This window comes from Stigmatopora nigra, chromosome 14 (genome assembly GCF_051989575.1).
Source record: "Stigmatopora nigra isolate UIUO_SnigA chromosome 14, RoL_Snig_1.1, whole genome shotgun sequence".
NCBI classification, from domain to species: domain Eukaryota; kingdom Metazoa; phylum Chordata; class Actinopteri; order Syngnathiformes; family Syngnathidae; genus Stigmatopora; species Stigmatopora nigra.
In genome coordinates, this window is record NC_135521.1 from 3,812,401 (window position 1) to 3,884,489 (window position 72,089).

At 38.0% G+C, this 72,089-nt stretch overlaps 2 long non-coding RNA genes across 5 annotated transcripts; one reads left to right on the top strand and one right to left on the bottom strand.

The window, feature by feature from the left end:
• Window positions 1–3,485: 3,485 nt before the first annotated feature.
• Window positions 3,486–37,638, bottom strand: LOC144207109 (uncharacterized). Of its 4 annotated transcripts, XR_013328569.1 has the most exons (5): window positions 37,333–37,638; window positions 28,415–28,474; window positions 20,566–20,801; window positions 5,310–5,419; window positions 3,486–5,220 (listed from the first exon to the last, which is right to left on the bottom strand). It is a non-coding gene; the product is annotated as an uncharacterized LOC144207109 (long non-coding RNA). The 4 variants fall into 4 exon arrangements; XR_013328570.1 differs by lacking the exons at window positions 3,486–5,220; window positions 5,310–5,419 and adding an exon at window positions 13,940–15,300; XR_013328567.1 differs by lacking the exons at window positions 3,486–5,220; window positions 5,310–5,419 and adding an exon at window positions 13,944–17,842.
• On the top strand, window positions 24,178–30,065 carry LOC144207110 (uncharacterized). The gene is made up of 3 exons (XR_013328571.1): window positions 24,178–25,286; window positions 29,399–29,516; window positions 29,621–30,065. It is a non-coding gene; the product is annotated as an uncharacterized LOC144207110 (long non-coding RNA).
• Window positions 37,639–72,089: the final 34,451 nt, after the last annotated feature.

Below are 72,089 nucleotides of genomic sequence, written 5' to 3' on the forward strand. Positions count from 1 at the left end.
AGTTGCTCCAGTAAGTTTAAGAATGACTGCGCTAGTCAGTACGCCTCAGTGACATTTTTGGGTAATTTTCTTTCGATTTCAGGTACCGTTTTGTTAATTTGGGGGAAATCACAATTTAGGGTTTGCTCTGGGTCACTTAAATAATACTTAATAAACAAAAATATTATGTCAATGCAGAGGAACTGGGGGATAATTATTCTGTAATAAACACTATTCTAAACCCAGTCTTGATTCAATTATTTGGAATAATAATTCATGAGATAATTGATTAAAAATAGTATGTAGGTACACCCAAAGAACAATATATATAATTCTTTTATGTGATTAGAATTAAATCTCAGGTTTAAAATAACAATCTCTACAAAAATGAAAAACATCGGAAAATCGTAGCATAAAATTGATCCGATGAGCGATATATTTAATGTTCTTATTCCATTTTAAAAGTGTTTGTTTTAGCTAGTTTCTTTTATCTCATCAAGTAAACAAACCCCTATGTACATAGCTACTGTGTCAATGCATTTATTCATATTTCATTACATAATATGATATATATAAGACCTCTTACATGACATAAATCAGAAAATAACTTCTTAGTGTTGCAGGCAAAGCAGGATCACTTAATCGGACATCAATGAGCATGCTTTAAATATGCATTTAACGCACTCTGCTCCGTGGGCTGTTGCTTCCACCAAACTGAATCAGATAAGACTTGCTTCCCAGGGGCTTCTGTTTGCTGCATGTTCATACACTCCACAAGATTGCAAGGTTGCTTACACTACGCAAAATAAATGAAAGCAACTTTCAACCGGTTGGAATATGTTTGTCACCCTGAGGATATTTTGGAATTCCATTTTTTTTTAACGGTCATTTTGTCGCTTCTGCTTGGTGAACTCTTTGACCCATAATAGCTTTTCGTTTAATATTTTGAAATGAAACTCTTCAGCTAATTGGATAAGTGGCAAACAAAATTATACTGTAAAAAGTAAAGCCTATAATAAGTTATGCTAATGTTAAGATTTTAATTGAAAACAACTTAAATGTTCTCATTTTCTTCAGGAACTTGTTATTTTTGAGTCTTTCTGACTCCTTTAATCATGTTAAGAATGATAAAACAAATTGTGTTAAATTATAAAGGCAAAAAATACATAAATTGTATGAACTTGTAATGTCAAGTTGTGTGAAATTAATCCTAGCCTACCTCCTGGCAACAGCTTACTTAACCAGACTTATTACGTTTGTAATTAAACTATCCATTCAGACATGTATTCATTTTCTGTACTGCTTATCCCTTCAAGGGACGCAGGGGGTGCTGGATCCTTTCCCAGTCGACTATGTGCAGCAGGTGTGGGAGACCCTGAATGGGTTTCCTGCCCAATCAAAGTTTTCAGTTTAGTAAATTTCAATTAGGTTAACTTAACTTAAAGCCAGTTTATGTTAACATCTTTAGTTCCATTCACTTAACATACACACATCCGCTTTATATTTAAATCTAACAATGGAGTTTTCACCGAAAACTTGACTATACTTTTTCCATCAAAACTTAAAATTTCAAAGTGACAGATTCATTTGCAATTCCAACTTCTCTCCATTTGAATTTTTGTTGTTGCTGTTTTTTTTTTTACAGTGTAAATGTGCTGAGATTCTTTCTTTTAATTAATTGGAGTATCAGATAAAAAATACTTCTATCTTACAAGCTATTATTACAAATTGATGCTGCAGAAAATATCCAAACCTGCAACATATTTTCATTCAATGAGTGATTTTATCCATCTAAAAAAAGCAAAATATTTGATCATTTTCCAAAACAAAAACATGAAGTAATTTTAACAATTTAATGATAAGTCTGTACTTAGAAAAAACCCTGAAATGGTTGAATTTTTACTATTGGTGACAAATAAACTTAAGTTAAACAAAGTCTCCAAATAACTAATCAATGAACATTCCAGTTGTCGATGACTATATTAATTAATTGTGTGGAATATTACCAACAAAATAATCAAAATTCATATTGTGTAGTACTCAAGGTGAATTGGTAAACACTAGTCAGCTCATCCATTCATTTCTTTTCTAAACTGCTTATTCTTATGATATTGGCGAGTGTTCTGAGCCTATCTTGCTACGGGTAGGATGAGATAAAACTTGTTGTCCAAATTATATTCATTCATTCATTTTCTGTCCTGCTTATCCTCACAAGGGTCGTGCAAAGGTCTGGAGCCAATCCCAGCCAACTATGAGCACTTGAAGTATTTCTATAAATAGTCATGCAGGTTACACAACACTAGAATGATGTGCATTCATGCCGTATAGATTTATCACGACATAACAAAATGACATTTCTCCAAAGAGGCCCAAAAACAACCAAAAACAGTCATGTTATACAGACGGAGAGGGGGCGGGGTGATGGGGTGTCATTTATCAGTGCTTGTATCAGGGTTCAAAAGTAAACTCGTCTTTGTCTAATTCCACACGTTTTATTTCTGTAACTGAGAAATCTGTTCAGGGGCCCTAACATTTCTTTTCCAACTGTCAGGGTGTCATTTGTCAGGGGGAAAAAAAAGACGAAGTGAAAGTGAATGCCCACCCCCAGTCCGTCTGTATGTTGTGAGGTTATTGCTGTAAACAGGCGAAATGCGCATGTGCACGCCGAGCAGTCAACTTTTCAGTCAAACAGGCTTTCCGAAGACAGCTTTTACGACGGCACCTTGTTGTTTGTTCGCCTTTTTCAGTCACATAGAGTCAATCATTTGCTGCTTTGAAGCTGTTTTTTCCCCCATGCGACTTTTCATAAGAATAGCAAAGCACATGCAGAAGCGGAGTCTCTTTTATTTTTACGTACCGCTACCAAAAACTAATGAAAGTTTCAATGATAAAAAAAAAACTCCTTATATTTCTTGAAAGAGAACTACTAAATCAGTGATTCATCACCTCATATTCACTCCCTTTTCCACTCCCAAGCTACTGCACTGCCAATCTGAAGATTTTTATTCATATCATAAAAATTTCAACAGGAGAAAAGTTAGAAAAATGTTCGCAAAAAAATAATTTGGTAATAGAGATGTAACAAATACCTTTGGGAATGACTTCAAACTCTTTATATTTTATACAAGAGATACAGTAATGATGATTTTACAAAACCAAAAGTATTTTTTATTACTCTGAACCACAATGAAAAGAAAATGAAGAACTATTAGTTTTACAACTTTGACAGCTCTTTTTATTTCCACACGCAATCCATTCTTTTCCATAAAGTACACATATAACACAAGGGGGAAAACACAATTGTTGTTGAGTTAGTTTTCACAGTTCTTTAAAGAAAGTTTGGGGTGCAAAATCTACCATAAGATCCCAATAAAAATAACCCCTGAACACAAATTTGGTTGAGTTAGGTTTAGCAAGTGTTTGGAAACATTTTGGAGTGCACAATTTAAACTCTAATCAGATTTTATAGCATCAAAGCCTATAAAATAAATACCTTCTCCCCTAACTTCAGGGACTTTTTGGATTCCGAATGGATATCTGATTTTTCCCCGTGTACTCCATGTTCTTTTTCCTCTTGCTCTTCTTTTTGGTCTCCCCCCATTGTGTGTGTGTGTTGCCAGCAGTCTGGGCGGAGTTGCCGTTAAGCCATTAGCAAGCCCCGGTACTGATAATGAAAGCAGGGAGGTGGTCGGGCCTTCGGTGGCACACACTAGAGAAAGGCTAGTTTAGGATAATTACCTGGTGAAGGCGCCGAGATGGGAAAGATGCCTGGCTTTTTGACAGGCTCTTTATGTTGAACTCTAGTACTATAACCAAGAAGTATACCTCTTTGGATATCGACTATGTAGGGTTGTTCACATTTAATTGACACATATAATTGATTATTAAATTAATTGACAGTTTTTTTGGAGAGTTGATAAATAGTTTTAAGATAGTATTGGCATAAAAATGCAAAAACTTCTTCTCCTAATACTAATAGATACATTATTTTTAATAATCTCCATCAGTAGGAGATAATTACTAAATTTGGAGGTTATTTTAACTGTTGCTATATAATATGGGGTTTATGTCCAAGATAACTCATAAATGAATAAAGGGATCGTTATCAATATTTGATGTTGTCATGTTTCTAATATAAAAACAAAAGAGATGAATGAATTTGGACGTGATGAGATTACAAAGGTCCGGAAATAATTTTGTGATAACGTCATGGATTAGGCTTAAATTTGTTTGGTAGGTTATCTGATAAGATAAAAAAAAATGGTAGACCTGGATATTAAGGTAGAGTGGTAGTGTGCTCTATTTTTAAAAATCTTGATTTTTTTTTAAATATTATTGTCCGCAAATGACAACAAATGACATCCAATTCATTTTGACCGTGGGTTAATCATTCACTGCCATCTTTTCCCTTTCAAAAATGATTAAACACAAAGCCTAATGTCTATAAATGGCAAAGTAAACTGTTCATTATATTGTAAAATCCCAATAAATGGGCAATTTATGCAGAAATCTAATACATTAGAAATACCTCATATACTCTCTCCATCTATTTAACATTATTTTAATACGACGATGGACGTATTTCGGCTCAATTATGTCAACACGGCTACATTTCCACATCACACCTGATGATCTCTCACAGCACACAGGTTGGGGGAATCTCATCTTTTTTTCAGGTAGAGACTTTGAAGAGCCCATGAGGTCAGGTTTGAAATGGCGGCTCCAGTGCACACCACAGCCAGCTTCCTCTCCTCGCTTCTACTAATCCATTTTCCACACAACGCATTCCAAATCAAAGCGGCGTCACCATAACACGCCTTAGGAAACATTAAGCCATAGTGCGCTACTTTCATGTGTGATAGCATGGCCCCCTGTCTGCTTTGATGTGCTTACTTTTTTATGCTTTATTAATAAAGCCACACCTTACTCTCCTAACACCATCACATCAGACTCTGCTGCTCCTTTTTTTTCTTCGTTTTTTTTTTTTCAGAACTCGCTCCCTGCTTCCTAATCCCGCCCCACTCGGTGAAGGGGTTTTGGGGATTGGCCTGTTTATCTGTGGAAGGGGGGGATTATTATAGGTAAGGGTAGGGAGAGGGGCTCACAGAGTAGAAAGGGCAGGAAAGGCCAATCAGAGGGCATTGAGAGGCAAGCGGTGCTTTGCTATTGGTTGCCGTGGAAATCTGAAATGTCTTCATCTCCTTTGGTTGCTTCCTTGCTTGAGTGGTTGGCTTTTATTTCCTGGATGGAGGAGCAAAAAAAAAGCATTCTAGTTTCCTGGGGTTTTGTGAAAAAAAAGTGGAAAAACACAAGGCCTGCTCAAAATTTACCTTGTGGCAGTTTAGGAACGTCCTTTTTGTTATTTATTGTTGTTGTAGATTGTCTTCTCTCGCTGGTATGTAGGAGTGTAGAAGCTCGTTTTTTTTGCTTCTGACAATTTCTGCAAAACACTTTCGCAAGTCATTCACTTGCAATCTGTGGTTGTAGGTTGTGAAGGAGAATCATGTATTCATGTGTTATTTCCTTTCAAAATGTGCTCTATTCTTTGATAATGTTTTTTTTTTTTTTTTAGGCCACATTGCTAAAAGCACAGCCTTAGTTTGGTATAAGCAGTGAAAATATAGTTGACTTTTTTTGTTAACCCTTCATAGAGCATATGACTATTTTTTATATACGTATTTTTCCACAATACTTTTAAAATAAATGAAGAAAAATATGGACGAATGAATTGTAAAAAAAAAGGTTAAAACAAACCTAAATGATTCAAAACTAAATACCATTGTAGTTGTGGCCTAAAAAACACAAAACACTGACATAGATTTAACAAAAATCACTATATTTTATTTGTTGTCTGTCACTGACGGTGCTCAAAGTTTAATTAGTTTAAACCAGAAGATTTGGCTATGAATTTTCATGTTTGTAATGATAGCTTCAATAATTTCATTATTTATGTATGTATATTTAATTTATTTATTCAAACATTTATCAAAGATCATGACCTCATTGCCTACCATTGACGACGATGGACCAGCCATTTTTTTTGACCATATAGAAAATTGTTAGCTCCCATTGCTAGACGGCCAATCCATTTTGCCTTGGAGGAGTTACCAATGATCATTTGCCACCATATGAACGTCCAGACCAATTTATCTCCATGAATAAGTTTATGAGTGACCCGTAAATGGTTAAAATATGTTTTTAGGGTACTTTTCTTGCTCCTCCTCGCAGGTTATCCACCGTCTACGTGATCTTCAGATCCGTCGAGGCCATCGTGGCTCAGAGGTCAACGGGTCGGCTTCAAAGTGTCTCCTCCCCACTTCCTGCCGCCCGGAGTTCCACTTCTCTGGACAGAGGCTCGCCTTCTGCTGCCTCCGCCTCCCGCTGCCCTTCCACCGAGCAGGTTAAGGACATTGAGTGAGTGAAGCCCCTGGCTGTGTGATCTCCTTGAGCACCCTCCCCAGACACCCACACTGGGAGAAGATACCTCCCGTGGAAGCATTTGATGTGAAAATCTGCTTTGGATTTTAACTACTGCCTTAGAATGCATATGCATCGGCAGGCGGTGTTACAAATCCTGTAGGTGGAACACGTTTAAGACGGTAATGAGTTGCTCTGATTTTAGCGCGATATGACATGACATTATCACTTTTTCAATGCCAGCCATTTTTTCTTTAAATTCAGTCACTGGAATGAATAATGATGGATGTCTGTGGTGAATTATTTTAACTGGGAGGGAAAGTTCCGAGCGATTGGACGGCTATTGATGATATATTCGTTGTGAGTGACATTATCTTAAGAGAATAGGGTCCCTACACTGTTAATGTTTGATCATCAATATTCATTTATGATTTTTGTTATCATATTTCTGAAAAATATAGACTAACTAGCAGACAAGTGGTTAGTTAGGTACTCCGGTTTCCTCTCACATTCATCGTAGGCTGGTTGCATACTTTAAATTGCCCATTGCGTATGAGTGTGTAGCGTGAATGGTTGTCCGCCTCCTCGTGCCCTGCGATTGGCTGGCCACCAATTTAGGGTGTTCCCCGCCTTGTACACAAAGTGGGCTGGGATAGGCTCCAGCACCATAAACATTGGGAGGATAAGCGGTTCAGAAAATGAATGAATACAATTATAATAACTACTCTTTTTTTAAAATTCCACTTTTTGCTTTCAATAGAAAAGCACATTTTAAATAAATAAAACACGATTACATTTTTATATTTTTCGAAAGAAAAGTTAAAAGTCTGATTTTTTTCCTGTTTTCTTACTTATTAAGATAAAAAAACAACTTGAAACTAAGTTTAAAAATACTACAAATATAGATAGATTTATATTTACAACAACTGAGTTCCTAATTAATGGTTAAAAAATATTACATGTAGCTTCATGCATTTTCCAAAGTTGATACTATTGTAAAGTTAATCTGTAGTGACTCCACATTCATTACTCTTTATTTGAATAACTACTTTTGTCATGTTTTTCTACCAAATATTACTCAGGTACAATTTTGAGCTCTTCTAACAACCTGAAAAATTTCTCTTTCTTCCTTTCGGTGCATTGGATTATATTTAGTTGGATCTACCTAATGATGTATCCTTTGGGCGTATAGAACATAGCACCCTGTTCTCTGATGGCACTATACACAATTTGAAAGCTGTTATGGGCTGGTCCAAAGAAAAACACATATTAATGATTTTTTTTTCTTCTTCTTTTCAATAGTATTCCGTTTACGGAGCCCAGGCACCCCCCCCCCCCCCCCCCTCCATGCAGTATATTAGCAGATCTCAGTATGTCCGTTCTTCTTGTGAACAGGGATAAGAAGGAGCTGTAGGGAGAGGAAATAAAGGTCTGACGAGTTTTGGCAAGGAGACGATGGAGGCTGAGACAGATGGCATGAAGTCTGCGGCACTCTGGCGTTGCTCGCCTGGTGCTAAAATCCTCCTCTCTCACATTCCAACAAATCCTACCAGGAGGCTGGGGAGTCTGTCACACCACTCCACTGCCCCCCCATCAGCACCCCACCTACATCCCACCCTCCCCAGACTGGACCAATTTTTTTTTTTACCCCCACATTATTAGATAAGGTTATTGTTGAGATCCAGCAGGATGGAGATCTGCAAAAAAACTCATGTCAACTCTCACATCAACGCATTTACCATATTTGTTTTGACTATACATCGCACCTTAGTGTGTAAGTCGCATCTGCCAAAAATGCCTAAATATATGAATGAAAAACATACTGTATTTTATAAAAGACCACAAGATAACTTGTAGAAAAGTCTAAATAGTTGTCTGTCAAAGGCATACTAACTAGTTCATCAGAAAACTATTGCCCATACAACATAATATATTTTCCCAAACTCTCCGAAACCATTAGTCTTTCAATTAAGTATCTTCTCTAAAGAAGTTCTCCAGCTCTGGAAGTAGCTTTTCTCGTGGCTGTCACTATTTAAAAAAGACAAGAAAAAAGGAAAACATCAAGTCGAACCTGTGTTTTAGTTCCAGCCCTCACCAAATGAAGAAAAATGTCTTATACTCAGAATATATACAGAAAATGCATTAATTGTATAATGATATGATATCATATAAATAAACGCATGTACAGTAAACACAAATATGAATGAATAGAAATCAGAATAGCAATGTAACTTTTTTCCTTTTTATCGTAAAGCAACATCTACAGAATCTCGAATTTAGTGCATACAAAAGGCGCACCAACCTTCACTTTTGGGCAACATTTTTAGACTTTTAAGTGCGCCCAATGTCATTAAATATGTGCCACGTTGCATTTGTACGGTTCATTTTCAATTAATAAGGGGAATTGTAATGTAGACCCAAACCTGATTCAGTGCCTGAGTTCTCCTGCATGGGTTTTCTCCGGAACTCCGAGTTCAAATCCAGGTCGGTCCTCCTGTGTGTGTATGTTCTCCTGCATGGGTTTTCTCTAGAAACTCCAGTTTCCTCCCACGTTCCAAAGACATGCATAGTAGGCTGATTGGACACTCTAATTTGTCCCTAGGTATGAGTGCGAGTGTGAATGGCTGTCCGTCTCCTTGTGTCCTGCAATGGGCTGACCGTGTATACCTGGGTATACCCTGCCTCCGGCCCGAAGTCAGCTGGAATAGACTCCAGCACCCCCGTGACCTATTGAGGATAAAGCAGTTCAGAAAATGAGATGAAAGATGAGAGGAAAAGGCAAGTGATTATTTTTAAATAAAAAAGCTATTCATTTTTAGAATGAATGAATGTAAATACCCACATAAAGGATAATCAAAGATTTTGTAGAATTTTACTAAAACTTTTTCACCCAAATTGCATGAACAAAATAGGAGTTGCGTTGGTGAAGAAAAAATGGAAAAGAAGATTTTGAAACACTCTCTTGGTGCTACCAACCATTCAGTTGCACCTATTGCTTGCCATTGACAGTGAAGGGGGAGCATCCATCCAATCATTAAAAATGGGAAGACTGGCAGCAATCATAGCTTTTTTTTTTAGTCGGGAGACACTAAGTTTGCTTTTGCGGGCCACACGATAAGGAATGGTGGCCCTGATCTGGCCCCAGGGCCTTGAGTTTAAACCCTTTGCTCTGGGAGGAAAAGCTTAGTGAAGTGAGATGACCTTTTGCATTTTGGAAAAAAAAAGTGGGAAGAAAGGCATAAGAAGCTTTGTCTTGCATCAGATCCTCCCCAGCCCGTTCGGACAATCTCAATCCTGACAAAACAGAGCCTTTTTCCAAGACTCCCCGTGGTCCTCGAAATCCAAAGTGGACAGTAAGTGTAACTGTGATTACACTCAGTAGCGCAAAACCAACAACTGGATCACGAGCTCGGCGTGACATCTCCAAATATCGCGCTGGTGTTTGGTCTATTTTTTGTCGCTCTCCACGCGAGCGCTTTTTCCAGTAAGAACAATCTCATTTGTTTTGTGCTCGCACATCTCCGTCTCACTCCCCGCACCGTCTTTCCGCTGCCCGCCTTCTGTTTGTTTTAATGAATGACTTTGGAAATGAGGTGCCGCTGTGAGGAGGTCACATGGGGCTTCGGCATCGCATTACTGTTAATGATAATAAAAAGAACAATCTGTGCTAAAGCTTTCTGGTGATATATCTTTTTACTCTTTCCCACTTCACTTCACATATGGAGGAAATATTTTTATCCGCTCTGGTGCTGAATTGATGTTGACGCAATTAAAATGCACCATAAATATGATACTGCTGTAGTTGTTTTTGTGTGTGTTAGAAAAGGCTGCTGTGATGAAAGGTTTACAGCATCGTGGCATCTGGGTTGCAAAGTACCCCACCATTCCTCACATCAGGCATGTGCGGGGGAACACAATAGAACATATAGTGCATATACCCTGTGGTAATGTTTTAAGTGCATACTGAGAAGATTGACGGAAGTTTCAGGATATGTTGACGTGACTTTCTGAGAACATGAGCTCACATTGATGTTTCACCATTGTTAACCGTCTCAATGGTGAGTAGCGGCCTCACACTGTTACATAAAGTGGTCTCGTTCAGATCTATTCTGACATTCACAACTAGACGATTAGTCGCAGAGATCCAATCTTCTGGCTGTCCTTTCCTTTGAGGCGTACCCGTTGTCAACCTCCTGGACAAGAGGGAGTCCATTTAGATGGCTTGGCTTGGTAGCTAGGTTCCCGCCAACGGTCGAAACATGCTCGCTCGGTTCATTGATTGGGCGCCAGGCTACCTTTGGATGCCGTTAAAGTTAAAGGTCAGCACAGGGCGATCTTGTTTGCTCATCCTGTAAAGAGACTCAGTGGTGTTACTGAGATTAGTATTAGGTGAATCGCTCAGACTCTCAGGGCACAAAATGTAGCACTTTTGGGATGGGACATCTTGGTCTCAGCGAAAACTAATGTTCTGTTTTTGTTGAGGACAAGCAGTGGACAACCATGTTCCAGTGCCATTGATGGTGATAGATGTGCTCTGTCAGCCATCACAATTGAAATACTGGGGATTTAATATTTATCACTGTGAAAGATATTGAGTCTGTTTAAATTTGCTGTTATGGGGGTCATAGGTCATAGAGGTATGAAAAAGTGTTTTGCTGTAACTTGATAGCAGATTAGCCTATTTAACTCAAATTTGTATGGTACGTTAAATGTTGAGAAGAAAAATGGCCGCCCACTTGGTTTTTAAAGGGTTATATTGTGTGGCCCTAATCATTCTACTCATGCTGACAAAAATTAACAGTTTGGGTCTACTGTGCATACCTGGCAACCTCGGCCAATCGCTCCCTCTTTAATCATGCAATTACCCTTATTAATTGATAAAGAACCGTACAAATGCATGCGCCACATACTTAATCACATAGGGCGCACTTAAAAGTCGAACATTTACCCAAAAAGTGAACAGGGTGCCTAATAAGTCAGTGCACCTTTTTGTATGCACTAAACTAAATTCAAGATTCTGGATATGTCGCTGTATGTAGGTTAAATTGTAAAAAACACTGTTTCATTTTGTCATTTAACAATCCAACCCAATTGGTGTGCTTCATATCATTCTTGAAGATGTTTAAATAATATACAATACAGTGTAGGTAAAAAAATATGCTCAATGTGATTACAAATACCAAATGTAAACTCAGATATAGTCAAAGATGTTGATTAGACAAAGGGGTCTCTAGTTTATCTTCAGTCAAATATGGACTTACTTTCTTTTGACATGGAGACATACATTCATTTTCTGAACCGCTAATCCTCACTAGGGTTTCAGGGGGCTCACAAAAAAATAGGGACAAAGATCAAACCAAATACAAAAATTAACAAAGATAATGAAAACAAAGCATAAAAACATTTGTATTTTTCTTACCTATTTGTCCTGCCAACCCCAAATGATTAAAACATATAAAATACAAAATTACGCCAAGAAACAAACTCTTGAATGACTTGTCACAAAGCTTCCGGTTTGGCGAAAAACAAAAACAAACTTTGGTGGTATTCTTTCAAATGTTTCCAAAATAAAAAGCATTAGTAGTGCCTAAAATCGATTTATCGCTCAAGCCTAATTTGTCATTCCATGTAATAGCAGTCTAGTCTAACTTTCCCATTAAAAAAAACTTCTTTTCTATGCTAATTTTAGGCCATTCTTGGTGTACAAACATTTTAAATGTGTAATGGGCAGGAAAATAGCCATCTAATATTCATCTAAAAGGTAGGGCTTGTCTTTTTATCTCTTTATTTATTTATTTTTTATAATGGCTAGCTTTGATAGAGTTATAAATGTATTACATTCGTTTGCTTTCATCTCAAACAAACCCATGTTGGTCTGTGAATCCCCCTTTCGAGAGTCTTTGGGCCCTGATTTGTCCCCTGGGCTTTCATGAGTCAAACTTATTCCTATTTTTGTGTCACACATGTTATAATTGCTGTTGATTTTTCAAGATATTGCTGTCCCCTTGCAAATTAAAAGCGCCATCCTGCTACTTTCCTCGTAAGGAAATTGCTTAATAAATAAGCAGGCCCCTGCTTTGCGCTGATGATCACAATTGCAGCAAAATTGCTCACCTAAGGGATGAAGCGCCACATTGTGCTCTTCACTTGCCGCGTAATACACGACCAGGTTTGAAAAGAACTGGATAATTGTCATCGTTGACAGGAACTCTCACTTGACTGGAGGGGTGAGGGGACGCCAACCACGCATGGAGAGGGTCACACGGCGCAGGGTCCACGGGATGATTGTTTATTCGCCAAATCAGGAATGTCGCACATGGAGATGATTGTCTCCTCTCTCTGTCAGGTTGGGTGTGTTTTTTTTTTCCTATCCATTTTTTTATATCCAGCCACGGAGACCTCATCCTGGGAAATTGAGCAATTTCTGATTGAAAACAGTGCTGGTAATTAGAGCACTTATTATTTGTAACCACTTGGCATTGCATTAGTATGCAAAGCTGGCAGTCAGCTTATCGTGGGGAAAACGTTTGTTTCCTTAATTGCCCTCTTAGGACAAAAGTGAAGGGGTGGGTGTCGGGAGAGGGGGGGAATGCTGCAGGAAGAATGGTGCGTTCAGGGAAAAATGGGGGTTAAACTGCAGTAATGGGCCGCACACGCATGGACGCACACGCGGGCCCACATATGAGCAAACTGAAGGGCACAAAAGGCAAAACATTCCACGACACACACACTGGAGTTCAAATTGAAGTTGTTTAAATGGCTATTCATCACCGTCTGCTTTTAATGACGCCGTCTTGCGCTTGAAATGAAGAATTCATCACGCAATGATGCAATGTGTCCAATTTTTTAGGATCGCTAAGCATAAAAAAATGACCGTCTTGAAGTCTTTTTCCTTATCCTTCTGGAAAATGTGCTTATATTTCACATTTATTGAAGTGGAATGGGATACATGGTGATTTATTATGGAAGTGTATTTCTTTTTACACTAGGAAAAAGTTCATCATTACATTACAGCATGAGAAGTTTGGTTCTTTAACTTAAGAATTTCCATGTTAAGACATGAGAGGTTGCACGTTTAAATGCCAAAATACTTTATAGTTCATGTTACTGAATTTATCTGTAGTTTAAATGGCTGTGCTTTTAAATTGTTATTTTCCAGACTTTGAAATTGCTCGCTCCAGAACTATGTCCCATTTCTACAATACAGCAAAATAATCGAAACAAAACCATAAATTATTCATTCTTGTGCCTTTTTTTTCTATGGTTATATTAGATTATTCTTAGATTAGATATATATTCGATGTTTTATAGGCATCAAAACAACAAAAAACCTCTTTACTGGTCCATATTTATGCATCAATTTTAAAATATTGCACAAAAAGATCTGAACTTGGTCATGTTACAATTTAAAACTAATTATGCTTGTCCTAGTAATTAGCAAGTCAAATTATAAATTTGTCAAATAAGAAAATAGTTGTTAAAAAAGGTCATTTACTATTTTAAATTGTGAAAGCCTTTGTTAAAATGTCAAATGTGTTAGATTTTAAACGTGGAAATGAGAATTGTTTGTATTTTTTTGCAGTGTTAAACTTGCAGCCAACATTAACCCAATGACACACACAAATATACCAAACTTTACAGCGTGAAATTGTTTTATTGTGCATGAAAATAATTCATAACATGGAGAAAAAAAAGGTGCAATGATCACATCTCACACCCCTCCTTTTGATAGCCTCTTGGAATCAATAATTGAGGTTTTTGACTCTTCTTTTTGCTTTGTTCAATTCACCTCAGGCAGAATAAGAGGAAGTAAAGGAGAAAGAAAGATTGGCCAAAAGTTACAGAGACTTTGGAAACAATGAAGTAAACAAAACCACTTCGACAGAGTGAGCGACTTGGTGATAAGTTTGATTAAACAGAGCGGTAGTATTCTCTTCTTAATCAATACAACATTGCTTTTGCGACTAGTCTGCTGTTTGCCAGGTAACAAACAGGTTCTCAACAGGTGAGCGAGGTGATATGAATCAAATCAATGACACTTGGTCTGTTCTGATTTGTTGTTTTTCTTTAGGCACCATTATTATGATTCCATTTCAGGTGCTAAATAAGTCCATTTCGGTGTAATTTTCTCAATAAATATTTCCTAAAAAGTGTAAAATGTTATTTCTATTTTTTTTTCATTCAGGCAGTTATGAACTCATTCACCTCTAACTATCGAAACCAGGGATAACAAACCGATCTTCAAAGGGCTGCATTGACTAGAAGATTTCATTCAAATTGAACAATAGGACACTTTGTTCAAGTGTAATCAGTTGATTGCAGTCAAGTGCTAGTTATTTTAGAAGACGCCTCATTGGTTAAATTGTCGACACCGGATCCGTTTGCAACAAAGACCTTGACCTACTCCTTTCCGGAATTGGTTTAAGACCCCTGCTCTAAGCCCTATCAGTCCAGCTCATTTGAATTGGAGGTCAGTAGGTGATTGATCATGTTCATTGATGACCATAGACGTCAAATCTATTTTAAATGGACTGGAAGTGAGTTATGGAAGTGTTTCCGTAACCTCTGACAGCAATATTAATGAAGAAGCTGCCGGGCCGCCTATATATATATTATATATAGGCGGCCCGGCAGCTGAGTGTTTAGCGGTCGGCCTCACTGTGGGGGACCTGGGTTCAAATCTAGGTCGGTCCACCTGTGTAGTTTGCATGTTCTCCCCTGGCCTGCGTGAGTTTTCTTCAGGTACTCTGGTTCCCTCCCACATTCAAAAGACATGCATGGTAGGGTGATTGGACACTCTAAGTTCCCTTGTAGGTATGAGTGTGAGCGTGAATGGCTGTATGTCTCCTTGTGCCCTGCGATTGGCTGGCCACCAATTCAGGGTGTTGTCCCCCGCCTCTCGGCCTAGTGAGGATAAAGCAGTTCAAAAGATATTCATTCATTCATTCTTGTTCTTCCATACCTCGCATCTTCCTTGCTGGAGCCTATCCTAGCTGACTACACCCGAGAATGGTTGCCAATCATTTACAGGGCACACAAAGACAAACGACCATTCACACTCACACAATCATTCCGCCACTAGCAGGAATCGAGCCCCTGCTTGCCCACACAGAAGTAAATATATATAATCTAGTTTATTTAGTTTTACATTGTAAAAAATGATCATAATATCACAATATAGAGCTTCTGCTTCTCAGCATGAATCAAAATGGCCTGCATTCAAAACTCCAGACTGTACTGCTAAAGATGAAAACACACCCATGTGTTAGTTCTCTTACACTCCCCCAATAAATTAAGATTTAGCTTTGAAAATTGCAATTAGTTGAGTATTTTTATTTATTTTTCTCACTCAGGAGGCCGTGTACTTTGAAGTACCTGCTGAATTATTTCGACTCTTCCTGTATTTTTTGGACAGGCGAGAGGAGCTCATCTCCGAGGACCGGTAGAGAAAAAGTGCCCGAGGGGATATTGTATAATTTCAGCTTTTTTTTTTACTATATACATAAAGCATTTTATCTGTGCATATAAAGCACAAAACTAGTCTGCTGCACACACAGTCACACTTCCAAGCAAATGTTGGTTATGTACCAATCTTGTTTTCACACTTTGACAAAACCAACTTGTGTAGTGTCTGATGCTTTTTCTTTCTTGTTTTGGCTTGGTGGAACTCCCCATTAGAGACAATTAGCCCCCCGGCCTAGTTTGTGACCCCGTGGAGGTGAGATGTTATTTTTTCATGTGTCGATCTTGTTGAGAAGACTTAATGGGAAATGAGAATGCGGGATGACCCGGCGACATCTTCTCGTGTTTGAAGAGATTATCCCCGCGCGTGTTTGTTGAAATGACTCTTTCAAAGTGCTCACAATCAAAGTTAGGAGATAATAATATGAAATTTGATAGAGAAAGAAATATTTAGACCCCCCTCTAAGGTTTAATGTTTATTTTCATCGTAATTAAACTTGCGTGGACCAGCCTGCAGGCATTTAGTTATGCAAATGTTTCAAAGAAGATAACAATTGTACTTTTCATAATAGAGGGAAACAAATTGCCACCTGAGTGTTGAATGACTTATTAGTATGAATTTTTGCCGTTTAGATGAAATAACATTTATTAAAACCCTGGATATATTGAACAAAACTATAAATAAGTTACAATATGAACATGAACTCTGAAAAATACCACTTTTCAACAATAATAATGTTCACTTTGGATTACTTGCTATTCATTTCATATAGTGTACAAAGAACTAAATAATTCTCCCATATATATATTTTTTATCACCTGGTTGAGGTTTGATCAATGTTACTGTTGATTCAAAAGCATAATATCATATTTTTATTTCATTAGATCTATCTTTAATAGTGTAAAACAGGCCTTTTAATCCAGCTGTGATGTTTAGTTTTTTTTCCTCCCACAAAAGTGAACTCAAACCATGAAATATGCAATATGATGTGTATTTGATATTACATTGGAGCCTTGTGGCTTGAATTTATCTTTTATCTGTTCACCTTTGTTTGGTGAGTATACTGCCCCCTAATATACAATTTATGGCGTCAAAAAACTTGTTTCACGACATTCACGGTCATGTATTAATGATGAATTAATTCGTTCAAGTTTTACACATTCGTTTCAATTTTGTACTTTCAAACGACTGATAATGCCGTATTTTTTGCCATTCAAGACAGATTCAAGTGACGTATCTCGCCCCCACCACCGAATTTAGACTTTTCCCATTTCATTTGAACGCGTCATTTTATTTTGTTCATTAACGCTGCAATAATTAATCTTTTTGTGATTATTAATAAACCGTTATGGGCTTAAAAATGAGATTTTTTTTACTATTTAACTGATAATAATGGTTTATATTAAACGCAAAGTAAACCCAATCTCCCAAATATGACGCACATAATAATAATTGTCTGAGTGAGGGCATTATTTTCACATTACTCGTATTGATATATTATTACAAAGATTTAAAATGCTTTTGGTTCGCCATTCAACCCTATACTGTTTGTCCCGATCGGTTTTATATTATTTTTCATATTCATGACTTTCTAAAGCCTTTAACGACCCTATTGTGTTTGCTACTATGTGCCTTTGAGAACAAATTAGAGATTATTTGATACTTAAGAAAAAAAAACCTGATTTATTCCCAGGCCATAAAATGTGGAAACTGCGATGATTTTCTTCTTTTTTCTCCTTATAATGACTTCCATTAAAGTCCCAGATTTGCGATTTATTTGCCATTGACGGAATGTGTGCTTCCCACCTTTCCATAATTGCATTTTTTTCTTTTTGTGGAGGGGGGCTAAGGTAATTACTTTGTCACTGGCAGGTAAATTGAAAACTAATACTTAATCCGTTCTAAATCCGGGATCATCAGGCAAAAGAGGGTTCAGATCTGCTCCAGGTGGGGAAAAAAGAAGGTGGCGCATCTGTCTCCACCCTAAAACGAGATTACGAGGTTTTGATCCTACAGCGTTTCTTCAAAATGCAACGTCACTTTGTTTCATAATGTTCCCATGAAAGTGAAGCAGATATTTTATTTAATTATTCAGTATTCTGCCTTTTTTTTGTGCCATTGACGGCCAGCAATTGCCTTCTAATCCATTTTGACTGGGAAGAGCTGGCAAATGGATTAGACGTCTATATACGTCAATGGCACTCAATAAATTGGACCTATTTTATGAACTCAATTTTGGCAAATTTACACTTTGGTCATTTCCCCAGTGTGTTAAATCTGTTTTGGCGCGCCGATCGGCCCTTTGAGAAATAGGGAATATTTCACTAATTCATATGCAGAAAGTTGCATGATTCAAAACTTTGCTGGTTTAAATAAACTTAATTCCTTCAGGTTCTTCTACTTTGACTCCCATTATTGTTAGCAGACTTATTTATAGGTATGATATGTTTACTTGGAACTACAATAGTATTTCAACATCAACTGCTATTTTAAGTTATTCAAATATGGAAAGTCAGCCCAATCAAACTATAGTAATATGAAAAAATTAAGTCACCTGAGATATACTCATACGAATTGTGTAATACAGGGTTTCTGTCAGATGTGGTCATCTTTCAGAAGTGCTTTTTCATTATTTATTTCGATTAAAGGCCCTTGAATTGAATGCAACTGTGACAGACAGGAAAGGATTGCATCACTCTCCAAAGAATTGATATTATACCATATCATGTTATTGGATTTTCATAAGCTTTTTACATAGTTTTAGTTGAACCTACTTTATCCATTTATATTCTCCTTACTGCATGCCAATCTTTGCAAGACTTCTACAGACTGTGTACATCTTGAGAGCCATGTTTCCATTGCTCGACTATTAAATGAATATTTCACTTTCGCGTTCATCTTGTCACGTCGCCACGTCAATCCAGTGGCCTTGCGTCTTCCCAAAAAAATTGCAGTCAGGTGCAATGAAAGGTGAAAGCGCACTAGGTGTCTTTGCGTCTCATTCAGTTTTTTCATAGGTGTGTGGTGGGTGTGTGACAGGAGAGAGCGGAGCCAGGTAGCGTGCTAAAAATCACTTCACTGGAGACCTCACATCAAGGCGGAAGCAAACTTCATATTGATTGAACTTTCAAGTTCGGAATAAAAATAAGATGTGACATCAGAGCAGCTAAAATGTGACTGTCATGTTTTTTCAAACTTGGTTGAGCAAGTGACTCAAAAGAACTATTGGGTGGTGAGCACCCCCCCCCCCCCCCCCCCCCCGTCACCCACATGCATACGACGAGCTGTCTTTGTCTTAGTGGAGCCTCAAAGTCAAATTAGATTGAGAGACAGGAGAGGAGTTTGTCAAAAATAAGATGACTGACAACACTTTGGTGGTGCGCGTACATGTGAGTGTGCATGGGATGACTCTGGAGCAATGTCACAGAATTTTGACGTCGACCTGCCACTTGACGGGGAGGCGACTGAGACTCAGCCTGATCAATTCCAACACCACTTTCTGACGCAATGGCACAGCTTTACTTTTGGAAGGCAGAGGGAAAAATATCAGTTCTCGTTTCTTAAATGTGTCCACTGATTTGCAAGAGTGGATTAGTTTTAACACACAAGTAGGCTGAAAAGTGTCCAAAAATGCGCAACTGAAATGTAAATATATACAAAAAGGCAATTGACTGGCGACCAATCTAGGGTGTCGCCAAAGTCAGCTGGGATAGGCTCCAAAACCCCCCACAACCCGTGCAAGAATGAATTATGTCAGAAATTCATCTATAAATCATTGGCTGCCACCAGTCATCCAATCCATTTTGACTGTCACAATGAATTGGACGCTGTCAATGGCACTGAAACATGAGCATTCATAGTGATGCTAATCATCATTTCTAATTGAATTGGACACCTGTTGTTGTCAATGGCAGACAATAAGGCAATAATTTTGTTGTGTTTTAGTCTAACCACAATCAAATGTCACTCTAAAATGTTAATGAACATTGTGGCACTGAACAAAAATATGTAAATGTACAACAGATTTGTTTATCATTCCATTTTTTCAAGAGCTGAACACAAAAAATCAGCTGTAAACAACTTGTTTTTGGAAGAATTTGTTACGACTGCTTTTAGCTTGAAATGCATTGAAGTCTGATGTTGACAACAAGTCTTTGCAAATGATTGCCCAAAAAATAGGAGAGTAAATTATCAATTCCATGCCAACATTTTTTTGGAGAATGATATTTACTGACATGACAGCATCTATCTACCACGATTTGATTCATTTCAAAAGCCTTCAATTGATTAAATGCACTGCAACCTATTCCAGACTTCAGGGGAAAGGCAAACTACTACACCCTAAACTGGCTGCCGTAGCCACAGAAACAGATAACCATCTGCATTCAAAATCATGACACGACCGAACAGGAAAGAATCCCATGCTGCACACACTGAAGTCAAGCGAATGAACCACTTCACCATAAAGTGTCTTATGAAGAAAACTGCACATCCTTTACATTTTGATGAATTTCCATTCAATCATTCCTTAACAAATTGATATTTTGATCAATAGTTGGGTATTGAAACCTGAAAAAAATCTTCCATCTTTTTATAAAATCCCTTTCGAATGAGTGTGTGCTCAAAAATTATGATCTAATTTTCTGTATTGGCAATGCATCTCAAGAGATTGTGAAATATTTAATAATTGATGTTTTTTGGCTAACCTTGGTTTGGACATCTGTTGTTAGGGCGATCAACGTCCATTCCATGTGTGTTTTCCGTTTGTAATGTGAACGCTGACACTTTCCCCCTTCAAAGTCGCCTCCTGATGTGCATGTGATCACAATAGTGTCAATCTGCTTCCTTCAAAGCGCTGTCTCCGTTTGCAGCTCCCACTGGCTGCCTTGCGTTCATCTTCCACTTGAAGCTTTGATGGCAGTTCGTAAAACAGCAGGGTGCACTGCAAAAAAAAATAAACAATCGAAAGGAAAAAAATCACAAGTATCGATTGGGTTTTTGGTACACAAGAAACTTTAATTTTCCTAAATAGCTGTCAATAGAAGCAAAATGACCGAAAGCGATGAGAAAAACTGACAGCTGATCTTTATAAACTCATTATTTGGGTTCAAATCAAATCAAAAGTCTTTATATTGTCATCATATACAGCTGTGTAAACCAAAATTGGTGGTGCTACTATAAGCTTTTTAAAGTGTTTAGCCTATAAAAAAAACATAAATAGTAGTATAAAAGTATAAAAAGTCACATCCCAGCTAGGTGAATTCTAAAATATTGCACAGATTCTAAAATATTGCACAGATTTCTAAGATTTCCATCAGGGAAAGTGACAACATTCAGAATTCATCAATTAAATCCAACCTCGTGCTAAAGCCAGCACACAATTGCCACCCTTTGGCCGCAAATCTATTTCAAATGTTCTAGAAAGCCTCATCTGATCTCTTCTCATTTTCTAAACCGCTTTATCCGCATTGGGGTTGCGAGGGGTGCTGGAGTCAATCCCAGCTGTCTCCTGGGACACCCTGGAATGGAGGCCAGCCGATCGCAGGGCACAAGGAGACTGACAATAATGCACAAGAAACCGGACTACCCGTAGAAAACCCATGCAGGCCCGGGAAGTACATGCAAACTCCACATAGGTGGACATGATCTGGATTTGAACCAGGACCCCAGAGCTGTAAGGCTGGCGCGCTAACCACTCGCTCCACCGGGCCGCCCCCTAACCTGATTCAGAGCATTATTTACAAGTCCTTCCATTTTAAATGAATTGTATGCCTATCGTTGAAAAGTAGCAGGCGAGAAGTTAATCACGACAGGTGTTTAAGGCTACTCGTAATGAGACGGTAGGGTCAGCAGTGATCATTCACTTCCAGGCTTTTCCAGTCAACTGGTATTAGACGCCCATTGCCATCAATGCCAGCTAATGACACCAAGGGTACAATTAGTATTTCAATCCAATCACGTAAAACTGAAACCTTAAAACCTTTGTCAAAAGGACTGAAACTTATTCTGCTATCTAAAGATATCTGAAGAGATCTGATGCCAGGTCCGCCAAATTTTCTTTCTCTTTGATTTTCTTTAACGATGCTAGTTATATTTCCCCCTTCCAAAGTGATCTCATTTCCCTTTTTTTTTCTATTGGAGAATTGCTGTCCCGCACGGTTTGTTCCATGAACAATCTGCACCACGGGCTTTTGTGGCGGTGTCGGAAAAGAAAAGCTCGGCGTGGTCTTTAACAAAGCGACGTTTGAAGCCGTGCCAAGTGATTGGAAATAATCAAGTGACAATAATCAGATGAAAAGAGAGGCAATCTCAATAAAGTTTGTCATTCAAGCATTCAAGGCTCAATCATATCAGAGGTGTTTTGCATAACTAAGAGACCCTGCTTCTAATCCTCAAAGGGTGTGGGGGCGACTTGGCTTTGCACTGTAGTCATTCAAGGTCACAACCCGGTAGGAAATATGGGCTGCCATAGCAACACAAAGATGGCCTCTGAAGGCTTAGCATAATTCTGCCCTAATAGAAAAATAACACCGGCAAATCCAGTCCTTAGCGAGTGCGCTTCTTTGACCCGGGCCGGCTCCCACCTGTGAAGCGCCCAGTCACCAAACTTGGTCACGAAGATGAAAAAGAGCCCACCTCTGGTTGGGGATGGGCGCCCTAAGCCACCGCCAAAATTCTTTTCCCTCTCTGAAGCCGGAATCAGCCCGCCGAGCCTCTCGCGGCGGGCTTTGGCTTTTTTTGAAGGCGGACAACATGAGCTGCCAAATGAATCGTGCTCTCTGTATGGCTCTCTACTTTGAAGTGCTTGAGCCACACTCTGAGGAGGGGAACTTTGGTGGAGGAAATTGGCTTCTGTGGGATAAGATCTCAGCGAGCTTCCCCTCTTTTTTGGTACGGTGTTGTGAAGACGAGTGCCGTGTCACAGTGGGGGCGGACGTGGCTCTAAACTTGCCTGGTAACCCTGGACCCTTTGCCTCTTGATTGTATCAAATCCTAACCCGCCCCCGCCCGGCCAACTCCTGCATTGTTGCCTCGTACCGCAGCGACCTACGGATCTTTGCGCATCACCAGTGATGAGAATAAATTACGTCTCGGATTGAGAGGCACGTAAACTCGGCGGTTGCTTGTTAGCGGCGGCGAGGAGATGAAAACGCCGCCATGTTGCCGTCATGGTGATATCGGGTGGTGATCAAAGGCTCCAAGGCATCATTACTGTCGGAGGCAGCTAGAAAATTTCAGTCAGTTAAACCTGGGACTACTAGAAGGTTTCCGGGGTAAGAAGGATGTTTGTCACGCTTGAATTTCGAGGAAATGTTTGCGCAACCTGAATGCAAATGACTGACTCAACCGTTTTTTTGTGTTTATTCATAAAAAATTTAAACACTGCAAGCAAAATCACCCTCAAAGTTTTTAGATAGCGGAACTTGTTTTTTGTAAAACCTTAAGTCTGTTCTAATGTATCTAATACAAGTAGATTTAATATTGAAACCTTGTATAATTGCTGGACTGTTTATGACATAACTTTGACTATGACTTTCCAGTCATTTCTTCATTAAAAAATAGTTATGGGACTCAGTTCGGGGTTAGATGAAAATGTTAGTGAAAATGTTGATAGCTTGCAGATGTATTCGGACATGAACTAAGCAAATTGACACATTTTACACTGCATGTGCGAGGTTTACATGCAAAAATTTTCCAGAGCAATTGGCTCTAAACGATTCTAGAAAAGGTCGCAGCAGGTGCAGGATTTCATTCCAACTGATTAAGGTTTTCAACACTGTGGTGTCTTACAAGCGTAATCAGTTGATTACAGTCAGGTGCTACTTTTTCCAGCAAAAATCTCATTAGTTAAACTGTGTGTGCCCAATTGGTTGGAGAAAAAACACCTTGAGGATCGATTTGGACACCCAATGGACAATCAAGACTCATACAGATAATAAATATTGAATCACCATAACACAGCCCCTATGAATAGGAGAAAAGTAGCGGGCGACATGATAATCTTATACCCCATTAAAATCAGATTTATTCATTCATTCATTTATGTTCTGTACTGCTCATCTTCACAAGGGGTGCGGGGGTGCTGGAGCCTATCACAGCCATTTATGGGTACCAGACAGGGGACAGGCTGAATTGGTGGCCATTTAATCATAGGGCACAAGGAGATGGACGACCATTCATGCTCACACTCAAACATAGGGGCAATTTAGAGCGGTCGACCAGCCTATTATGCGTGTTTTAGGAATGTGGGAGAAAACCTGAGTACCTTGAGGAAACCCACGCAAGCCCGGGGATAACTTAAAAACACAGGAGGACATACCTAGGATTTAACCTAAGACCCCAGAACTGTAAGGCTCACCCGCTGCGCTGACCATTGAAAAATATTTTATTTTTTATAACTAATTATGTTTATTTTAATGTTTTGGATTAGATCATTTTCATGCTGATGCATTCATGCCAATTGTTTTTTTTTGTCATGGTAATGTGAGATTCTTAGCTTTCATGTCTTACCAACTCATCTTACAGCTGTTGGGCAAATATGCAAAAGTCTTATTGATATCCTTTTCTTTGTGTTACAAAAATACCTATTTTCAAAAACCGCTTTGTCTTTGCCCTTCACACCTGGGAATTCCGCTTTCGCCACCTTCGGCGATGAATCGTCAGCTTCTCGGCATACGCTCATCTTCATTATGGAATTACTCTCAGCATGCCTTCCCATTAGATGGACATAGACTTTCGTAATGACGCTATGAGGGATTCCCATTTATTTCACGGTGCTTATACACGCTGGCGTAATTAAATCAACAGCGTAAAGAATGGCCATCCGACAAGAAGCCGCACTCTCATCCCTCGAGGCAACCAGAAGTGTTAGGCTTCTTCGTCAGTCATCTATCGAGCACCTTTTCACATCAAAGCAGTTTCAGGCGCATGTCTTAAAGATTCACATCTCCATGAAAGAATGGCCTCTGCTCAGATATGGACACCTCTGGCCTCATTTACCGCACTCGGTCCCCTTCCTGTCCCCGAGCTTCGATGCAAGCGCAGAGCGACGATGTGACGAGATCACACAGCGAGGTGCGAAGACTTGAAGGCAAAGAGTTAGCGCGCATCATACCACAAGTCTCAAAAGGCTTCTATTAAAACACTCAATATGCCGGTCAGGGCTTTCAAAGTACTGCTCAGCCTCTAGCCCCAGCAAACTCAAAGGGCAACGGTGCACATGGAGCACAAGGAGAATCAGGCTACCATTAATTTAATGAGCCCAGGGTATTAGTATGCTTCAGCCAGCTGTGAAGGCTCCCTTTTAAGGAGTTCTAAGTCAAGATCCACCAACTTGGTGGGGACAAAGGAGGAGAGCGGATGACTCGCACTCGTCTAATCTGAGATCAATTTCACCATGCTACTCCTCACTGGGCGATATCTAGAGGTTAGTTAACGTGGCTTTGGGAAAGCGAAAACTCGACAGCGCCATCTTTACAAAACATTGGATTTTTTTTTTATATTCATTGAGATTAAATTCAATTGAAGTTCCCCAGTACAATAAGCACTTTAATATCACATGCATTCAATTTCATTAGTATTGACTGCATAGGGATTTTCTTTTTTTGTGGAGAGAGAAGTTATCTTATGTCCCGAAGTTTGATAACAAAATGGCGAGCTTCCAGTATTCGACTTTTATTCGTAACATTAGATAAATGCGATGTGATTTCTTAACTCTAATATGAGGATGCGCTTGGTGTCTTTCCATTAACACAAGTATTCCAAACAGTTCAAAGTTTTGTAGAGCAGTTTCACAACCCCGAGTTTCCCGTATCAAGATACGTTTTTTTCGTCTTATAAGTACTTATGCATATCACATACCGTCAATATAACTTACACCTTGGAAATTCAAGTATTTCTTCATTTTTTATAAGTGGCAGGTTTTAATGAAACACCCTTAAGTCGACATACAAGTACGTTGTAATATACTGATATTTTGCCCAATAGATGCAATTAGAAAGCTCAGCTACGACGGACATAAACCGGAATTTAACCAGTGCGAGTCCTAGTCATAAATCCAGATCATAACTTCTAAGTGCTTCGGAATTTCATAATATGGGCCAGGTAATGTACTTCTTTAGAGTGGAGAGGTTTATGATATAGCAATCTCATGACATTACAAATAGTTTCCATTTATCTTGACGCTAATAAAAAAATAATAACATTTGACGAGCAGGGAACAAAGAACTCCTTAATTGTGTCGATAGCAAATGAAATCCGACATTTGTTTGCCGATTTTAGGGCTTAGGCAGAGACTGTTGACATTTGATGCCACGGGATTCTGTTTCTGAGTGACGGAAAATGGACGTGCTTGAGGACATATTGTTGTTTAATGTGGTCTCACAAATTATTTGTTCAGATCGGCGTTGTAAATAATTTCTTGAAAGGCAATCTAAAAACGTAAACAGACCATCATGATGGTTGAAACATATATATTTGAAACCACCAGAAATAACGTCCTTATTTCCTGATGTTTTCCATTAAATATAATAGTTTAAATACCTCTAGAAATGTTAATCCAGTAAATATGTCTATTTTTTTGACATTTATGAAGAAAATTATTGACGTTTACTTTTATCTCAACTATAAAACATTATTTACTGTCAGTACTTCTAGTTTAAATGGATTGATGTTTTCCATAGTCATTAATAAGAAATAATTTAAAATCTATATACTATACTGTAACATAAAACGGATATAAATTATTTTCAGTCATAGAGGTTGTATTGTCAAATACGAAAATTAATGTGATTCAAAATTACAGGACTGTTTTACCCATCCCCTTCATATTCTGCTCAATAAAAATAGAAAGGTTTTCGCCGTAATTAAAATTATGATAATTAATTTTGCTTAGTGGCACAGTATTGAAATGAACCAATAAAATGACACTCAAAACACTTTTTTGATAAATTGATGAATAAGCAAACCTTTGAAAACAATTCTTATCAATAACTAATTTTGGAATTCTGTCTAGATATTTATGCATGTAATATATATATATATATATATATATATATATATATATATATATATATATATATATATATATATATATATATATATATATATATATATATATATATATATATATATATATATATATATATATATATATATATATATATATATATATATATATATATATATATATATATATATATATATTTAAACATGAGACATAATGCTTGTTCATGTGTGTATCACACCCTGTGGAAAAGCTGCTGTGGTCATTTTAACACTGTGAGCTGCTGTTCTTTTTTTTCCTCATATCTCATCCATGTCTTCAACACAGTGACTTCACAGTTAATTAACATGGCAGATAGACAGCGATGTTAACACCTGGCTGTTAAAAGAACACATGCACACACATGGGCTGACAGTAGTGGGAAACAAACAAATATTTGTTATTTTTCTCTGTTAGAAGTTTTACATTTGGAAAAATATCTCTTCATTTTTTTTTTTTTTACTTTAAAAAGGACTTTCATTGTTCACTCATAATATGTAGACACTCATTCTGAAAACAAATTTTCTGCCTTTCTTTTGTAGTGACAGTTTCCTCACAAAGTGAGTGTGACTCATTTTCAAGATTTATCTCATATCCTCTTTGGTGTTTACCTTCTATCTTTTTTTATTTGGATTTCATCTTACCAACAAGTTCATTTAAATATGATTAGTCTGTGAAGAATAAAAACATTCAATAATTCCTAAAAAACAAACTGTTGTGCAAATTTGTGAAATACTGACAAGCTTTTGATCAACGCCTTAAAATTAGAACATAAAATTACCACAACTATGCAAGTATTTTCAATACAATTTAAGGTAGAATAAACACTTCTGAAAGTAATTGTTATTTTGTTTAATTGTGAAAAGTTACCAGATACAGGCATTATGTCTTGTAGTAAAAAGCATTTTTTTTGCTTTTTAGTTTAAGCTAGGAATTGACGAATTAATTTAACTTGTACTTCAAAATAAATCTTGGATAAAATTACAAATACTTCCTAATATTCAATTAACTCATGGTTTGCTATTGATAGATATAGACGTCAATGCATAAATACGTTTACATATCACTGACTTAAATGGATGTGCACTTCATTTTGACCAAAGGATGTTGTCAAAGAACATTAGTACACGGAGAGGATAAAGAATATATGCCTCTCGTTTCTTAACACAATTTTCTGGATTTTTAAATCCAGAGCAAGAGCAATTTTCCAGCTGAAATGGTGCCAACCTGCAAGAGATTACTACGCGAGTATTTTGCTAACACCCGTCAGCCAGGAAGTAGTATCCTTTGGATCTAATTAAAGCCATAGCAACCCGGTAACATAGTAGCCCAGTCTCGAGACACATCAAACACGGATCCTCACGCCGGTCTGCCATCTCATCTCCGGGCCGCCCGAGCCCTTGCTGACCCGCGTGCGCGGCCCTCCAAGCCCTCGGACCTGACCCGAGCGCGATGGAACGGTGGGGGTTCCCTGCGGGAGGGAGAGCGGGGGGCACCTGGAGCGTACCTACCTGCGTTTGAGCCTCGGCATACCAAAGTGTGCGTCCGACAGCGTGTGTTTGGACTCTGACCTGCAGAACAAAGCAAAGGAGAACGCCAGGGTGAGAGGTCATGGCAGAAAGGGCAGGCATAAGGAAAATATACGTAAGAGGTTGGTTGGCGTGTTCAGAGAATGGCATGTGGCTCAGCTGAGCGAGAACCAGATGCCTGAGATGTCTTCATTAGCTCTGTCAACATGACAACTTGCTATTAAAGGGGAAGACAACACCATCAAACGCATCCCCGTGGAAAAAAAATCTTGTTTGATATATTAATAAGACAAAACTAAACAAAAACATTGAATTTAATTTATTGATGTGTAAAAAACAAGTATTTCCAGGAAGTGGCCACCCGACTAAGGGGTGGGGGGGTCATTTTTTAATGCTGCTGCTACTTTAGCCAATCAAATGTAAGTAATCCTAGATTAATCTCCATTCTTGGTGATGTCATAAACACCCATTAAAACATGCATATTCACAATTTTCCTATTGAAATACTTTGAGCAGATCAAATTTTGCTCCTGGCCTGGTTGTATTTTACATCACAGTTCCCTGTGTCCCATCTCGTCAACAGAGTATTTAACCACATGCGACCCGTGAAAACGATGCTGAAATGTTCCCTTACTGGTCGCCATTGCCAATTTGTAATCTCATGCTCTTTAATGCTTGCTATTCTTTGTTTGATACATGTTTGTCTTGTTTTTGGTTTCTTGTTACTACTATACTTGTTTTGTATTCTTTACCTTGTGTAGGTGCCTTGTTTCTTTTGGACTATTTTATTATTATTTATTTTATTTGCCAGTTGACGTTTTTAGTCACAGACTCTTTTTGTTACCTTCTTTTTATGTTTGCATGTTTTGTTTTTAATTTAATTCATTTGTAGCACAACTCTTTGGTTTGACTAGTCTTTTTCACAGTTAAAAATGACATTATTACTTAACACTTCTGCATCCACAGACCATAACAGAGCAATATATTTTACCTGAAGGACATTCACCCTACATGGTGTCTTTACCTTTCAATGACCGACAGAGGAAAAAAAAATGCTGATATGAAGTGAAACCCAGCGGTGCAAGTGAGTTTACATCCGAAATATGAAGTTTAAGTCTCACTTTTAGTCTTTTAGACGGAAACACTCTTAGTCTTTAACTACATTTACATTTGTCTGTGATCTCACAGGTATGCGCACTGCGACATGTGACGCATCTTCAAGTGTCGCAGTATTTATCTGGAGGTCTCAGGCTTTTACGCTTTTGTGGAATCCTTTGAAGATTTTATCCCACAGGAGCCAAGATTTTTTTTTTACCCCCATAGCGTCAAGTACGATATCAGAAAGTAAAAAAGTACTGAGTGTCGCAAATAGGCATATAAATATGACTTGACCTGATGGGTGAACGTAGTCTTAATTATCTTTTCGTCCTTTGAATATGTGATTGTTTTGGTCCAGTTTTAGTCATATCAAACTCAAAAAAGTTTTTGTGATTAAACATAACCATTGACAATAATCTTGACAGTGTATTATCTTGAAAAAAGTGTGTCAATTCGTAAAATTGTTTTGTCATCCCTTAGAAAAGTTTTACTTAAATAGTATTCAGGTCATTTTCTGGTTCAACGACGAAATGAAACTGCATTAAAAATGAATCATTCATTCACAAATGTAAATGATCGTTTGTAGTTTTTAAAGTCAAAAATGATTAAGTGGTAGCCTAGAAATTAATTGAGATTCCTTTGTAATGGGTAAAGAAAATTGACAAAATAAGAATGAAAACAGAAAGTGTTGCCATAGTTTTGTCAACATTTTTGAAACAAGAATACTGTAACACATTTCCTGACAATCCTATTTGTCAACCATGATACGTTGACCCCTATATATAATACAGTTTTGACATAAACCATCTTATACTAACCCAATTTTATCGTTACCTTTCATTAGGACAGATTGAACTACCTCAGACAAATGAAGTGTTTTGTTTGGAAAAGCCAACATTTTATGATTGAGCTCATGTTGGGTTGTGCCTAATGTTTTGTCCGGTGGGTGTACATACGTCCTCATGTTCAAGGTGACTGGCTGCAATCATCTCTTGTTCCTGTAGTCTCTCTTTTGCACGTTTCCCTGCCAGGCTGGTCTCTGTAGTAGGCCTCTCCCCAAACTGTGCAATCAGCAGATGTCTTTATAGAGCAGCCCACTGCCACATGCACTCCTCGCATTCTTTGCCAGTTTGATTTTGGCCACGGATATTTTCCCCCCCTCCTAAAGATTCTTCTTCTTCTTCCAAGCCGAACAGACAAGCAGACAGGTTTATTTGCCGCTCCTTAACACGGCCTCAGGTTGCCGCTTAAGTCAGCGTTTGGAATCCAGGCGACTCAATAGAACCAGGTTGTCCGTCCCATTGTGCCGCAGAAGAGCTGATTTGAACAAACTCCAGCAAGTCAATGAAATCCGCAGCCTTTTGTGAAAGGGAAGTCAAACCAACTGATCCCATGCGAGGATCGCTTCAATTATATTGTCACAAAAGGAATGCAGAAAGACTCAACTAAGCAAAGTTGCATTGCACAAAAGGTAATAGGAGATAGTCATAAAACTAACTAATCATTTGAAAGCTTAGGTATTCTTTTCTGTTAAGAAATATAGTTAGTCTCGGTTTCTAAACTAAATACTTGAGAGAAAGATAAAATATAAATGGTCTATTCCTTTGAAAAATGTTGTAGTATTTCAAGTGACAACAATCTTTTAAACTGGAAATTTTCTTACTAAGTCATTCGGTAAATGAAATTTTGAGGCAACAAGTTGACAATGTCCTAAAATGGTGTTAAAGTTGGTTAAGAATCCCAATGTGGAGCCTCCCTCTTGATCCCAAATGGCACCTCCACCCCTTCTGAGCTACTTTTATCTGCCACAGCAGGTAGTTTGTCACACATACGCTGAGAAATCCACCACATTTACTTCACTTCAAATATTAATTAAAGTCCTGCATTCGTGTTGTTCTGCTATGAGACTTGTTATTTCTTTGATTGGAAAATGAAGTTGTTGTTTTTTTTTAATATAGAGAGGGGGTGATGAGATCAATTGATTATTTAGAGTGATTAAAATTACAATTTGATAAATTTAGTGTTGCGTACCATGGGTTATAATTACAAATGAGATGCAATACTTTCATAAGATCTTTTCACTTTTGAGAACGAGACAGAAAATACAAATGTAAGGTGTACCTTTATGCTACCCGATCCCACACCCCAGCTGATTATTTTGTAGATATTAAGGTATTTTTTTGTAACAGGTGGATTTTATATCAAATATTGCTTTGTCAAAAGTCTGGCATATGAGGTGATATAGTATATTAAGAAAAATATTTAGTAATGATGGTGTTAGATTAACTACAATTAGATCATGAGATCAGGATCATTTTATATTATGAATACATTATTAGAATTTCACATAGTTAAAAAAGAGAAATAAACTTTAATTTTGTATCTAAAAATTAACTTTTGTAGAAACACTAAATGACTGAAGCCAAATTAGAATTATTTTCACACTGACCCCTCAAGGATCTTTGGGAACAAAAATACTTTTAAATTAATTTTAAGCATACTTGGTTATGAATTTGATATAGATTTTTATGATATATCAGTTTCATCACCTATAACAACAAACAGCTCAAAATTCATATATCAAATATGATACGTTTTGCCATATATAGTTACAAATTACACAAAAATAAATACTTTTCAAAATCACAAATCTGTCTGAATATATATATATATATATATATATATATATATATATATATATATATATATATATATATATATATATATATATATATATATATATATATATATATATATATATATATATATATATATATATATATATATATATATATATATATATATATATATATATATATATATATATATACAGTAACTGTATCACAATTATATTTCAAAAATATTTGGGTTTTCATAAAGTAAGAATACAATAAGAGCAAATGTTGTTAGTGCTAGGACTAATTAATCCATGTTGGCTAATAGAGCATAAATGTCTTGAGTTCATTATTTTAAGTAACCACCACTTTTTGAAGTATTATATCAATGATATCATAAAAGTAAGTCGGTTTGTTTACCTCCACTTCACCTTCCCCACTACATGCCTCCACACAGCAACATGTCAGCAACATATCAACAACATGTCAGCAACATATCAACATGTCACCAACATGCTTGTGATGCCTCGTCTGTCAACGTTACTGTCAAAAGGGTGGCAGACGTGCAAAGGCTCAGGCCTTCTCCGTGAAAAGTGGCGGTCCAAAATAACCGCTGAGAGACAACGGTGCCCTCAAATTTCAAATAAAAGTTCTCCCAAGTGGAAAATAATACACCAGTTACCAGAAAAGCATTGACACTTTGCTTTAAAGAGCTTATTTGACCTTTTTCTAAGAGCCATTCTGTTAATGTGTTAAGAGAACTTCATGAATCTGCTTTTTTTATGAGGCATTTTGTAAGTGTAATGAAAAGAGATAAGGAGGTGTGTGTGTGTGTGTGTGTGTGTTAGAGGGGATGTTAGACTTTCGCTCTTGGCACGCCATTTCTTTTTCACTCCATTTGGTGACAGATTGGGTTGAGATAGCGTTCTAGCTTGGCAGCGGTTCTCGACTCGCGATCGTTACAAAGTCAGGGTGAGGTTTCGCACTTCACGTGACGACCCAGCGTGACCCTCCTCCATGGTGTCTGAGGCCCACTTTTGGAAGTACTAACACTGAGCCGGAATGATCATTTTTCAACGCCTGTGACGTCAATAGACGTCCAATGCATTTGAATTGGTAGGGCTGCTAACCAGTTACTATTGCCAGTAGTTCAAATGCTTTATCTACCTAAAAAAATGACTAATATTACCAATATATTTTTTTTATCGCACTAAAAAATGTGTGTAGTTATTTTTTTAATATTCAATTTAATTCCATGATTAAATTACCACATTTTTTATGAACTATTATCATGTCTATTTTAAAAAAAAAACTGCTTTGATTCCCACATCCAGTCCTATGTTATTAAAATATAAATGATGCTTTTTCTAAAACATTTGAAAACAAAATATTGATTTCAACTATTTTAAAGATAATGAGATGTTTAAGATTATCTTGAAGCAATTTTTTCATCCAGAGATCAATTAATATTAAAAACAAAGGAATAAAGAAACTAATATCTATAAATATGCCTTTCATTTAACCAGGAAATGACAAAATGTTCAAAGTTTTCACCCCCAAAATATTTTTTTTTACTTATATTACACCTCACAGGAGGTTCTTAATGATTTTCTTAGTTGCCGTCAATTTAGCAAATCACACTAATCCCTGTTAACATGCTGCTTAAATTGCACACAACATCGAGATCTCAGCTATACTTTTGTGTGGAAGAGGAATTAAATGACAACTCAATTGCTCCTTCCGTAAACTTCTTTTTGAAAGCACCTGGGGTCGGGACATGTGCGTCCTGTTGTCACCCAGGCAAATGCTGAGTGACATGTTGCAGACATTCTCGGAGCGAGCGGCGTGATGTGATGCGTGACAGCAAGCCGCGCACCAGACAAGTGTTGTGATGTGTTCAACAACGTTGACTTGACAAACACATTTTCATGCTCAACATACAAAGCCGAGTGAAAAAAGTGATAAGCAGCCCACACTCTTTTTAAACAAAGTCATAACAAAAGCCATAATGAGGAGTGGATTGGATGTAGAAATGGTTTGAAATTACCTTGATGAAATTCAAGTGACAAATACAGATTACTTAAATTAATAGAAGTATATCCTAGAAAGCAGACCACAGAGTAAATGGTAGCCTTCATCAGTATAGGCCTGAAATATGAGAGGACTTTAATTTGACAGTGTGAAATTGGAGTATCTTAAAATGACATCATTGATAAGCTTACACTTGTGTTGTACATCTTTTATTTCCTTTTTTTTTCTTTATAATAATTTAATATTATTTTTTTCAACGCCCCAAAGTAAAGTAAGCTCATTAAGGCAATATGTGAAGCGTTTCAGGTTTTTTTTTTTTAATTCTAAACAGGGTTTGCTCATTTTTCTTTTTGTGCTCAATTACTTAGTAGGCTTATTATCTTTTATTACCTTCAAATATTTAAACTTCAACTCTTTATCTTTGACAACAAGCTGTTTGAAAGGTAAATTAAACATACTAATCTCCTCAAAAATCTTGATGTTAATTTTTTTTTTGTCCAAGACATAGTTATAATCTCAATCAAATTAATAGAGTGCAGAGAGAAATACTGTTTTTTTTTCACTCCCTGCCACGCAAAATGATTTGAGCAAGAAAAATATCTTCTAATGTAATATACTCACATTTTGTGCCATGATAACTCATAATAATAATACACATCTCAACACTTCATATTTATGTTACATAGGAATTTAATTTTTGACTATGTGAAATTGTGTATATTCCACAATTCAAAAACGAAATATAAATAAATCAGATAGCATCCTGCATTTTTTCTTTTATGACCATATTTTAATGTTATCTGTATAATACAGTATTTTCAATCTTTTGATTAACATTAATTTTATTTGGTATATAAATATAAAGAAATGAAATTCTCCTCTTCACACCAAAATATAATTTAATATTTAATGTGTGCAACAGTAGATTCCATCTGTTTTCAAGTTGAATTCCCTTCATAATTATGATTGTTATTATAATTATTACTATAATTTATGTATTTATTTTTTGCAAAACAAATCAAAAGCAAAGCAGTTGTTGAGTTTTTCCAGTTTGGACCATTCTTTCATTTATTTCTTCAAGCGACTTTTTATGCCCACTGCCGCCATCATCAGCAATAACCAAGCTGCAGCTGCTGATCAAAAACAAAAAGACAATTGCGAGTCAAATAAGACGTTTGGCTTGGACTCTTGTACGAAACTCACTTTGCAACAATGAAAGTGCCATCTGTTCGACTGATGAGATATTCAAGTATCAGCACTTTATTTGCACCCAGTTGTTTATCATACTGCAAATTGTGCACATGCAACAAATGGAAAAAAAAAAGTAGATTTGATTGAAAAAAGACCACGTAGTAATTTTCCAATTCATCTCAAAAGCATCAAATAAATGAAAGTGACATCTGCCTTCTTTTTATTTCTTTGTAACTTAAAACAAAGTACGCACGCACCTCCTTAAAATCTTTTTACATCTAGGAGGCTTCGAAAATTAGAAAAGTTAAAGTTTCGCGACGCAGAAAGTTGGCAGTTCTCTGCCTTTCCACGAGACTTATAAAGAAAAACTGGCTCTCATATGATTACTCAAAGTTAACCTTATGCATGGGGAGGGAGGGGAAATGGCGTTTGAAGACTTTCCTTGTGTCATACTACTAAGCGCTTTCAACTGCCACCACTCAAACAGACTTTCATATGAAGCTGTCACATCATAGTCATCTCTCAAGCTCAAAATTCTGCCTCCAAATATTTATGTAATCACTCAATCTACAAGAGAAGTTTGTCTTATTTTATTTACGTCGACCTTCCAAATTGAAAAAAAAAAAAAAACCTAAAGTCCGCAGTCGTGAGATGAAAATGAGGGAGATTATTCATGTAACCAAAACAAACTTTTGGGAATACGCTAGTGAGTTTGGATGTATTTTATTTTCCGAAGGGCGGGGTGCTTTTGTTGCAAAATTTCAATGAGCGTGAGCTCCATCTTTTTCCCTTTCTGCTTAGCAACAGCGGCCATTTTGTCTGCATTTGCATTGGTCTAAAATAGTGCTCGATGATCCTGCCATGCTGCGCTTATTTTCTCCATCTTGTTTTAAACCAAATATGCATTAATATCCTTTTAAAAAAATTTCAGATATTTGTTTTTATATCTTTTCTTTTCAAGACAGAGGGCATTTGAACCCTTAGTCCACTGTGGATCACCTTGTTTACCAGAGTTTGGCATCTCTTTCCAATTTCTAACGACTCCGAGGAGAAGGTTCAATCCTCTCCGCCTCTTTGAAATGTGATAAATTTACTCCGGCACCATCAATTAGTCATAATTCCTCCAATTAGTGCTTTCCTTTTCCACATGGCTGGAATAATTTACTGGAAATCGATATATTTTTAATCGCTCTCGCTCAGCTGGCATGGGATGCGCAGTGCTTCCTTTTTTTTCTATCTGTAAAGTACCGACTCACGTGACGGGACTGTGAGCAACATACGCTAGACTGACAGTGTGATTTGTCTGTGCAGTGTCTCACTAGCTGCCTGTCACTTCCCAGGTTTCTCCATGACAACAACTGTTGCAAGCCTTATTAAGAGTCTAAGTAAGGTTTGCTTTGTCTCTAAAGACTTTTCAACAGTATAAATTCATGAAACTAGATATCCACAATTGTAGTTAAAGATACTTGATTGTGACTTTTATCATTTCAGTTCTTCAAATACATTAAATGAAGCATAAACATTGCAAAATGATGACAATAATTTTAATTCCAATCACAATGGCGTTGTAAGTATCTCAACTTGATTCGTCATCATTTCAGAAGATCAAAATAATTGTCTCAATCTCAAAGTGGAGTTAATGATAGCCCCATTTTTTGTACCAGAGATCCAAAATAAAGTTTATCTGTCCTGAACGACAAACCGACTCAGTAATGACAAAAGTGCTGTAAGTTTTCTGAGGCTTTTCACCGTTACAGGTAGATGGAATTCAGATTTTTTTTGAAAAATGTACTTAAATAAATGCTTTCAACTGTTTAGAAAGACTTTGGAGTCTACAATGTAAATTCCAGATGTTCAAAGTTCAAGTTAAATGTCAGATCCGGTTGTCAAAACGTAACCAATTCCTTACCCCCCACCTTGCTCCCACACACATGCACATAGGCACAAGTGAGCCCACAGACTCACCTCTCAAATTGAGGGACACGTCCACAGAAGGCCCGAGCTTCGCCTGAAATGTCCGTGTTCTTGTCACACAAGGTCACCATTGCGGTGATGGCCGATGAAACTAAGCTCCTAAATGAGAAGGAGCCCAAGATGGTGCTCAGGTTGCGAGGTGGCCGAAAGGACTAAATCATCGAAGCGGGCCTGGCCTGGCTCAGGCTCAGGGGGCGCCACGGGAGCGGGAGGCGGCCCCACGGTTTGGATTTTGGGGAAGGATTATGGATTGAGACGTACAGCTGGGAGGCTAAAGTTACACTTTTCATTAGCACTACCGAGGGGGTCCTGCCTGCCTTTGGGAAACTGGTCCCATTTGTGCTACCCCCTCCGCTTACACCCACCCGCCCATTCCCTCGGAATTGTCATCATTCTGCAGGCACATTCTTCACCTGAGGATAATTGTTTTTGATATGGCTGAAACCGGAAGGGGACATGCTGCTATGCCTTTTTGTTTTTGTGCCAAGAATGAAGAAATATGTGGCAGGGGGTGGGGGGAATTGTGAAAACTAGTCATTCACCCAAAAAACAGTGAAGAGGGAGAGAAAGAGAGAGAGAGAGAGAGAGAGAGAGAGAGAGAGAGAGAGAGAGAGAGAGAGAGAGAGAGAGAGAGAGAGAGAGAGAGAGAGAGAGCAGTATGCCCCCTTCTGGCTCTTTTCTTCTCTAGCTCTTTTCTTCTCCTCTTTCACCGCCATTTGGAGATGTGAAGAAATGTCTTTTGATCAGCTCTGACAGAGGCCGGGCCATGTGAAGAGGGTGGCTGGCGGGTTCTCTGCCAATCCGTGCGAGGCAAAAATGTCCCTAATAAGAGAGTAATAAGCTAACGAGTGGCGGGCGTCCGTCTGATCTGCGTTCTGGGAACGGGCTGTGCCAGGACACCCAGCGCCGTCTGACGTGTAGGCGCCTTTGGAGCTCTTTGCCAGGTCACTGGCTTTCACCTGTGTGGACGCTCCCATATGCTCCCTCACCGCTGGTGCGAGAAGCCCTGCGCTAGATTTTAACAGCATTTGGAGCCTTCACTTTCATTCTGTTGGAAGTCTGAGTTGATTTTTACCAGAGGTGGAAAATTATTGACACTCTGAATTTAAAGTCCCACTATTCACAAGTTTTATACAATGATTAAACGATAGCATCTCCTAGAACTGCATTGAAAAAATAAATGAATTAAACTTTCACAGATTCATAACTATTCATATCGTATAAAAAAAAGTATTTAATGAATTGCCTCTGCATAGTTGAAACTGATGAACTAGAAGATACAGTTTTCACCAGAGAGCGTATGAGTGAATATAAAATATTAGTCGAGACACATTGTCTTTATTGTGCGATGAGTAGGAATATTAAATTGAAACTGGGTCAAAGGAGGAAGTAAGTCAGTGAGAACATGACCGATATTTTGCTATACAAGTTGAAATCAAAGCTGGTTGAACTCTCTAAATTGCCGCTAGGCATGAGTGTGAGCATAGATGGGTTGTATGTCTCCATTGTCCAGCACCCCCGCAATCCTCGTGAGGATAAATGTGTGAGGAAAAACTCATGGAAAAGTTCAAACTAAAGGCAAAATCATCATAAGACAGAGAGAGCAAAAGAGCTAGAGTAAATGAGAGAGAGAGAGAGAGAGAGAGAGAGAAAGAGAGGGAGAGAGAGAGAGAGAGATAGAGAGAGAGAGAGAGAGAGAGAGAGAGAGAGAGAGAGAGAGAGAGAGAGAGAGAGAGAGAGAGAGAGAGAGAGACTGTCATGGAGGCCATTAAAATCGGATACATACTGAATGATAAATATCTTCTAGTTACGCCTTTTGACTGTACAAGCAAGATTGAAAAAAATAATAATGGACCATTTGAAAATATTAAAACCGGAATGTTGTACTGATGTAGTTTAGATCATAATGGTTCCCAATGGGTTAGAGCTTCATTGTTTTAAATCCAATGTCATTGATAACATGTTTTCAATTACAACATCTGATTTAACACTTGGTGTGAGCAGTCTACAGAAGAAGAAGAAAAAAAGATCAAAACAACAGAATACATTACTCACCATTTGCTCCACTTCCTTCAATCTGCATAATGTTAGAGTTTCTGCCCCATCCTCCTAAGAACTTCCTGACTCAAGGCAGGTGGAAGTGATATAGATATTTTTTTGATTGCACATTGAATGTCAGACAAGTGGAACAGCATCAATTGACCTAAATCACCATCAGCCACCATTAACGTTCCAGTGGACATATCACCACCTCTCTTGATCAACTCATCTGGTTTGTTAAGTGATTTGCATCTTTTTTACAGTATATGATTAGTACTTATTGTTCTCAGGCCTATGACCCCTTGACCACTGAGCTCACTGGTTAGTCTGGTGGAAAAAAAACGAAATCATTTTCTGAACCGCTCATCTTCACAAGGGTCACGGGCAGTGCTGGAGCCTATCCGAGCTGACTTTTGGCACCAGGCGAGAGAGACCCTGATTTGGTGGTCAGCCAATGGCAGAGCAGAAGATGAAAGACAACCATCCACACTTAAACTCATACATAGGGGCAATTTAGAGTGTTCGACCAGCCTAGATGCATGTTTTTTTTGAATATGGGAAGAAACATGCAAACTCCACACAGGGGTACCGACCTAGGATTGAATCCCGGACTCCATAACTGTGAGGCTAACACACTAAGCACTCAGCCGCTGGCCCGCTTGCCTGTGTTGATGTTGGCGTTATTTCTTACACAACACATTAACGATTTTTCCGATAAGACTGATAAATGCAATGAAACTAGTTAGATGAAAAGACTGCTTTGCTTACATACTTTCCTGTCCGTGACACAGGCTACCTGGCCAATAGCAAAAATGAGATCAAAACTGTGCTTAAATATATATTAAATATGTTAAAATAACATGGGTTGTGGAGAAGTCCAAGCTATCAAATTCAATAATGGACCCTCTGTGGTGATAATGACTGATGAGAGTAAGATTTTAGGTAGGAATTGATTCAAGTGTTGACAGTGCTAATACTCTGTACTTGACTTATTGGCTGCCATTGTCATCAATAGACATCCCATCCATATAAAGTGGAAGGTCTGGCAGAAAATGCACATTTATACTGCTACCCTCCCACTTCAAATGGATTGGATGTCTACATGTGATAAACTAGAGTAAAAATCAGTTTATTTATTTATGTTACGTATCACTTATTCTCATAAGGGTCATATCGAGGGTGCTGAAGGCTATGCTGAAAGATTAAAAGATCCAAATGACTGTGAAACTATTATTGGAAGTGAATAAGTTAAGTAGAAGTAATTGTATTTCTCATGAAAATGACTTTTAAGAGGCAACCATTTTCCTTAAGCATTTGCTGTAAGCCCTTCACAATAATTGAATTGAATTATTGTCTTTATAAAAGTACAATAAGATTTGAAGCTTCACCCTAGAGTGCACACACATAACTAGTCATAAAACGATTTATATACAATAAAAATAAAGTGAAGTAAGTGAGGTGATAACCTTAAATGATGATAAAAATTATTGCACATCGACTGTTGCAATGAGTTAAGTAAAAGGAGTGTAAGAGGGCAGAATGACCATTTTGGGCAGATGCCTCAAGGATTAAACTACAGTCAAGCTCAATTAGGCTTGGTTCATGCTTGACGCATCCTCGAAGTCTGTGAGGGTACGCGTGAAAGAAAAATTATATAATTTAAGAAAACTGTGCCTCTATGCAGGGTTTACGAATGCATCAGATTTCCGCACTGCGTTCCTGCTTAAATTTTTAAACCACTAGGACATTTTCGCATAAAAAAAAGAAAAACAGTAGCGAACAAGGTTTTATTAGTAGAGGTGTTCGAAGACTCAATGCTTATTCATTTAAAGACATTGATTAATTGTCAAACTATTGATCCTGGAATGCTGGAAAAAATGTTTTGGTTTGATTTTGTTCAGTTTTATGATTCCCTGTGTTTTTTGTTCTTGTTTTATCTTTGTGATTGCGCATTAATTTCAGCTAATGTCAGCCTATCTTTACCAATCATCCCTCAGCTTCACCTTTTGCCCAGGCACCTTCTTACTTTGTGAATATTATATATCAGTTACCGTGTCTTTTCTCTCCTTGTCAGCATATTTTTCATGTCATGAAGACTGCCATATTTTCCTTCTTCTATAGCTTGTCGTTTTCGCTCACTTTTGTATGTTTATTTCTAATGCGTTTGCTTAACACTGGAATCTTTTTATTACCTATTATTTCCTGATAATAGAGCATATAGTTGAGTTTGCAGCTGTTCCTCTGCCTCGTCTCTTTGCCTCCCTGCATTTGGATCCACATAAATGTTTTAAATGGTGAGAATATAGCTCTTGCTTTATAATACATTGACTGTGTAAAAATATACAATGAAGTGCACAAGTCACTAAGGGATTTGTTGTACTAATGACCATTTTCATGGCAGTCATTCAAGATAAATACAGATAAAATAAGTAATACTGTCCTTTTTAGGACACATACAGGCGTTAACACATTAAAATACAGTCATTCCATTAAAATACAAGTTTGCTATTGCCTGGTTTTTGAGGCAGCTTATTTGATGAAAATACAGAAAGTAAATGCAGTCTAAGTACAAATCTAATATAAAAATGAATATGTTGATTTTTTGAATTTAAGTAGTCATTGGACAATATTTGTTTTATTGTGACTACCTAATGTTGTGGCTGTTTCTACGATTTTACATTGAAAAGTCTCCACAAAGGTAATTAATTAATTAATATACTATTTTATTAGGAAAGGGGTGATCATATTTTACTAAGTGTTTGTTGAGGTCGTGTGCTTTATCTTATTGTAATCTATGTCAATAACTCAAACCACTTTATAAAAAATAGTCATGGCCCACTGAAATAAATGGACCTGTTATCTTGAAGTGAACGTTTCTAAGGTGAGAGTTCATTCATTCATTTGCTGAAGCGCTTATTCTCACATGGGTCGCGGGGCATTGCTGGAGCCTATCGGAGCTAACTATGAGCATAATTGGTGGCCAGCCAATCGCAGCCAACCATGCATCTATATGGGATGTGGGAGGAAACCAGAGTATGCAGAGAAAATCCACGAAACAGCTCAAAAATGTAACCAAAATGCAAGTTCTGAAATGTAATGACCAAATCGAATCAATTTCACATTTTAAATATGTTACAAATTGACTTTGAAAGCAAAGAAACATAGCTTATGTTAGTTTAATACCTGATGTCGTCTGTCTTACTGAACGCAAAACGTTTGACTTGAATCTCGTTAGACTTGTGTACTTAGTATTCTGTTTAGTTTTGGAGAAATATATGTTTGGTTTTGGACAAAATTGGTCTCACATTGCTTGCACAAGATCAACATGGTGTTTTTTTAACTGGCACACACACACACACACACACACAGATCTTATTGTGAGTTTCAAATGGTCACATATCAAAGGCTGGTGTCCCTGCAGGGTGGATTCATTGGTGAAGTCCAACAAGAAGATAGTTACCGCTCACAGCTTCTTCCCATGGCGGCACCCAAATAAACACATCACCTCCCCGATGACATCACCATTGCCTACCGTTCTGTACATCCATAGGTGTGGCACAAAGAAGCAGGAGCCTTCAAGCAGGCCTGCTTCTGAATTTGCAAGGCCCAGGCAGGCTCTGATTTTAATAGTGTGTTTACTCAAGTCCCAGGCAGAGTCGGCGCTGGTAATTATGGTGCGGGAGAAGCCGATTAGGCAGCCCTGGAGAGGGGGGCGGGCCCACACCCAGCAGGGAGGGGAGTCCTGCCACGGCAGGGACCAATCAAGTGTGAAGCCTGAACGCAAAGCCCGGACCGTCGGTTGAGTGGAAAAAAGGTTTGGCGGCCGGTTCAGAGCGCCGCAACTTTCACGGATTAGTAGAGACGCTATTCTGAAGACTGAAAGGGCGCACACAGCACGGAGGCGGCATCAATGCACGCGTGCGTGCGCGCCAACACGCGCGTCCAGGCCCGGCAGGCCCGCTTTCCACGCACACAAAACCTAGCAACAGCTGGGAGGAGGGCCGTGGCCCTTGCTACGTTACCATAGAGATGAAATATTTCACATTGGAGCCCAAATAGAGTTATTTGGGGATAAAACTTACTAAGAATAAAATCTCTCAAACGTATACACAGATTGAAGGCGACAACACTGGATGTAACATATTCTGCAAATGAGTCATTTTGTCATAAATCTTTTTTAATTAATTGAATTTATTTCTATAATACTGGCAACCAGGGGCCAGGTTGCGTACCTTTTTAGCAAAACAATGACAATGTCATAATGCACAATCAATTTTATCTTTATATTATTTTTAGGAAGGGAGAGAAGTTAGAATTCGGTTTGATATAAAAACACCTTTGTGGTTAATTCATTTGGTGAATCATTTACAACAAACTTTTATTGGATGTTTTATAACTTTTTACCAATTAATGAGGATGAATAATGGTTGTGGTGTGGTCGTGACTTCTTGGGGGTTGTTGGCAAGAGTGGAGTTGCCCATATTAAATGGAAATATATTTTCTACTCCAGCCAATTGAAGGGATTTCATTGCTTAGCGTCGTCGGCAGTGCCAAATGCTTTGAAGAATTTGGCTGTATGCTGACCATGTTCTTCTTTTTAATGATGCAGTTGGGTTTTTGAATTTGGGGAATTGGATAATAACTTGGATATTTGTTTTTTATGATAAGGATTTTTTAATACATATTATAAAAACATGATGGAGCTGCTCAAATGATTAATTTTGTGCTTATACTTTATTCTTATGATAGTGTCATAGTAATCATAACATTTCATTAATATGAATGAATGCTTACGACTGGTGTGATTTAGTAAATTGTCACTTTTTATGCAAATTAACATTTCAAATTATGTTTGGTTAGTTTTAGGATGTCTTCAATGAGTAATCATTCATTGTTAATAACGGATGTCAGGTCATGATTATGACACTTGCAAAAAAAGGCATTCAAATAAAGCGTAAATAATCAAAAAAATTAATACCATTTTTGCTCTCCACAAAATGTAATCTCGGTAATTATTTTGCATTTCTAATTTCTACAAAATGTAATGATAAATCAAGAAAACAACATAAAAAGTGACTTTATTCAACTCGTGTTAGTTTCTGCAGAACAGCATTAATCGTGTTATCCTAAGGCAGTACTAGGAAACAAATTAAATTATACCTGATTTAACCCTTTATAGAGCAAGTGACTTTATATTAGTAATTAAAAAAAAGTTTCATTATTAATCGTTACTATTTAATTAAGTACACAAATGTTAATGTAAACAAATGAATACAATTATTTCTATTCCTGCATGGATTTTTTAAATGTTATTACATAACAACCACAAAGCACATATATTTTTAAAACTATTTTTAAAAACAGAAGTAAACATTATGACCCTTAATTATCTAATAATTTGACCTTGAATTTTTAGTTTAGAATTAGTTCTTTAGAACTTCTCATGTAATTTTACTGTTTGCTGTTTTGCATTAGAAACAGTAAGTTGTTTGTCATCCTATATTATTTGAAATGGAAAAATGGAAATGTGTTCCCTGCATTTAATGATTCTATTTTCACTTTTTGCTCTGATTGGTTGGTGGGGAGTGGTGTTTTAGCCAGTCAATTGTGGCTATTGGCAAGTGACATTATTAGAAGTTTTGGAAGGCGTAAATTCAAGCGTATCCTAAAATAAATTACAACGATCATATGTCAATGCCATAGACGTCTTTTCCATTTCGACTTGGAGAGGTTGGCAGCGATCATTCCCTCCCAATCAAAATGGGCTGGACGTCGATCACCAGCAATGGCTGGCAATGCACGAATGTCTACCAGATGTCTTTTTTTTTGGACATGAACATGCATGCCAGTGTGATCTACTTAAATTAAAGAAGCATGTTCATCCTCCTTGCCACTTGCTTTGGGTAACATCATCCTGTAATGTTCTTTTTGCAACAGATACTATGCACATTTCCTGTCTGTCCTGGTTTGTCGTTCATTCCACTGTGACTTTGAAGTCGCTCACTTCTTCCATTTTGGTGTCTCCGGGTTGCTTTGATTCCCTAACATTCTGTTAATAGTTTCCTCTCATGCCCCGCATATTTCCTTCTCTCCATAAATTACAACTTGTCAGGTGTCATTTTATTTCTGCTGCGTTTAGAGCCATTTTGGGCCTACTCTACCTCCCTCCCACCTTCCTTGCTCACTCTTGTCATTTTCATCCATTTAATTGGACCAACAATGTTGCTCAGAAACCTCACATATGCTTGCAGTCTGCGTGTGTTCAGCGGAAACTATCAAAACATTTTTTTGCAAGGTTTATGTGTTTAGTTTATGTGGCTACATCCCACTGAGTTACCACCAACTAGGACAACAGGCAAAGATTGTGTTGCGGTTTGTGTTAAAATGACAGAAGTGAGAGAGAGAGAAAGAGAGAGAGAGAGAGAGAGAGAGAGATTAAGGAAAAAGGGGGAGACGTAGGAGAGAAAGCAGTCTTTATAGAAAATCTCCACTAAGTGTTCCTAAAGAGCTGCTGTTGTTCCTCCCTTGTGCAAACTGCTTAATTTATTGCATGTCTGCTGAAGGCAAAAGCCCTTTACAACCCCACAATAATTTCCCATATGCTCCACATATCACTGTGGCGACAGGCCGGTTGGGGAGAGAAAAGAAGGGAGGGAAAAAAAAATACCGAGGCAGCAAGAACACTACCCCACACGCACACTGTACATGCTGTCGGTTTTGCCCAGTGGCGTCCCACGACTGTACCACCATGCCTATGTGTTAGTCCCCACGTACCTAAGCTCCCGTGAGTAGGCTAGGAAATATGGAACATTTGGTTCTGTGGTATTTACTTTTATCATTGAAGGACCGTCCTTGATAATAGAAAACTTTACCACCTTGGGGATGTGCAGCAGGGAGGAAGTGTTAAAGAAAAAAAGGTCCTGCACACTTTTGTCTCATGTTGGGTAAAAAGAAAGCAAACAACTTGAGGGGGTTTAGAATAAGGAGATATCCTCAAATATTTTAAGATACTGTTAGGGAAGTAAGCTGCCTCGTGGGGAAGAGCGCGGGCTCAATTCCAGCTGGTGGCGATTTTACTGTAAGTGCGGATGGTAACAATGTAGGTAAGTAAGTAATTGGGTAAATAAGTATAGTTAGGTAAGGAGGTTAGTTACAAAGAAGATAAGAATGTAACTAGGTACGTAAGTAAGTGGCATGTTTGGTCCGGATCAAACCTAAAAAGTGTGTGACCTATGACATTTTGGGCTAGTCGGTTTGTTTTGACTAAACAATATATCGAGGTGGTTTCGGTTTACAAATGTACTGTGGTGTGGTTGTCTTCATTTGTGAAAGCGACCACACCATGTTTTTGACCAAAGCAGAGATCATTCACCTTTTAGAATAATACAGGCTTCAGAAGCCACTGGTATTGTGGGAAATGTTGTCTGGTTAGCAGTACATTGATTAACATCAGTCGGGGTTCGGCATTGAATCATGAAGAGACATGAGGTTGTTTAGAAAAGTACACATAAAATCAACGTTGCATCGGTACCCAATGGATCTCTCCAAATGCTTCTAAGGAGCATTTTGTTTGTTTACTTCTGTATTTTACCCTGCCCAGATTGTTTTGAACAATTATTGAACAATGTTTGCAAATACATAGGTTTGTTGTCAAAGGATGTGTCGCTTGCACAAACTGCAATGTGTGCACCAAAAAAGTTTGGAACAAAGAACACAAACTTTGAATGTTCCTTTTGACAATATGCCTTAAGTAAGTCATCTCTGTTATTTATTTCTCCTCCATTTGTGTTTGTTGTGTAGTTGCGTATTCATACGATGTGCGTAAACCAATTTAAAGCATACGCTGAATTGAAAATCTGACAGTTATAAGCCTACTCTCAGAATAATTAGAACATTTGTATTGGTGCTATGAACAGGGTTCTATGTAGTCTCCTTGACCATGTTTGTATATTGTGGCGTTCGTGTCGTTTGGAATGAAACCCAAATAAAGTGAGTCTGAAGGCACACTAAATGTGAACATCAGGAATTAAGAAGCACGCAGCCTCTCGGTTGGGGTTCTCCATATATTCACTGATAGGAAAGCTACTCAGGGGATTGTTGCGGGGGTGGGGGGCTGGATTTTTTCTGCGTCGCTAATCTGGTGATGATGGGGAGTTGATCGATCCCGTTCGAAAGAGTACTAAGAAAAATGCAGGCATATATATATATATATATATATATATATATATATATATATATATATATATATATATATATATATATATATATATATATATATATATATATATATATATATATATATATATATATATATATATATATATATATATATATATATATATATATATATATATATATATACATATACATATACATATACATATACATATATATATATATATATATATATATATATATATATATATATATATATATATATATATATATATATATATATATATATATATATATATATATATATATATATATATATATATATATATATATATATATATATATATATATATATATATATATATGAGATATATATATATATATAGCTATATCTTTGACATGGTTTTATATCTTGCATACAACACATGTCAATGTCAAGTTCCTCATTGTGCAGGTCCAAGAGGTTTAATTATTACATGCGACACATCCAAGATAAACAACATACATTCAAGTTATTTCAGGAATGAATCATCAATTTATATGGCAAGTAGAGCCTCGGCATCCCCACGCAAGTCTTTCTTCATAAAGAAGTAGGTTAAGCCTTGATGTTTAAATCACACGCAGAGTATAAATCTCCTGGAATCCTTTCATGCTTGTTAGGACAAAAGGCGCTTGTTGAAGACGTGCCTTTAAGATGATGTTGGAATTAATGGACGGTGCGAAAAGGTGCGTGCTAACTGAGAGATGGTATTCGAATGAAGAAGAAATTTCCCTTTTTAAGTAAAAGTATGCTTCAAAATATTAGCGAGATAATGATTTGGTATGCTTGGTTAAGGAAGCCAGGTGGTCAGAATAGCGGATCAATATCCAACCTATATCAAATGTGAACCCGAAATGGACTCACAAATGGGCAACACATAGTATGATTGAATAGATGATTTGATGATTCCCTCTATAATACAAGTGGAACATAAGCTTGTCTATTGTAAGTTCATATTTGAGATTTCAAATGGAAAAAAAATCTCATTAAATAGAACCGCTTTAGGGTATGAGCAATTTAGAGCCTAGCATGCATGTTGCACCTTATCGTGGCCTGGTAGGCTCACCCCTGGCAAACTGGTCCAAGGTGAGGCACCAGACAAAGAACGACTCAGAAGAACTTTTACAAAGAACAACATTATTGAACTGCATTTTCTCTGGTCTAATGATCCCCGGCTGCAGAAACTGGCTGTTGGGATGTGAAATGTCCTCTATCTGATTGGGAAAGATCCTGAGCTAGTCCTTGAGGTTGCGAATTTCCAGCTCGATGCAGTTGGGCTCACCTCAACACACACCTGGGGCTCTGGGTGTTCGTCCTTATGCACTAAGCAACAGTAGTATCCGCCCTTTTTGGAGTCCTTGGAAGGCGGGCTAGAGACTGTCCCTCCTCAGGACTCCATGGTTCTATTGGGTGACTTTAATGTTCACGTGGGGAATTACAGTGAGACCTGAGGGGGCGTGAATGGGAAGAACAGCCCCACTGATCAGAATCTGAGCGGAGTTCTATTGTTGGAATTCTGTGCTTGCTGTGGATTGTCAATAATGAACACTATGTTCAAGCAAAAGAGTGTCTATATATGCACTTGACACCAGGACACCCTGGGCCAGAGTTTGATGATAGACTTTGAAATTGTGTCATCAGACTCGTGGCCGCATGTCTTGGATCCTTGTTGGATAGCAATGAGTCCAAGTAGACCATGCAAATGAAACATAACCAAAAAAAACACAAATATAAAGCTTAAATTCAAGCCTATGGGTTCTAGAAATTATCTTGTCCTGTAGTTTGCTGGTCTGATATTTTATTTTTTATATTTATTGATTTATTTTTGGGGACAATTGTTTTGTATAGATTGGAGAGGAAATAAAAGTTGTTTTTGAAAGAATATTTTGGCATTTTTCATGATAAATTCGGACACTCTATGGTCTAAAGATATTTTTGGTTTCATAAAGATTTCAATTCACTCATTAATATAATGACTTGTTTTTCATTAAAATAGACTTTTTTTTAATTCTCACAAAATTCTGACTCTCTTTGTCCCTGACAAAATATATATTTACTCATGTCATCTACATTAATATTTGTCTTTATTTTAAATTGATTATGCCTGTTTTGCGAGTAAATTACATTCCTTTTCAATAACTGAATGTTTTACACTTTTAGAAAACATACATTTTATTAAATGACATGTGCAATTATATTCAGAACAAAGGCCATTTAAAGGTTCCCCTAAAAATCACTAAAATCTTGTCCATTTAAAATTTTAAATTTAAAAAAAATATTACTAGTTCCCTAAAGAACGACCACTTTCTGAAATTCAACCATATATAACACAATACATTTGTGCAAAAGTCATTTTTTGTTTCCGTGTTGTGTCTTAAGTAAAAAACATAATCCAATACAAATGCTACCATTTTTTGTTGGCAAATTAAAAGTGGTTAACTTGCAAACACACACAGACAATTGCACACAATTAGCCTGCATGAGGCCAAAATGTATGTCTAAAAAGTATCTACAGTATCCTGTTTTTATTTATTTGTTTATTATTGGTTGGCAGTCAGGCTTTCATGTGTACTCTTTTTATTCACATTGGTCGTATTGCCGCACCTTAATTGAAGCCGATAATGGGCAGCCTTGACATCCCGAGCTTATTCCCGAGTATTCAAAGGGAGCACACTAATGGGAACAGTCAAAAGAAAAAGAAGAAAAAAATCAGCAAACAGGCTTCATTTGTGCTTTGCTGCGAACGAGTGGGGAAGTCATTACGGCAGACGTGAGATGTGATGTTTAGCTACTGATGAATCCGCTGTTACGCGACTGAGGCCAACAGTCAGGCTCATCACCACTTCTCGCAGATTTTTCGAGGAGAATGAAGAGAAAATTGGATACGAGATGAAATCCCTGACCATTGGCTAGATACATGATGAAAAGCTGCATTCTACCAAATGTGTATTAATGCCCCCCTGATAAGGACAGCGTGAAGATTAGGCGAAAATGGCGAACATGGCGGTGTAGCTGAGCATTCTTCACAATCTTCAACCGCTGTCTGTCAGATGAGTGTTTTTTCCTATTTCCCCTCCGGAGTCGCTTGTAACATTTCGTGCACAAAGACGGAGAAATAGAAGGAAATCACAGAGTTGATTAGTAGAAAGCGGTGCATGTCAAGGGCTTCTCTTCATTAGCAGAAAGGCCTTCTCCAAACTCTTCCCGGTGAATGAGCCTGGGTGAATAGGGCTGTGGCATTCACTCGCCTTTCTATGCAAACAAGTTGTCCAAGTGGTCCATTGTTTCAAAAGACCTTTTGACACCCAAAGAAAAAAGTGGGCAACATCTCGGACACACAGGCAATCCCAGACTCTTTCACGGATGGGCTAAACGTTTAGCCACCCCAGTTAATTAAGTGCTTTGAAAGAGCGAGCATCAAAAGCGGGTAGGCGGGATTTGTGGTCGATCTGACCAAGCCAGAGGTCTAGAGGTCAGCCCAACTCTGAGACACAAGTGGCGACGTTCACGGACCCTGGACCTTTAGATGCTAACCCTTAACCCCCGCCGCGGCGAATCAAAGTGCCGAGAGCGAGAAGGCCATGCAGACGGGCCTTACAATAACAGAAGGGCATCAAAGATTGGCCTCAAATCAGGATGAGAGCAAAAGAAGACAACCAATACCCAAGTCTGTATTTTTGCAATAGAAATAATGGAAAGTTGAAGCATCTTTCAGCCACTTTGTTCAGCAGTTATAATATATTTTTTTTCAAAGGTCCTCATGTCACATTGAAATAAATGGACATTTCCCAAATGACATTTGTAGTGGATTTTGATGGATCAATATTTTTTTGTCTCATGTAAAAATGTTCAGCCAATGGAGAAAATGAAAGAATAAACTTTATTATCCACCAGGAAAAATATTCAGCATCTCACCTTTTCTGTGCTTCAGTAATGAGCAATAAGAAAATTGATACTTTTTAGACAATCGCTACATTTCTACCAAAATATGAAAAACACACCCACATTCACAGAAAAGAGAGTTTGATGCCGATATTTTTTTAGAAAGTGACACCTATTATACGTAAATAATGGTTACGTTTGGAATAATCAGCAAAAACAGCATTGGTGAAACCTCTTTTTGACAAAATAATCTGCCTGCATATTTTTGCTAATTACCACAAGACATGCTCAGTGTTCTGTGATTTAAAGAATCAGAATTGCTCCCTTTTGACGTTGCCATTTTCACTTTTTTATTGTTTTAACTGGTAGCCAACTGGAATTATGTAAATCTTTCTCTGTGTAATCTTCCAACCCCAACTCTACAATTTCAAATGACATTGTATCTATTGCCGTTGTCAGCCAATGAACTAACTTTGTCCATAAACTTTGACTTCACAGAGATTCTTCAAATAATCTCTTCAACAAAACGTACTTACAAAAGGTGAAAAATGCTTTTGGCATTAAATGCTTTAACTTATTCTCACTCTCTTCTGTTTTTCTGTAGAATTTCAACTATCCCCCCCCCCCCCCCCCCCCCAAACTCTCATTTGAACTAACAACGAGAGCTGACTTCTTCTTAACTGGCACTTCCCTGCCATCTACTGGTGGCTCTTCATTAGTGAAATGGTCAAAATCCAACCACATCCCGTCACTATGGAAAAATGTAATTGACACTTGCCAATCTAGTGACCATTTATTTTCCGATTGACGAGAAAATTCATAATCGAACAGATGCGAATATTCTGGAAGGGTTTTTCGCATAGAGCTCCATAATGAAGTGTCTGGTGGTTCCATCCGCCCTGGCCAGGGCCTCGCGCAGCCTGTTCACAATCTGTCTAATGACAGAACGGGGGCCGCTGAGCGCACCAGTGCTTCCCAATGAGCCACAAATGGAGATCACAGGCTCTATTGTGGCTCCATGCAGAAGCTTAACACTCATCAGGCCCAATAAACCTGTCTCCAGTCTGGGAGGGACACACCCCCTCGGCCGCGGCCCCCCTTCGAGACCCATCCTTGTAGTGTCGCACTGTCATTATGACATCAGGCTGACACGACTGTTTGCTGTTTCCACCTCATTTTAGCTATGAAAAATGTTCAGATAGAAATGGTTAGACCCAAATAGGATAGTTTTTATCTTGGGCTCTAAAAATGTACCAGCGATATTTTGAGTAATCCCAATTATAGATTTTTGGTCACATTTTTTGGGAGAAGTATTTAAATCCCTGATGCCTAAATTTACATATAAAATATATAAATAAGCACTGGAGGATATATAGGTAAAATAATAGTACTATTAATAAAGAAAATAATAACTATAGAAACTTACATTTAAAATACATTGGAAAATTTGATACAAACATTTTAAAAAATCATAAAAATGTATTAAAATAATTAGAAATCAGGGCATCTAGGGGAAATTAATCAAAACATAAAATCCATACTTTTAATTCCTGTAATTTATTAGCAACCAATTCTGCCCATAGTACCCTATGTTTTACCATTTGGCTGGAAAATTCAGGATAAAATGATAAAAACTTGCATTTCTTTTAATTATTATTATACAGTTGTTTCTTTCCCTCTTTTTTGCCGATTGAACAAGACTTGTTGTTAATGGCTGGGAAACATGATGGCAGTGATGCAACAGTGTAAACATTCTGTATTTAAAGGAAATAATGCATACATATCAGAGATTATAGACTATCTTGCTACAAAACTCGATCAAAATTCAATAAAGTTAAAGAAATCCTGAACAAACTTCTTAACACTTCTGTTTCTATTTACACTTGCCTCCAAAAAACACCACCCTTTTCATTTGGTCTCTTGGCCGACTTCTGTGTGTTGAGTGCAGATAATGCGTGACTATGTATCTGCGTGCGCTGGTTGTTTACTTGCCCGCCCTTTTGCCTCCATTTTATAAAGCGGAGCTGCTCATTCTTGGCCCCCTGCGCCGCCTTCCGGAGCTCCTGCCAAACGTATGCAAATTAGCCCGTCCTCAATGGCGCCCACAGCTGCACGCAGGCGGCCAAAGACAGAAGACGAGGCGGTCGTGCCTTTCATCTTTAACCCCTGATCCCCTGGCGGTGACACGTCATGTTCACCCCAAACGTGCGTCTCCGCCCCAAAAAGCCCGCCCTCCTCAAACATGATCTTTTGGCTGTCCACAACGTTCTCCATCACAGTACTGATTGCTCTTGAAGCTTTGTTAAGATCAAGAAAAGTAAACAACTTGTGCCTTTTTCCACCCTCCTCCCACTTTATTCTGTAGGTTTAAATGACTGTGTGGGACACAGAGTGGAAGAGGTCTGGGCGGGATCGTCCCCCCAAAAAAGGGGAGCGGGGGTAAAGAACCTGATTGCTTTAATCTCTGTGCTCACAGCGCACCCCTTTTCATGAAGCTCTTTGGCCGTGTGATTCAGACCCAGGCCCCAGTGTTCTGTGCCCTGCCATTGTTCTCACATGAAAATCAATTCCCTTGAAGACCCTCTTTAATCCTGTTTTTGGCGTCAACAATGGCCACTTGTGCACAGCCCCGATATACTAAGAGTCGGGATGATGCGGCTGTCTGCTCGGATTCCAGCCCATTCAGGTAACGGCGGCCCGCGTCACTTGGTAGTGCCGAGCGTGGGACTCGACAGGAAGACGTTTGCGATCATAATTTCCTGCCGAGCGGAGGCCCGGCCGCCCTGCGTGCCCGCGAGACTTTTAATTAGGACAGACAACCACAGAGATTAGAGATCAGCTCGGAACAATGAACCATCCCTTTGAACGCGCCATAGCCGCTGTCCCCACTGAGCCCATATGGAGGGCTCGCTGCCATGATCGCACTAATAACTAGCACCTCCACGTTTACCGACTTTCTAACTGGACGCCATCGTGCACGAGCCTCGGAAAAAGAGAGAATATATGTGTTTTATAGGAAAGCTGCTAGAAATAGAAGCTAATTGAAATTCCCAAGTGCATTTTGTTTATCTAACTCATTGATGGTAGTTTCTTTTTGTTAACTGGAAACAAATCTATTCTTCACCATTGGAAATTATACTCCTACTGTATCTTTACTTGTCAAGATGGTCTATTATATTCAGATTTATAAGCTTTTTAGCTGAAATACCTACAGAGATAAAAGTGCTAAATCGCTTAAAATTCATAATGAGAACAGCTTTTGAATAGAGGATAAATATCATCAATTATGAGGAAGAAAAAGCCCACATCTTTCTAGCTTCTATGTTTTAAGCGAGGATGTCATTGTGGTTGGAAATGATTTTTTTTTGACGACAAAAAGAGCTGTACATATACATTTTTATTATTCTTTCAGAATCAATTCCCTAGTCTAATGAGCCTACTTACTTGAGTGCAACATAAGAATTGTAAGAAGTATATTCCAGCACCTTACTTTAGTTGCTCTGTAAGAAACACATCTAAGGAAAGAAAAGAACATCTTATGAGGCACTAACCCTCACAAGCCCTAAAACACAAGTCTGTTATTTTTGTTTTTCATATTTTCATCTTACAAGTTAGAAAAGATTTTTTTTTAGGCCTGGGATAGAGTTGTTTACGATGATTTTTCGTCCGAGGTTCTGTGAGCTCCTTTGTGCCAAGATGTCAAAACAATTCTTTCCCTGCCTTGTCAGGCTTCATTTTTCTTTCCATGGGGCAGTTTGTGTTGTATTCAAACTTGAAAACATGAAAACATTGTGAAAATAAAGTAGTCACAAAGACTGAATGGCGCTCAACAAAAATAATTGGTGATGCCTGTTAAAAACGTGAAAGTTGCAGAGCAATCAGCCACGTGATTGTAAAGATTTAACGGATAATTATTCATCAATTCATTCATTAATTTTCTGAGCCGGTTATCCTAACAAGGGTGGCGGGGGTGCTGGTGCCTATCCCAGTTGACTGCAGGCACGGGACACGCTAAGTTGGTGACTGGCCAATTGCAAGGCACGAGAAGACGGAAAACCATTCACACTCATGCCTAGGGGCAATTTAGAGCATCCAATCAGCCTAGCATGCATGTTTTTTGGAATGTGGGAGGAAAACAGAGTACCCAAAGAAAAGCCTCAAAAGCCACGGAGAACATGCTAACTCGACACAGTAGGACCAACCTGGGTTCAAACCCAGAACCCTAGAACGATGAGGTCAATGCGGTATCGCTAACCCGCCTAATTTGACTGATCATTTTTCCAATCCAAAACCTAATCGTCGAAAGTCTCAAAAATACTATAATTCCTAGATCTTGATCATATTATAACTGACTACATATGATGGTCATGACCAAAGGCTATCACTCGTGACCTCCAGTGATTTCCAAACGTACCTCTTCCAAACTTCTGGAACTACTTTTTGCGCATATATGTCAAAACAGCCAAGTCCGGCTCTGTTATGCCTGGTTTTGCGGTTACTTTCCTTTGGACCTGGACATGAAAACAAGCACGGCTTCCGCTAGCGCTGGGCTTCAGATATGCCAGATATGAGCTTTTGATGCCGCCTTTCCTGGAAGTCTCGGAAGGGCAACAGGAAAGGAAGCCGAGAGCTGCATCACAGCAACAATCCGCCTTAATTAAAGTCAAAGTTACATCTGAAAATCATGATGAAGGGGACACAAAAGCCTATGTCTACAGAGGAGATTTCATTACTCGTTCCTCTCCTTACCTTTTCTGTGTCTGGCAAAGAAAAGGAACAAAGGAGGAACCCTACTGATAGAAAACTAGCAGAACAGTGAAACAACAGGACACAACTGATCGCTCATGCATGGCTGGGATTAGGCTGGAACTAGAAAGAGCATGGAGAAGAAAGCGCACAACTAAAGAAACAGGGGAGTGACAAACTTTTTTTTCTTCTTCTTTTGTGCTGAAAGGATGGAAAGAAAGGTCTGCTCATATGAAAAGATAGAGAGAGAACGTTTACCAAACAGAGGCGGTCCTTTTTTAGCATGCCTCCAATCTCGTTGCTTTTAAAGGAGCGACATGAAAAATGGATGTGATCGCTCAAGTGACAAAAAAAAAAAGAATTGCTTATCATCTTAATCAACTCATGTATTTACGTGCCAGCAATCTTCAATGTGAATTGATCAAATGCCTAATGAACAAGGCCGTGCTTCCACCAAGTTCTTTTGAGGACGTTCCCTAGTTTTAACCTCACATCTTATTGTTTTTTAATTGTTTTTATTTGTTTATCCGCAACACGAGAGCAGGCCGTGATTAGGAATCCTGTTTTTGGCGTTCACATTTTTGTGTGACTTTGAGTTGGCAATGGTGACGCCCCTGTTTTGCGATGGCTCAGTTTAAGCGTTGCATCTTTCAGTCTCCCTCCCTTTGCTCAGTTGGATCCCAGGCTTACCCTCTGAACTTGTCTGGGGATGAATTAGTTCATTGTAGCAGTGGGACTCCCTCCCACCAAAAATAAATAAATAAATACATTTTTGATGTCAATAAGGGTTTTAGGTCCGAAGACATGTTTGTTCTGTTAATCACCTTTACCCTAAGTTTCTTCAGCAAGGCGGTGGATGTCTTAGAGGTGTATTGGGGGTGGTTGGGGTGTCATTATTATGTTAGAATGCATTCCAAGGGAAGGGACCAGGCTTTGCTTCAGTATGTCACATTATATCAGCATTAATGCTCCTTTCACTAACACCAGCACCCCCTCATGCGGCATGTCAGACATGACTCCATGCTTAACTGTAAGCAGAGTCATTTCTTTGCTCTCCCAAAGCATTTAAATATGAGGAGAGTTTAATAGAAACAATACAGCGCAGTGAAATTCTGGTTTTGTGAATGACTCTAACTGAAGCATATTTTTTTTACATAGTGTATAATGTTAATTATATAAATCTAATATAAGCAAAGAAAATGTTTACATTCATACAGTCAAATAATTATAAATCATTAATGAAATGGATCATTAAACATTCTTTTGACCTTATCGAAAAGATTCGGGTGTCTCATTAGAGATGGGAAAGTTTTATATGGAAGTGGAATTCATCATTTTTGTGGTTTATTATTAAAGAATAGTTAGAGAAAATCTTTCAAAATGCTTTTTGAGAGTGGATATGTAAGTCAACAGCGAAACAACATTATGCAAGTAGAATTATAGTAATGTAACAAGTACTGAAAACATACAAAACTAAGTTCTACTAAGAGCATGAAAAATATCACTCTTGTATGATTGTAATTGTTAACAGAGTATAATTTATGTAGGATCTATGGAATACTGCTGCCATAAGGATTTTGAATGATTGACTGTTCTATAAATGTCATAGTGATTCAAAATAGCTGTAACTAGTTTCATTTCATCTTAACACTCTGGGCTTTTTCTTTTATATTTCGATCTCTAACTTACTTCCATTTACGGCTGTGAATAAAAAATAGCGGTGGATACAAACTTTAGAACTATCTTGTACTAAAAATCGTTTGGATGAAATCTCACAGGAGAATTTAGTCAAATGAAAGACAAGTTGGAATGATGGATTCTCATGTAAAGCTTTTTAATTATTTGCATAGATAACACGTTCTTAAAATAATACGTAAATGCGATGATCCAATAGTTATTCAACTTAAAGAAATATAAATAACATGAGTAGTTGAGTAAACAATAAGTGGTCTTTTTGAGGGTAGAAGCATTGATCACACTTCAGTGTTGTTGGCAAGAATTGTATGTGTGCCGCTACCCTTATTAAAAGGAATTAGTGATGAATCATCCACATGCATGAATCATTCATCAATAACAACCTCATTTTCCACACGGCCCATCGCTATTGTGAAAAGTACCCGCCCCCCCCACTCCAAAATCATAGCATATATGATCAAAATGCACTGCCCCTCCCCCCTGGATGTAGTTCATTGTTATATAAAACACTCAATGCTTGAACATGTGTGCAAGAAAGTAGTAGGAAATACAAAAACTTAATCACAGTACTTCAGTAGATTTTTGATCTCCTCGCTATTTTTGTAGTTGTGCAAAATTATCTGCCCTCGTTCGGGGAGTTTTTTTTCAGCTACTCCCAGTTGAAGACTCTAAATTAAATAGGTAGAAATAATTGTCTCCTTTAAATCTGCTCTTGAGCTAAAAGTTAGCTGCATTAGGGACAAGTTAAACCTGTTACCCTAACCAAGATAGATAGTTAATAAGTAAAAGCAGCATAGCAAAGTTACTTCATGGAAAAAAACATATTGAATAGAAAACTTCAACATCTTTAGGTGTAAAATTGAAGTAATCTCATAGGCACCTGACCAGTATAGAAATACGTTTTCCATTCTGCTTCATTTGCAGTTCACAATCCAGGCTTTACATGTTTGTTTTCCTCCTCAGAGGAAGTTCTCTCCATTAGGTGGAAATATACAAGTAGTGTCATCAAAAGTGGCATTTGCCAAAACAATGGCTCGCCGCCTCTGCATGGGGGACTCTTTTGTCCTCCGCGTCCTCTTGCGCATCTTGTCGATAGCTCTTCTAATCGCCATGACTAGCTGACCTTTAGGCCGGTCTCCTTTTCTGGGATTTACAGCTTTCACTGGATTGACCCTTGCCCCCTTGCCCGGCCCCCGACACTCCTACAGACACTCCCTTCACGTGAATGCCGGACGAGAATCCACCGCGTCAAGGCGCCGCCGCTTGGGGCGGCCACCTCAGCATGTCAAAACCTCCCTAGGTGGTATGATTCAGTCGCTGGTTCATTAAAGTCCCACCTCCGACCGCCCCCTTACCTCACACCACCAAAAAGAAAGCCCCCCTTTCTTGGGCCTGGAGCATAGTAGAGGTGCTTAAAGCTGGGTCTAATGATGTGTGCCATGGTAGAGGAGCTAAATGCCACCGCCACATGTGGGGATGATTGCAGGAAGTAGTGCAGAGTCGCAGGGGATCCCAGGACTGAAGGGGGGGTGGGTTGAGGTGTGTTTGCCGTGGGATGGGTAGCCCCAGTTGTGTACAAAGAATTCCCAACGGGTGTTGTGAGACGACTCAGCGAAATCGCCATTCTGGCCAGATTACGCAAATTTAAGAGCCAGTAAAATAAAGGTAGAGTGACGGTAACCCTTGTCTCTTAATCTTTAACTTTTAGATACTGTTAATTTTATATATATATATATATATAAATATAAATGGATTGAATTCTCAGGGCCAGATTCGTGATCATGACGCTCGGCGGACGAGTGGTTAGCGTATCAGCCTCACACTTCCAGGCTCCAGGGTTTGATACCAGGACAGTAAATTACAGTATTACCGCTTATCCACACAAGTACCACAGGGGTGCCAAAGCCTATACTAGCCAACTATGGGCAGCAGTTGGGGAACACCCTGAATTGCTTGCAAGAAAATTGGAGGGCATAAAAAAAATGACAATTTACCCTCAAACTCATCCCTAGGGACAGTTTTGCGTTTTCAGAAAGTGGTGGAAAACCAGGGGTATCTAAAGAAAGCTAATAAAGACCTGGGAGTACCTGCAAAATCCTCACAGGATGATTGGAATCCATGATGGATGGAATCTTCAATCTCAGAACTGTAAGGTGGATGTGTTAATGATTCGGCCACCTGAATGTCAATATCAAAACAATATCATTTCATGAAGAAATTTGCGATTTTCTATCATATTGAGAAGCCAACTTAATGCATGTCACTTATTTTTTGGGCCATTTAAAGCTCTTTCTCAATCTTGTTCCTATTCCAATTGGATATTTTCTTCTTTCCTACCACCGGATGTAGAATGTAAGTCAGTAGCTAAATACAGGATATGTCATTTGTCCTTTTTTCTAAATGCCACTGTCTGTTAAATTAAAACACCGGGTCTCAAACGACCTCTGAGCTGAAGATTGGACGCCCCTTCGCTCTTCATTAGCAAGTGAACTCTTCGCACTTTTCAGCCCTTAGGGGTCACAAGTTATTATTTATTGCCGTGTTTGACTCCTGCCTAATGAAATCCCCCCTGAATGTTTCAACAGAGCAAGTTGGTAACCTCCTACCCAATGAAGGGCTCCTTTTCGCTCCTTTCCTCCCAGACACACAAAAAAACAAAAACAACAAAGAGAGGCGGTACATAAAGGGGCTTCGGTCAGATGGGTCACATGCTGTCCATTGAGTCTCGGGTCCATCAAAACCATTGAAGGAACTCCATAAAACCGGCAGGCTGCTTAAATACCTGACAGTACGAAAGGAAACAAAAACAAAGAGAAAGAGGGGGGAACAACAGATAAAATAAATAAGACAGGCCCTGACTGATGTGTATAGATGGTGCCGGAGAGTAGGTGACAATTTAAGAAATGTGGCCGGGGGCACAAAAGGCAGCTGCAAAAAAAGCCAAGGAGTTTGCTGGGCACATTTTTTCAGGCAGCTTTCCAATTGGACCCCCTTTTGAGTCTTTGTCTCTGCTCTGGCTCCATGAGAAAAGTCAATCACACACACACATACACACACACACACACACATGCAAGTGCACACAAACACACACACCACTTATTTGTAGGTTCTCCCCATTCATTTCAATCTAAAGCTGCCAGTGTAAATCAAAGTGTGTACCGTAATAATGCCATATAAGAAGAAAAAATAGCACAATATGACAAAATTCTTAAATATGATAAGCTTGAACATTATTTTAATTACTTGGCCCTAATATTATTAATCATATTTTGGGAGTTATGAAAGAGTGGCAGTGTGTCATGGCTACTTTGATTAAAGAGTCAAAAATGACTGGAAAAAGAGGCTGAACAAACCTATTTAATGTGATATTGAATTATCATGTTTAATGTGTTACATATATAATGTTAAAATGTGGAACTGGAAATTTTCAATTGTAATGTCACATAGTTTGATTTGGAAACAAAAGCAGTTTTGAATATCTGTATGAATTTTTTGTGTCATTATAAGTTTCACAGTATTAAGTGATAAATAACACGTCATATTTAGTCACAGTGCTATTGTATTAAATGGGAAAAAAATCATGTTTTAAGCGAATACTGAATTTAATGAATTAGTCCAAAATAGTACCAGGAGAAACCCCACGTAAACCCAGGGATAACATGCAGACTCCACAAAAAGCGGACCCACCTGGGATCAAACCCTCCACCCCACAACTGTGAGGCCAACATGCCAAACACTCGCCGTCACGGCAACCACTCGGCTACAGCGCCACCACATCTTAACATATTTATAATATTTTGAATTTCAGATAATCGTGGCGCAAGTGGTTAGCACGTCGGCCTCACAGTGGGGGTCCTGGTTTTAAATCCAGGTTGGTCCACCTGTGTCGAGTTTGCATGTTCTCCTCGGGCCTGCGTGGATTTCCAAGCACATCCCAAAAAAAACATGCATGGTAGGCTGATTGGACCCTCTAAATTGCCCCTAGGTATGGGTGTGAGTGTGCATGGTTGTCCATCTCCTTAGGGCAGGGATCGGGAACCTTTCTGACGAAGAGAGCCATAAACAATTCATATTTTCAAACATTATTCCTTAAGAGCCATACTCAGAATTTTAAAGAAAAAAATCCATGAAAATGTGAGCATTTATTATTCATTTCACCACTTTGAAAGTAAAAAAAAGTTGAATTCTTTTGAGAACATTATTTCACTGTTGCCAATCAATGAGTATCAATGAGGGTATGCATGCAGAAGAGTCTAATGAAGATAAAATATTATTAAATAAGGCCCTAGAGATAATTTCGGCACCACAGTGTCAGCTTGACCCTCTCATTGGTGCGTCCGGGACTCTCACCAGTGGTTCCCATATTTTACCACACAGGTTCGCGTAGAACTATATACACCCATCATAAGAGCCACATATGGCTCCCGAGCCATAGGTTCCCTACTCCTGATTTAGGGTGTCCCCGCTTTTGGCCTGGAGTCAGCTGGGATAGGCTCCAACACCCCCTGCGACACTAACTAATAAGTTAAAATAAGGATAAAGTGGTTCCGAAAATGAATGAATGAATGAATTCCTGAAATGTATCAAGTTATAAACCATTGCATTTAGCCACATTAACCACCACATTCTAAAAGATGACATGTTATTGTATTACTTCAAATCTGTCCTCTAATTAAATTACATTTCTTATACATCTTCCATTCTCACACATAATTTATGTGATAGTGGTGAGGCACACATTTTAAAAACTACATTTTCTGCTTTATTTACCCAATCCACTCCCAGATCATATTTCATGCCAGAAAACACATAACAAATATTGCTCAGGGAAAAAGACATAACCCACCAGCAATTGTAACCCGTATTCATGTAGACCAATTTCCTTTATGTGGAAATGCAAGATTTCTGTCATCTGCTTCTATTTGATCCATGATCTATTTGATCACCACCTAATGCTATGGTGAAAACAGTCAATTATTTTGCCCAATATGGAGGAGATTGGATGTCCTAATGATTGAACATTGCTGTGCTAACATAAAAAAAAACATAGAAGTAAACTTTTTTTGATCACTGCAAAAGAAATACAAATTGTACAAATAATCTATTCATGACAGATTGCAAGAATTCACTGCCCAATTTTTTTTTTTTTTTTTAGTACAACCTACACTTAACAGGATTAGGACAACGCATATATGAACGGATGCTCTATATTCAGACTAACAAGCATAAAAATGCATTAGCACAGTAGGTCCAGATGTTCACCAGAAATATAAAGCTTAAGGTTTGAAGTCCTGCCAAGGAAGATGAGTAATCAACACACTATCGGAGTGACCTTTATTGGGGAGTTTACTAGGAAAGTTTTACCATCTTTCTTCTATGTTTTCGTTCCATCAAACATGCCTCATGGCCTCATTCACAGAATAAAACAGAGTGTGAATACTGCACAATTGCATTTTATATTCTGTCTGTCTGATCTTGTATTTTCCAACCCCCAAAATCTAAACGGAACTAGTAAATGTGATGTCATCATTCAAGTGTAAACGGTGATTTGCCACTTTAATGGTTATTTTCTAAAACACAGCCAGAGTTCCAATCTTGAGGCAATATAAATTTCAACAACTCCCGCATAGTAAATTGTACAGCACATTTTGACATACAGTGTTCCCTCGGTTATCGCGGTTAATGGGGACCGGGACCACCCGCGATAAGTGAATTTCCGCGAAGTAGGGATTCCTTTCAAAAATGCTTAATTTGAATTTAATTCAATTTTTTAAATTTATTTATTTTGTATTTTTTTACCCCCCTGTATACAGTACACCATATATAATACGGGCAGAGAGAGTGAAATTCATGTTATAACAAAAAAACTAAAATATGTTGTTTCAATGTAATCCCTAAAATCCGCGAAGTTCCTAGTCCGCGGTAGCTGAACCGCGAAGTAGCGAGGGAACACTATACATAGTTTCTGCTGATCTGAGTATGTGTAATATGTTGTATATCCCAGTTATGATTGTTGTTTATCATTATCATTACATTTCCCTGTTCCAATGCCTTAGGGTCTTCATCCTTGTGCTATAAAATTAATTAAAAAAATAAAAATTGCTCGTTTATTAAAGCTTTTAAATTTGAAATGCCTGACTGGCATATCTTGCTACATTTTTTCCACTTTTTTCCCATTTCCTGACCAATTGGCAGGAGCAAATATGAGTTAATTTGGCGCTTGGAAAGCGTGCATACATGACTAATCATATGTCATTATATTTCAGTAATGAAATAGATAGTCTGTATTCCCGCCGTGACGAGATGTGGTCGGCTCTCACTTTGATCTCACTCCCTTGCCAGGATGAGGAAAAATAAATATTTGAATGGTTTTATACATATAGAGTGCAGCACAACATCAGGGGTGATAACACGTGTGCACCACCTCCTGCACTGGCCTCGACCCCGGTTTGAAAGACGTGCACGTGACCCGAGAAATCCACACTTTTAAGTTCCGTTCAAAGATGACAGTCTATAAAATAATAAGCATGTTGCTGTGTGGTCAGAGGCAAGAAGAGGGCTCCTTTCAGTGATATGGAGGAGGGCACACATGGGTGGGGGCTATTTGAAGTGAGCACAGAGAAGCTCATTGGCCAAAGCTGGGACTTCACAGAGGAGCTGCCCCATGCTACAGGAGGGAGATTTTGTTTCATTTTTTATCTTCTATGCTCCTGTGGAAAAAGAAGCTGGGCACTGGGGCCTGACTGGAACATGATCATAGGGCCGTAGAGATCCCCATTAAAGTTTGGGGTTAAAAACAGCATCTGTTTCAAGTGTGGGTGTTTTTTTTTTCTCCAGTCAAAATCTGGCACAGACTCACTACTATGTCATGTCATTGTGTTTTTAGTTTTCCTCCAAACATCAAGTTGTCCTGGTTGCCAATTATGGCTCTAAAAATTAGTATTTAGCACAATAAAAAGCTTAGAAGATTCATCTCTGCTAGTTTTCAGACCCATATCCAAAAAGGTGAGATGTAAACAATTTGAGGCCCACACACTCAAAACGATGTACTTGGAAAAAAACGTTTTTTTTCTTTTTGGGGAAGATTAGGACTTCTTTGCATTGAGATTCTCACAGAGGCTCTATGCTGTCCTCTGCTGGTTAGCATCCAAACAGCCATCTTAAAATATATATTTTAATTAGTTTTCCAAACTCATACACTTACATTGCATGCCATTTAAAAAAAAATCTTGTTCATTGGTGCATGTGTTTGAAAATATTACATATTAATATAGTATTTTTTTGTAAAAACACCTGAATATACTGCATATGGTTACTGTTTAATCGTACTCATAATCATAACAATAAAACAATAATTATAAAAGAAAACTTTCAAAAAAATGAATGAAAGAGTGCCATAAAATCACAATAAAAGCATCATTTTCAGATTCAGATAAAAGCAGCACCCTGAATTGTAGGGCATATGATATAAAAACAACTGAAAAACAACCATCTATGCACATGCTCAGACATAGTGAACATTTGTGCATGGACTCAGCCTCACCTTGCGTGTTTTGGGATGTTGGAGGAAACCTGAAGAGAAACCCACACAGGCATGGGAAGAACATGCAAACCACACACAGGAAGGCCAGTGTTTGGAATTCAACCCTTGATCTCAAAATAGTAAGTCCTAACCACTTATCCTCTGTGCTGTAATATTATTACTGAAATTAAGATGTAAAAATTCCTTGGGTAGGGAATGAAAAGTAAGTGAATATAATAATTTTTTTGGAAAATTAATGAATAAATAACAACTTCTGACACCATCCTCCGCTCATTTTAGTCCCTTTTGTTAGTATGTAAGGATAATCACATATTACCAATATTTGGCCCCAAAATGCTCAAAGGTTTACCAATTATTAGGATGTGAGGATAAAAATTTCACTGTCATTATTTTCCCCAGAAAGAGGCAAATTAGAAACAAATATTGGTATGTAAGTGTATACTGATAATTGGCACTTCTCTATTAAATTCAGCGATATTCTTCTTAAAAACAAATGAAATTGAGGACAGATGTGACAGTGAATTGAAAAAAGTTCCGCGTCTAACTCATTTTGACACTCAAAAATGTATCTAATGTTTCGAAATGTCGTGTTGCATTTAGAATACACTCACCACATCCCCCATAAAAAAAATGAAGTAAAATAATTATTCTGCCTATTCAGACAAGCCAGCATACAAATGTGCTTCTTTGTTCGTCCTCTTTCCAGTGTGACAAGGAGTGCGTATGTACACTAAGCTGCTCCCATTTTTTTGACATCTCTGTGAAAAGAAGCCCTTCAGAAGCCCCTCCCATCACGCTGTCCCACTACACTTGATTCAGTTGAGGCGGTAAAACAAAAAGACGACACAACTATACAATTGAATGAGTAGTAGGCCTTAAAAGGTTGTCTGTGATGCTTGGCACGAAAGCGACGGCCTGCCGTATCACAGCTCAAACTGTCTGGACTGTGACTGGCCAACAGATGGTCACCTGGATTAATAGAGTCAATTAATTCATCTCATTATGTAATTAAGGATGGAGCCTGATGAGCAGTGTGGGCCAGACTTGGCCGCCTAAGATGCTAAGCACTTGATTTATCTCCCCTAAAGCGGAGGAGGGGAGTTATCTGTCAAACAGCGCAAGGGTGGCGTGCAAAACATTTGTTTACAACATTTGTTTGCACTTTGGATGCATCCAACATTTACCAAAGGGCTTCCAGAGAGGCTCAATGAGTTCGGTTTGGTCAACAAAACTAAATACACTTGAGACAGACTGACTGTATGCGTCGCTTTACTTGCTTTAATCCTCACTCATTCCTCAGGCGCTATAGAGACGTCTCCCTTTGTTCGCTGAATTAATTTCTATTATTGAGACACACATGTACAGTGATGCCCAGCTTTCAGTGTCTTGTGGGCTAAAATAGAGTTGTAAATATTTGAATTCAAACAGAAAACAAATGTTAATGCCATTTACATCCCTTTGTTTGTGGAAACATTATTAAATTGTCAACACCTTTGAATGTAGGGGAAAAACAGAGTTACCTATGTTTGGGATTTCTTGATATAACTGTGACTAATAAGTCAGGAGAACCAATTGGCTCTTTGTACAAAAAATTGTATGAATGCTGCTTGGTCGAAAAAAAAGTTTAAAATGACCACTTAATAATAATCATACGAGTCCACATGCCTTCTACTAGCTAACTTTGAAGATACTGACAAAAATAAGTCTTTATCTCGCAAATATTTGCCTCCTCTTCCCTCACTCACCACAATATTATTTTTGCTGTGTACTTTTACCCCTCCATCTCAATGAAAATTGTCTTATTCATTTTAATGGCTTCATAAAGTACCTTCCTCTTTTCTGTCCTTTTGAAATATTTATCATAACATTAAATACAAGACATTAAACAATAACAATTTTACCATCATATAAGTAAGTTTTTTCATTATAAATAAACATTTCTAGGATTAAGGTTTCAATCTCCAGTGAGTTCTTACCTTTTCTATGTGCAGTTTGTTTGTTCTCCCAATGCCTGTGTGGCTTTTCTCCAGGTTTTGCAGTTTGCTCCCACATTCCAAATAACTCAAGGGTAGGGAATTTATGGCTTGGGAGCCACATATGGCTCTTATTTGGCTCCTGTTGGTGAGAAAGCGCAGGAATAAAAGCGTTATGTTGGTATTATGGCATTGACACTACCCCCAGCACCTTATAATCTTTTTTTTTTCATTACAATCTTTTGCATGGATTTTCTCATTGATATGCATTGATTAGCAACAACGTAACAATGTTGTCACAATAATTCAGATACTCTTTGTACTTTAAAAGTGGTGAAGTGACTAAAAAATCCACACTTGTTGACTTTTAAATGATTAACATTTAAAAAATATGAATTGGATTATGGCTCTTTCTATCAAAAAGGTTCCCGACCCCTGCAATAACTGTAAGTTAAACAGTGTAATGTTTTTTTTTCTCCAAAGTGATCTTTTCATGGGTGATTTTAGCGTACCGTATAATGCCGGAATATGTACTAAACACTAGAAATAAAATAGTTTGCAACACATAAAATGGAAAGTGTTCTCTCCATGATGTGGACACAACATGTCTGCAGGTTTCTGTAAATGTGTACACATTGAAATAGTGGTGGTAATAATAGCTAAGGGATGTCTAAGACGGAGCGAGACGTATCCCAGCAGGGGTGCCTTCAGCAGGGGGTAGGGAGGTTTACAGTATGTCTAGTAAGAGACCTCCTGCCACGTCCCATATACCAAGATTGATAATCTGGGCTCGTTCTATTAATTACCACTGTGTAATCTTCTAGGGTTTTCTCACGGCACACGTCAGGACTCAGGCCGCTCCTGCGCGCGTGCCCTAATTTAATGGTGGTTGGTAAGAGCGGATAAATGGTCTTCGCCGGATAAGCCGATATCTTTTTCCCCTCCTCACGTCCTATCCTATCCTCGCCGTCCTCCGGCCAGAACGTTCTTATGATGAGCCAGGAAGGTGGATGATGTCTGAGACCTGATCATCTTTCGGCAATTCTCAGTCTAGCCATGTACACATTGGATTTGGTTTGATTTTGCCTTCTGCTAGACAAAAAATTCCTCATTATATTTTGTCCAAATCTAATTTTGAACAGATTAAAAATTAATTCTCTAACATCAATAAATTGGGGAAAGTGACAGTTCAGTTCTTCAGTTATTTCATACTCTTAAGACCAATATGTCGAATGTAGTGGCAACAAAGAAATTTGTGAATTCTTAGTGTAGTTTAGTGGATTTAATACATGTATTTGTTCATTCATTTTCCGAAACTATAATCCCCACAAGGGTCGTGGATTGGAAGGGGCTGCTTGTTTCTTAACCGATACTTACTATGGGCTCTAGGCAGGGAAAACCCTCAATCGTCCCTAAGTGTGAGTGTGAGGGATAGGCTCTAGCATCCCCCGTGACCCTAATGAGGATAAAGTTGTTCAGAAAATTAACTAATGAATAGACAAGATGTCCTTAAATCTTTCAAATAACCATCCACAGTTCACAAATATTTATAAACTAAACAAGTACTAAATGGACCTATAAATATTTTCTTCCCTTTAGGACACATCATCAACTATTGCACAATTGTCCCCCTCACAACATTACTCCTCGGAGGGGTCGCCACAGCATATCAATAATTCCCCGTCCTTTCATTCATTCTCTTGTGATCCAGACACTTTTATGTCCTCCCACACTATATCCATACATCTTAGTTTAGGTCGACTTTTTGCCCTCTTTTTTTCCATGCAGTTCCACCTTCAACATCATTCTAGTGATAATACCCTATGTCCTCTATCTTCTCTCAGGATATGCTAAAACCATCGAAGTTTGGTCTCTCTGACCTTGTCTCTAAAACGTCTAACCTTCACTGTCCTCATTTCTCATCCCAAACATCATAGATTAACCACTTTCTACTTTTCTACAGCAGATGGCAGCATAGCACAAGCTGAACTGAGCTGAATTCCTTCAAAAATAGTCTTCAATTGAGCTCATTAGTTTATTTATACCTGAGTTCTATTCAATTTACCATCACATTAATCTATGGTGACACATTCACTGCTAAAAGTGACAAGATTATGACTGTTCTATTTTAATTCCTACCTACTGAAGAAAAAAGAGAAGAAACACTGAAGCGATTGTTGACCTTTGAGTCTAGAATAGGTTATAAATCTACAGGGAGTAATCCTAGATGGAAGGTGGCATGGTTAGCCATCTACTCCTCTAGAAATCCTTCATGAGAGCACTAATGCAGGCAGTGGTTGGATACATGGCGGCTCCTAATTGACCAGACAAATCAAGGAAGTTTGGAGTAAAGGGGCTTCAGAGGAAGTGGTTGGAAGTATGTCCACTATATGGCACAGTCAACCTGTTTCCAAAATGAAAAAAATAAAGAAAAAAAGAAAAGCCAATGAATGATCGTGTCATTAATAGAGTTATGAGTCAACTAATTGATAACTAACAGATGACTTACTATTAAGTACCTATTTGTGTATAATGCCTTTCCTATTCCTGCATCCTCACCCTCTTCCTACTGCAACAAAGAAATTTCTCGATTACGGGATGAATAAAGTTATAAAGTTATCCAATCCAATGATAAAATTAATTATCTATTTTGAAAAGAAACTCATTAAACTCACTGGATGCTAGGCACAAGACGTCTATTTTCACTGGGAGAGACTGGGAGCCAATAGATGTTGCCAGCACTCCAGTGGACTTCTATGACATCAATGGGACTGCAGCATCTGCATTCACAGCAAGTACTCCCATTGACTATAAATAAAGCATATAGTGTGCATATCACTTTTAATGAACTATCTGCACTTTACATATACAGACATACATATACATATACATATATATATATATATATATATATATATATATATATATATATATTATATATATATATATATATATATATATATATATATATATATATATTATATATATATATGTATATGTATATGTATATGTATATGTATATGTATATATATATATATATATATATATATATATATATATATATATATATATATATATATTATATATATATATATATATATATATATATATATATATATATATATATATATATAATATATATATATAATACATATAGGTGCACAAAAATTTACAGTACAACATTTACAACTTAAATGTAAAGTGCAGATGGTTCATTAAAAGTGATATTCATCTCAGGTTATTAGACAACTAATTGCAAAAAATACTTGGAGGAGCCCTCCGAGTACATATGGATTGGATCCCTATCAACTGTCAATGGCAGCCAATACGTTCACAGGGAGCATAAGGATGCTTCACCTCACATCTGTATCATTATACCGCTGTCAGTGCTATTGCACGTCCTCTACAGCCACCCACCAAGTCAGAATCAAAGCTATATTTCTTCCTACATCTTCTTTTCAACACTTGTAGGCGCGGGGACAAAAGCCGAGAGCGAGCGAGCAAGGCGGCGGTGCCGACTTCTTTTTCACAAACGTTCACTTTTCCAATTCATCCTCGTGTTAAGTGCCGCAGCCTTATCTGCGCTCATATGTTTGAGATTGATCCAGATGACCCCAGCAGAGCATTTTCTTATTTGATGTTTTTTTTTTTTATTTCATACTGTAGCGATCCAAATCTGCTGGCTGACATCCAATGCCGTCAGCCTCCACAGAGCTGCATTGCCCCCATTACATAAGTACACACGCCGAAAAAGGGAAAAGAAGATAGGAAGAAGACCTAACATCATACGTGGTCGTTATCTAGCACTCCACGATGGTACTTTTTAGCCGTTTCAGATAATGTAGACTCTACTGGTAAAGATCAGAAGCCCAGAGACTCATGTTTCCTACAAATTCATTCTCAATTTAATGTTGTTTTTTTTAACCCACTTTAATGTGGTTTGTAATTTAAACAAAGTTGGCTTGGCCTACGACTTATACTTAAATGCGTCGTTAATGATACTTCATTTGCTTTCACTCAAACTGCCAACATCTTGTTTTTTAATGCTCTAGATATAAAAAAAAATGTGAATGTGTAAAGTAACAGCTGCTTATTGTGTCTGTTGTTCACTATTTTATAAATATTTTAACGTATAATTTCTGTTCTTGGTTTCTGATAAATTGAAAAAGTATCCCTGAATACTGTAACTTATACTCCAGTACGAGTTTTTCCCCTTTCATTGTGCATTCTTTGGCTAATGTGACTTATACGTAAGTACGACTTAAAGTCTAAAAACTATGGCTATAGGCCCGGAGTACTCGGAGAAAACCCATACAGGCCGGAGTACCCGGAGAGAAAACATATAGGCCTGGAGTAACCAGAGAAAAACATACCTGGCCGGAGTACCCAGAGAAAACCCATACAGGCCAAGAAGATGCCAACTCCACACAGGTGGAGTTATCTGTATTCAAATCCAGGACTCCAGAACTGTGGGACCAGTGTAATAAGTCCACTAGTTACCACTGGTTTGCCAGAAGATCGTTTCTTGTTCTTTAAAAGAATAAAAATAAAAAGACAGTTCAGACTAATAATGAGGAATCCACCAAAATAAAGTTGTTTCTCTTTCTTTTTTTCCTTAGAGTGTCGCTAAGAAAAATGTACTCGTGGCTACGAT